Here is a 67,066-nt window from a genome sequence, read left to right as displayed (position 1 = left end):
ACATAAAGCCCCATAGTGGGGCCGCAAGAAGGGACTGGTTCCCAGGTCAGGGGGGTGCGTTGGGCAGGAGGAAATTTCCTCTCCCCCTTGAGGGTCTTCTAGCTGGTCTAGAAATCAAACTGATGTGGGACACTAACAGGAGGGAAAAACAAAGTTTAATCACGTCCTTCCAGGGAAGCCACAGACATGGGTTCCAAAGCCGGTCAGGGACGAGGCACGTGTGTCATCCTGAGCCAAGGAGGAGAGGGCAGGGGTCTGGGGCTCCACAGGAAAGGGAAGCTATGCACAGGAATACGAAAAGAGTGAATGTTTGGGGAACAAATACTTGATGGGTCACACATCAAATCCTGGGTGTCAAATGGTGGGACATGTCCACGTGCCTTCCTGTCTGGTGCCCCTCGTTCCCACTATGACACAGCTATCTAAGGTGACAGCTCTCCTCCTGGATGGGCCCTCCGTCTGAATTCTTCATATGCAGTTGGGGTGAGAGGTCAGAGTTTCTTCCTTAGTCCTTTGGGCCTTGATGGATTTCAACTCTGGAATAAATCAGCGTGTCACATAGCACATCTGGGGGAGGCTCACTTTTGGCCCCTACAGTGCTGCTAAGAAAATGAAACGACAAACTACAGGCTTGGATGAAATATTTGCACATGTCATACCTGACAATGGATTTGTATCCAGACTACAGAAAAATGCTCAACTTCATGAGAATGCAAAGAACCCAATCAAACAATGAGTGAAAGATTTTCGCAGGCTTTTCCCAAGATGCTCAGATACAAATACCCACAGGAAGACATACTGCACACCATTGTACCATGAAAATGCAAGTTAACTCCACAGTGAGTCCCTGCCACATAGCTGCTAGAACGGCTACGATGAAACAATCAAAGAGGAACGATGCCCAGTGCTGGGGAGGGTGTGAATAGTGGGAGCTCCCACACCCACAGATGGGATGCAAATGGCCCTGATGGATAAGGGGTGAAAGGAAAGCTCCTGTTCACACAAAGTCCCATATGTGAATGTGTCAGGCAGCATTATGCATAATCACAAAATAGTGTGAACAGCCCAGAGGCCCTCCAACGGCGAGCAGCTGAACAGGATGACATACATCCGTGCAACAGAGTAATGGGAGCAGTAACAGGGACCACCGAGGGACCCCAGCGACCACAGGGATGAACCTCAGCTGCGTCGGGCCGAGTGACAGTCCACAGGCAGCACGATTCCCCTCCTGGGACATTTCTGGATGTGATGAGCCAAGAGCACATCAGGGCCCAGGGCTGGAGGGCTGGCCACAAAAAGGAAGCCACCGACAATGCAGAATCGTTCGCTGTCCTGATTTTGGTGTCAGAACTCCCTGAACTGTGCACAGAAATGTGCCATTTGCTGTAGGTAAAATTAACACATCAGAATGGTATGTGCTATTTACAAAGCTTATGCTGATTTCTCGGAAGCCAGCAACGCCAGTCTCTCCTTACCTCACGTGTGATCGGCAAACATTTCATTCCTACTGTTCCTTTTATCCCAACAGATTGGTTTGTACTGTCTTGGCTCTGTGTCTGCTCCGAGACCTGCTTTGGTCGGGTGATCTGACAACTACTCTACTGAAATCCGTGAGAATGATTTCCTCGCTTCTCCTTTCAGTTACTACACAGGGGCCCATCCCTGACCCATGGAAACACAGCGTATTGGCTGCATGCAGTCCCCCAGCTTCTGCTGAGCACAGTGGCTGTGGGTGCCTCCCTGCTGGGTGCCCCCGTTGCTCCCTGGCCCCCCACCTGGGCCACCCCGTTTGTTTCATTTCCAACTTGGGGCTGTTGGGAGCACTGCCGTGGTGACCATCTGTGGCGCACATGTCGTGACTTTGCAGTGAATCACTCTAGGCTACGGTGCCCTGGAGTGGAAGTGTTGGGTGGGCGCGAGGAGTTTGGATTTCCACATGCCCCGGACAATATACCCAGTGTTCTAAGTTTATGTAACAAATAATTTTCCAAGTGTGGTGCCAGCTTCTACTACAACAGCATGGCTGGAGGGCTTGATAATCCGCACCCTTGCAAAGCATGCCTCTGTCTGGCACCTAAAGGTTGGCCTCTCCAGGATGGTGAGAGGGCAGATCGGTGAGGCTGAGCTACACGGCTTTACTGAGCTGTGGCCCCCACGGAGGGTGCCCCCATCACCACCGTGCAGTCCAGGATAAGGTCACTGCTCCAGGAAGAAACGGTACCCGTTAGCTGCTACCTAACTGCGTCACCCCCCAGCCACTGGCACCATCAATCTACTTGCCATCTCTAAGCATTGGTCTGTTCTGGACATTTCATGCCAAAGGGATGGAGTCGTGCATACAGTCGAAGTTCTTCATGACTGGCGTCTTTCCTTGCACATCATGTTTTCAAGATTCGTCCACGTTGGAGCATGTGCCAGCGCGCTGTTCCTTCTGGGGCCCACATTATATTCCACTCCATGGAGACAGCACAGTTCGCTTTCCCATTCATCAGTTGGTGGGCATTTGGGTTGCTTCCACTTTGTGGCTGTCATGAATCATACTGTTGTGAACGTTTGCCTACACATTTTTGTGCGGAGGTACGTTTTCTTTTCTCTTGGGTCTGTGCCGGGGCGTGGACTTGCTGGGTCACACAGCAGCTGGGGCTGAACCTCGTGAGGAACCTCCGGGCCTTTTTCCAAAGAGGCTGTACCACTGCCCTTCCTGCCGGCTGGGTACGAGGGCTCCCATTTCTTGCCGGCGCTGACCATCATTCTATCTGATCGTAGCCATCCTAGAGGGCGAGACTGGTGGCTCACTGAGGTTTCGGTCTGCATTTTCCCAATGGCTAATGGTGTTGGTCATTTGTCTGTCTTCTCGGAGAACTGTTAATGAGGGCGCTTTCAATTTGAGTTCCCTGATTTTATGTGAGGCAGAATATCTTTTTTCGTGTGTCCACTGGCCCTTTGACTTTCCATGCTTGCAGAATGGCTGTTGAAGTGTTTTGCCCACTCTCCTACTTCCTCATCTGCAGTGCGGAACAGACGGGCCACGTCCCATTCAGTCCCTCAGCAAGTGGATGCTGGCGGGCGTTTAGTGTACTCGGTTCACCCAAAATACTAATCTCACCTGGAAACACCCTCTCAGACACCTCAAGATAATGTTTTACCAGCTTTCTGGGCATCCCTGGGCTGGTCAGGGTGACACATGAGGAGTTCCTGGCCCCCAAGGAGGCTCTTTCTCAGATATATCACAACAGACTGTCCCGCTTAAAATTTGGCCTTTCTGTGATGCACGCAACACTCAGCCCCACCCCCCGCTCTCTGCAGGGACGTGGTCGGATGTACAAATTCTGGCTAGTGGATGCAAGCCTGTGTCCGGTAGCTTTTGAGACCTTCTTTGAGAGACAACAGAACGTTTATTTCAAACCACTTTAAAACACAGTAATTTGAGGACATCTGTCAAATGTGCTGGGTTGTATGTGTTCATATGTATTGTGTGTCTCTGTGCGTGTGTGATTGTATTAATGCCATTAGGAAACACAATTTTCAACCTAGGACAGATTCAAATATACAATCTAAAGAATCAAGAAAGAAAAAAACTAACTTCTGCACTGAAATTGGAAATTTCAGTATGATTCCAGGATAGATTTTATTTAAAAAAATATGTTTTTCCTAAGCCAGTCACACAAAGACACTACAGGAATCCGCTCATGGGGTTGCTTGAGTCGTCAGATTCACAGAGACAGAAAGTGGGTGGTCGGGCGCCGGGGGTGGAGAGGGGGTGGGGTCAGTGTTCAGTGGGACAGAGCTTCAGGCTGGGGAGACGGGAAGCTCTGGAGATGGCGGTGGGGATGGCTGCACAGCAGTGTGAATGTGCTTAATGCCATTGAGCTGGACACTTAAAAATAGGACACTAAGTTGTATGTTACATGCATTTTACTGCAGTTTAAAAATTGGAACCTAGCATTCTTGGAGAAACAGCTGGTTCCAGAACAGGGACACAACTTACACAAGGTGAAGCTGGAACCTCTGGTCCCATCTGAACACTCAGGAACCATCACAGACTGCTGGTGTCATTTCAACATGACACGCAAGTCAACTTGAAGGGACAGCTTGGCCATCAGGCAAGATAAGAAGTGCAATGGACTGGAAAGCACTGTGACAGACACACCGTACCGTGGCCCCCATGAGTCACCCTGTTACATAGTCAGTGCCTCCCCCAAGTGGGTGGGCTGTGACTTGCTTTTAGCCAATACTCCAGGACAAAGGTGAAGCAGTTTTGTAGGTGGTTAAGGTCCAGAATCAGTGGACTTTGCGTTCATCATGGGAAGATTTCCTGGAGGACTGGACTTGGTTAGGCAGGCCATTTACCAGGGTCCAGGCCTTCCCTGCAGCTGGGCACTGGAAGGCACAGATCCTTTCCTCGGAGAGGCAGGCTGCCACGCACGCGACAGCCCCTGGGGGACGGATTCTGCCCACAGCCTGAGCTCAAAAGTGGACCCTGCCCCAGTGGAGCAGCTGAGGACCCAGCCCTGGCAGACCCTGGCTGAGTGCCCCTCCGGGTCGTGGCAGGACCGCTGGGCCACAGACACAAGGAGATACGTGTGAGCTGCTTCAAGCCCTTGAGCTTGTGGCCATTTGTTACGTAGCATAGAGAGAGAGCACAGCACCCCAGACGCCAACAGAGCCAAAGCTGAGACACCCTGATGCATGGCATTTTTTTTTCTGGAAAGAGCCAGATAGTAAATATTTTAGGTTTTGCAGACCATGGTTTCAGCTCCATCACTGCACTAGCTTCCAATTACTGTGTGACACACAAGCACAGATGCAGCAGCTGACACAACACCATTTATTGGCTCATGGTTCCGAAGGACAGAAGTCTAGATGGGTTCTTCTCAGGGCCTCCCAGGCTGAATCAAGGCGGGCTCCCTGCAGGCTCTGGGGGGAACCTGCCGTTCAGGCTGCTGGCAGGTTCGGCTCCTTGTGGCTGAGGGCCGAGGGTCCCGTCTTCGGTCTGGCTATCAGTGGGGGCCACCCTCTGCCCCTTCCGGTGGCCCCTCTGTCTCCACTGTGGGGCAACTGCCTCATGCCAAGTCTCTCTCACTTGGAATCTCTCTGACTCCCTCTTCTGACACCCGCTGAGAGAAAAACTCAGCTTTAGCTCAGGCCCACACGGTGGTCTCTCTGTTGTGAAGCCAGGTGGTCGGCAGCTCTAATCACATCCCCAGCACCTCTTTCTGGAGGCCACATGATGCACAGACCGATAGATGTGCTGTTTACAGTTCTGGGCCCAAAACGGGGGGATGGGGACTCTCAATCTAGCCCAGCACTGCCACTGTATCATGAGAGAAGCCACAGAGGGTATGTAAACAAATGAGTGGGGCTGTGTTCCAATAAAACTTTATTCACAAAAGCAGGAGGTGGCCAGGACTTGGCCCGTGGCTACTGCAGTTTGCCAACCCTGGCCTGGGAAACGTCTCCAGCGGCTGCTAAAACCATGAGAACAGCTGATGCGGAAGTTGATGGCAGATGGTTCCAGCTGACCAGGCGCCGCCCACTGATCGATTTCACATGAGGGGACACGCCATCCGGCTGGCATCTTCCGCCATGGTGCAACTGGAAACAGCATTTCCACCTGTGACGCAGTCTTACTGAAACATTTGACCTCAAACCAATCAGGTCTAACAAGAAATACAGACTGTGGAAAAACACTATGTGGTGCGTGAAACTCAGAATGTTGGGAATTCCCTAAGGCAAATGACCTGGTTCTTTCGACATATAAACGGCAAGAATGAAAGGGGAGGCAGTATGCGTTGATAAAAAAGGGCTTCAGAGGCGCCACCGCAATGCCTTGAGTTCTGTGCGCTCTGGAAAAAAACACCTACAAACCCCATTTATGGTAAGTTGGGAAAACCAAACATTGTAGGCAGATGGATGACATTAAAGAGTTATAAGTTTGTTAGATGTGGTGATGATATGGGGTCTTTTCTTTAAACCGTCTTACCTTTTAGAGACATGCGAAGAGATAGGGCTGTGAGGGGGAGCTTTGTGGGTGAATAAGGTGGCAATTGTGTAAAAGCAATCTGGACAGCAGGGTGAGGTGACGTAGAAGACGCTGGACCGCCCACTGGGTGACTGTTGGTCTGGGCGAGCATTGTGACGTCTTCTGTGTTTCTGTGTGTGTGCACACAGGCTAGGGGACCCTGCCTTCTGATCACATGAAGGTTTCAGATGGGCTGGTCCTGGTGGGGAGGCCCCAGGGCGGCAGTGGGTCACGGGACTCCAGTGCCCAGGGGCCCTTCGTGAGTCTAGCGCCCACTGGGCTGACCTGAGTGTCCCTAGCATCTTGCACTTCAGCCCATGAAGCCCTGGTCTCTTTACCCAACAGAAACCAGCAGCTGCCAGCCCCATGCCCACCCCTCCAGGCCTGACCCAAGCACCTTGCAGGGCAGAGGGGACTGAGGTGGCCTCCCATCTCTGATCCCTCTGGGGGTATCTGCACTGGGAGACCTGCCCCCACACCCACAGCCTCATCATGAGCTGTCTTTGCTCGCCTGCTCTGACCATCACAACCGCACTGCCCGTCCAGGGACAAGCAGTGGGGTGGACAGAGAGGCCACACCTGTCAGGTGAGGAAGGGGCAGCACTGGTGGTGCCTGGGGCTCCCTTCTCCCCCAGAGCTCCCCCAGCCAGGTGCCACCCCTGGGCTTGTGCTTCCTGCCTCCTGCTTCTGTTGCCTGGACCTTCACACTCCCCACCCTACCTCGCTCCCCCTGCCTGCTCAGGGCAGGCCTCTCCTGAGGGCAGGGGGCCCTTCTCTGAGCAGTCTGTGCCCCTCTGCTGCAGTGTGACCTGCACCCACACCCGTGAGCCCCACCTCCATCTGCACCACCCGGGAGGGCAGTCTGCACTGGTGGGGGGGCCTACTGGGACCCCAGGAGGCCCTTTGCCCAAGGTCAGGGTCAGCATGGTGTCTGTTGTCTCTGCTGGGTCCAATTCAGGGGAGGACAGCAAGGAAGGAGAGGTCTATGGGGCTGCGGGAGGTGGGCCCGGGTGGGAGGCCTACGGTGTGAGTAGCACCCCAGGGTGGGGTGCTCTGGCTGCAGCCTGTGGCTGTGGCCCGGACATGAGGCAGAGAAGTGCTCCTAGGAGAAGTGCTAGGCCGGCCAGGCCGGTGGAGCCGCCCTGGGTGGAGAAGCATGCTGGGTCTCTCTCCCATCCTGCTGGTTGTGGCTGGGTCTGGACCAGGTGCCGGCGCCATTGGACTCCACATGCCCCATGTGGGGCCAGGGCCAGGGCCCACTGGTTAGCAGCAGGGCTGGAAGCAGCCAGAAAATACCCAGAGCCTGGCCAATGCCAGTCTGCCCCAAGGGCCAGGGCAGTGCTGCAGCGGGCTCTGTGTGACTGTCCAGCCGGGCACGGGGTAGTGTGGGAGCCGGTGGCCACTGTGACGCCAGGGTGCCTTCTGCCCAGAGCAGGGTCACGTGACTGAGGCACAGTGGGAGGGGTGTGGGGTTGCCTGGGGGGCTGACGGAGCATCAGGTACATGTGTCAGCTCCCCTAGAGGGACAGTGCTTGCTGCACACGTGTGTGTGTGTGTGTGTGTGTGTGTGTGTGTGGCTGTGTCTGTCCGTGTGTGCTGCGCCCACAAACATGGGAAGTCACCTGTCCTCCTGGGAGGAGCCCGGGGCTCTGAGGCCCTGGCTGGGCGCCTGCCCTAACTGAGGGAAGGGAGGTGCTCGGCTACCCCCACATGCATCCTCGGTGTATGGCTGCCTAAGGCCCCAGCCCCTACCCTCGGACCTGCCCCAAGAGTTGCCCCACAAGTTGCCTCACTAGGCCCACCCCTCCCCCCATCCCCGCCTCACACTCCCCGCCCCCTGCACCTCACCCTGCATCCCTGAGGTGCTCATGCTCCTGGACAGTGTCCCTGTGAGCTGATGGCCCTGTGCCCCACTGGGCAGCCTTGTTCTGGGGCTGGGCTCTGGGTGACGTTCCTGAGCCTCACCTGGTCCCTTTGTCCTCTCTCCCAGTCACGTGGGTGACGCCACCAGTGGACCTGATGCCTTAATGTCAAGGTTGGAAGGTGACTCTTGGGGTTGCAGGCTGGGGGAAGACCTGAGATTCTGAAGCTCCACCTCTTTGCGGAGGATCCCAGATCTGCCCTGACCCCGGTGAGCTCTGCCCAGACCTTGTTTGGGGGCCAGAAGGGACCCAGGCTGGAGGGCTGCTTGGAAGGGGCATCAGTCAGGTCAGAGGCTTCTGTGCAGACAGGCCCCCAGGAGTGGTCCTTTTACTCAGGAAAAGGGTCCCAGCAGGGTGATTCTGTGGAGAGGGGCCCCAAGACAGAGAGTGTGGAGACCCAGGCGTCCTTGGAGGGGCTTCTGGGAGCAGGGGGTTGGGCTGGGCTGCAGGAAGAGAGCCCGAGGTCAGCCGGCCTCCAGGAACGGCCAGCAGACAGCAGGGGGAGCTTGGAACCTGGCTGATGCTGGCCCTGCCCTGCCCTGCCCACCAGCCTTGCTGGCCCTGCCTCCAAGCTAAGCCCACCTCACAGGGCTACTCCTGCCCTGGGGGTGACCACCGTGGATGCCGAGAAGCCCGTGAGCCTGCACCTGTGGGCTCAGGCCCCGGCCACCAGCACTCCGCTGTTACCTCAGATGGCCAGCAAGACAGAGTGGCCCTGTGGAGACCAGCTGCACGTGGGAGGAGACCAGGGAGCCCCTGACGGGCCTTGAGGACACTCCAAACCTGAGCAGGATGGGGTGGGGAGCCGCAGGCTGCGGGAAACAGACTGTCCAGGCCTGGGACGGGACCCTCCCTCTGACACTGCAGGGACCAGGTGGGAGCAGGGGACCAAATTCTCTGAATCATCACAGATCTTGCCCAGGGTCCTCACACAGTGGGGCCCCCACAAACAGTGAGATGTCACTGCAGGCTCAGTGTCCCCTGTCCACTGACCCTACCTGACAGGTGCCCGCCAGCAGCCCAGGAACTGGCGACGAGCCCAAGAAGGGGGGCCACCAGCTGCGGGGCCGGCCCTGGAAGTGAGCTCCCCACACATCCTCCCAGGGCCCTGTTAGCACTCACAGGCACGGCCCCCACGCTGGGGGACTCAGTCCTGGGGGGCCCACCAAGGTTGGTTCTGCTTGGCCCACCCGGCCCACCGAGGTGCAGGGAAGCCTTGGCCCCCTCCCACCCCCAATTCCTGCTTGAAAGCGTGTCCTGTGCATCTTGCCAGAAACCCGGGTGGGCCTGCCACAGACCTGGGCTTGCCTGGGGAGGGGCAGGGGCTGGCAGTGGTGGTCGAACAGGGCTGGCAGCGAGGTCCTGGGCTCCGAGTGAGCAGAAAGGGGCAAGACCAGGACCCAGGCAGATCCAGCACCCACGGAGAGCAAGATGTGTGAGGACACACGGTGGCGGGGCTGGGACCCCCCAACCTGTGGAGTAACACTTGGAACTCCAGGGTCCTGAGATATGGGACCCCACAGGGCAGGCCCACCCAGAGGTATCTCAGAGAATACAAACTACATCCCGGAGAGCCTGGCTCAGGCCCCCTCGCACGGGACCCTGGAGGGTGGGGCCCAGTGCTGGTTCGCATGGGGGCTTCTGAGAAGCTGGTACCACTCCGACACCCAGGAAGCCCTGGGAGTTAAGGCCACACACGGTCCGTGCACATTCCCGGCACAGGTCGAGGAGTGACGGAAGCAGAGCTCAGCCAGCCCCAGGGAGCCCGACAGAGGAGGGGTGCCTGAGCCAGGGGCTCATCTCCCCGCAGGCCACCACAGCACCAAGATGGGGAAGGGTCTGACCAGCCCCCAGCCAGGGTCGCAGCAGAGGGGCTGGGGTCTGTGGCGCTCAGGGGAGGTATCGCCACCACCTACGTCTGCCCACCACCCCCGGCCTGGGCCCCTGGCCGCTGCCCTGAGCTGATGTCATCCAATCTTGCAGCCAGGTTGCCCCCATCCTGCCTGGCCACCTGGGCAGGAAATGGCAGGCATGGTGGAGGGGTCTGGAATGTGCACACAGCTGCCCCCCTGGCAGCTTGTCCAGGACGTGCACCGTGGAGGGAAGGCTCTGATTGCATGCCCCCAAACCGAGGGCCACCCTTCCCCACAGTTATCTGCACCCCTGCACCCGCCTGCTGCTCCTGCCAGCAGCATGGGGGTTCACATCGGCTTTCAGTCAAACCCTGGAATGTGGCTGGTGGCTGCATGGCAGCTCTTCCTGGAACAGGGGCCACAGAGCACGGAGTGTCTTTGAGTCGTGGGTGGACGGGGTGTAGCCTGCCCAGAGCCACACACGGACCAGCCCAGAGGCCAGAACTGGGTGGCTGTGCTCACCCAGGCCAAGACTCCCATGAATGGGCACCGGTGTCCAAAGATGTGGGGGAACTTGAAACTGGCCCCTGTAGCCTGAGACCTGGGCTGTGGGCCTCCAGAGGGCCAGGCAAGGGGTTCAGGCTGCCCAAGACCCTGATGAATGGGGGACTCAGGCCGAGAAGAGTGGGACCGGGATAAGGATATGGGGGAGGGGGGCCCTGGCCAGCAGCTGCAGAGATGTGCAAGCCACACAGACCCTCTGAGGAGGCCGGAAACCTGTCACCCAGACTCGGGATGGCGGGGCCCAGCTGCACCAGGCTGAGGTGACCCAGAGCCGGCACTCATACTAGTGAGGTTCGGGACCCAGAGGCTCAAGACTAACGACTCAGACACTCAAGCTATTGGGTTTCAAGACCCTAGCATCTCTGGGTGGGCCCAGCCTGTGGGAGATAATCGGCAGGGTGCCCAAAGCATGAACAACCAGCACACAGAGCCCAGCCAAGGAAGCATGGGCCCAGGGCACCCACAGCCACAGAAGTGGGCTGCCAGGACAGGCCTGGCACGCAGGCCCACGTGAGATGTGTCAGTGGGGGTCAGACAGCCAGGAGCTCAACGAGAGGGTCCAGGCTGTCCAGACACACGGCAGCCCCAGAACAGGGAGTACCAGTGCCCAGACCAGTGGGGCACAAGGGGAGAAGCCTGCGCAGAAGTTCAGATGGCCAGGCATGTCCCCAGGTAGTCACAGGATGGGGGATGGCACCCTGATGCCAGGGGTGCCCTGGATGAAAGAGGCCCAGAAGAGACCCCAGTGCCTGAGTCCCAGACAGGGGGCTGGAGTACGAGCCATTTGGTGAGCGGGTGCACACTGCACACGGTCAGATGATGGACCGTATCCCCTGTGACCTCCAGGTGGGTGCGTGACTCACCTAGACACTCTGCGGAGTGGGGGGCACATGCCCCAGAAATCCAGAGTCTGAGAAGATGGAATGACGTGCAGGGAACCAGCACCAAGCAGTGGGGCTCAGAGTGGGGTGCAGGCTCCCCGGATGCCCAGATGATGGGGTACAGGCTCCCCAGTGCTCAGAGTGGGGTGCAGGCCCCCTGGTTGCTTGGATGAAGGGGTTCATGATGAGGGCCTAGAAAGCCTGAGTCAAGGATGACTGGGACACACACAAGTACCCCAATCCACAGAGGACTGAGTGCCCCGGTCTCTGCTCTCTGGGCCCTGGGAAAGGGGTGCTGGCAGCAGGGTCAGTGCGGGCAGGGTGCACACGTGCTGTCCTGGCACGTCCCGCAGCTCCACTGCCAGCAGCTCCTGGCTTCCCCCGGTCAGCGTTTGCCATGAGCTCCAGCCTCAGGCAGTCCCCAGGCAACCTCAAAGGAAGCACCCCAGCCAGGATCCCTGCCAGGGTCTCCATGTGGCTGTTGGCTGTCAAGCTGCTGTCTTGGGGGCTGCAGGGCTGGCTTGGGGCTGTCAGCTGTTTGGTTTTCCCCTTCCTGCTGGGGCACCTCAGACACGCATCTGGCCACTGAGGAGCCCACATCCTGGGAAAGGAACAAAGGCCCTACACAGTGAGGCTCCCATGCTCAGCTGCCCTCTGGAGCCCCCAGCATCACCCCGCCACGCATCTTCTCCCAAAGTGGGTACCTGTTCACCCACATGCCCTGTACCCCCCAGCAGGCCTCTTTCTGTGGCCCCAGAACTGGCCCCAGAGTGGTAGCTGCTTCTTCCAAATCCTGATTGTTGGGTGGGAGCAAGAAAAAGACCTGCACCCTGCAACGGTGAACATGTGCCTGTAGGCGCTCAGGGGCATCACGTGCACACACGTTCCACCGGCTGCATCCCCCCGTCCTGCTGCGTCCCCAGAGCAGCCTTGGAGCCTGGGCTGAGCCTCCTGGGAGTGTGCCCGGCCAGCTCTGCCAGTGGCCCCTGTGTGACAGGTCCTCCTGTTAAGCATTAACCGGCAACATGTCTGGCCGCCACGGATAAAGGGTTCCGGGTGACACCCTGGCCCAGAAGGGCCCCTGCAGGGCCTGATCCCGAGTGACTGGACCAGATGAACTGGCAGAGCGGAGCTCAGGAGCTCAGGTTGCAGGCCTTGCTGGGTGCTTTGGGTGGATGGGTTCCGGGGGAGGACTTCCGGCCCACAGGCCCCATGGGACTGAGGACTCTGGGTCAGCACAAAGGTGTGGAGGCAATGACCAGCCCCAGTGGGGAGGCCCAAGGAGCCAGATCTCAGAAGAATCTGGGCATTGTTCACAGGGCACAGGGACCACCTGCCCTGACCACTCTCCCTGCCCTTCTGAGTCACTGTTCCAAAGAGACGGGGCAATGCAGTCCCAGGCCCATTTGTCCAGCTGCCTGGAAGGGGCTGGGTGCCCCAGAGGAGCTGCATCCCCCAAGGTAGGTGGGCCCTGACCCCAGCCTCAGCCCAGACCAGGAGCAGCAGGAGAGGCCTTCTGGCCCTGGGTGGGGTAGGTGACAGCCTCAGGGAGAGATAAGGTTGAGAGCACAGCCCGCCGGCCCAGCCCGCACACCCGGTACCTGCAGCTCAGCCTGCTGGGCGCCCACCCTCCTGGGCCAGCAGCACCAGGAAGCTGTTCTCCAAACCCAGGAGTCCTTGTGACTCAGGGCACCTGCCCTGGGGTGCAGAGCCTCCTCAGACAACGTCCAGCCTGACCTGCCACTTCCCCACCCACCACAAGGCCCCTGGGAGGACTCGGGACACCCTGGCCAGGGGCCCCTGGATGTGGGCTGCAGCCCAGGCACCTGGCAGCTGGGTGTCCCCCCAAGGGGGCCTCCTGGCCCCTGATGACCAGCAGTTCTGGCCCTGAGATGGGGCTCCCAGGGGCCCAGCCTCCCCCCCCACTCCCCCACCAAGAGGACGTTCCCAGTCACTGGAGGCTCTGTTGTGGGCTCCAAGGACTGGTCTGCGATTACCCGGGCAGGCCATAGGAAGTGCAGGCCTCAGGTGAGAGTGCCCTACAGCTGAGGGTCTATCAGCCCCACATCTGCTCCCATGAAAACACAAAACCTTCCAGTTAGGCTGAAGGTTGAAGGCCGGCTTGGGCTGCTCCACCTGGGGCTGCTGGGATCTCTGACCAGGAGAGACCCTGGGGGCTTCCTGGAGGAGGTGAGGTTCATGAGGGCCTTGAAGGGCCAGTAGGATGGGGATGGTATGGGGTCAGACAGTTTATAGACACAGACCAACCAGAATAAAGCAGAAGGCGGTCCTGCTGGGAGAAGCTGGCAAGCAGAGCCCAGTCTGTGGAGTAGCCAGGAGGGGGCCTCCTGAGGGGGCGGCTGGGATCGGAACTCTATTTGGGACAAATGCCTCAGCACTAGAAAGGGTTTCCCTGGGTGGCCATGGAAGGTAGGCCACCGCAGCCAGGCCACAGGGAGCACTTCCTGACTCCTGGGCTGTGGGCAGCAAGGGTCCTCCCAGAGGCAGCCCCAGGCTAGGGAGGGCTGCAGGGGCACTGTGGGCATGTGAAGCTGGTAGCACTCACAGGGCCGCCAGGCTGCCTCTGCCTCTGGGGCATCTGCCTGCCTGCGGGCTCCTGTGCGCTTTCCCCAGAAGCCCCAGGCCTGGTGGCAGGACCGCGGGGCTGGCGCGTCCACTGGGGTGGATGGCGCCACCTGGTGGCCATGGGTCTGCCCGCGCCTTCACCATGCCCCGGCTGCGGGCCTGATGGACCTGTTACCTCCCAGGCCTCGGGGTCCCGTGGTGCCCGTGGTTGTCATCCCCGGGTTCCTGGGGCCCTCTTGGCAAGTTCCCAGGCATCCCCTGTGGTCCTGGGGACAGCCTTCACCCGGCTAGCCCAGGACTCCTGCCCTAGCCCAGATGAGGAGGCCCCCAAAGCAGGGGCATGGGGAGAGCACATGCACGCCCCCCGACACACGTAGGTGCACACACACCCCCGCAAGCACATACAGGTGCCACACACTCATGCAAGCATGCATAGATGGGGGCTCGGTGCTGACAGCTTATCCCGAATTCTCAACCATACACACCTCAAATAAAGCTATTTAATTCAGAATACACAGAGACTCTGACATTTCCAAAATGAAAGCTTGACTTTAAATTCCACTCGGGAAGCCAGGCCTCTGAGTCTGGCGTCCACTGTCCTTGACCCTAGGAGCTCCCAGCGGCCCCCAGGCCTCTGCTTCAGCGCAGGTGGGATGCTGAGGCAGGCAGAGGGTGTGGCCGAGGCCTACACAACACCCTGAGCTCCCTGCCCTCCACCGCAGAGGCCTCATCCAAGCGTGCCCCACCCAGAATCGACCCCAGAATTTGTGGGGCCATGCAGAAAACATAGCAAATGTTAGTTCAAAAAATGGCCAGGATGTCGAGATGGTGATGGTGGCATTAAGCCAAGCCTGGGGCCCTCTTTCTGAGGGCCGAGCCCTGCCTAATGCCCGTCCTTGGGCTGCGACTCCCCAGCCAGGCCCTCTGCTCTTCTCTGAGCTGCGGTCCCTCGAAGGGGTGACAGAGCCGGGCCTGGGAGGCAGGACATGGGGCCTGGTCTGCACATCTGGGGCCTGGGCAACACCCCCCACAGCCCTGTGGCTGCAGCCCCTCCTCTGGACGCTGAAGGGCTGGCCTGGGTCTGAGAGCAGGGCTGCCTCTGCCTAGTCCTTCAGGGAGTCGGGGGTTCGTCTCTGGGATCATGGGGGTCTTTTCTGTCTCCCATCATGCTCTGCACTAGGCTGGGCAAGGGGTGCAGAGGTGAGGGGATCTCGTCCCGGGTGCCTGGTTGTTCCTGGAGGGGATGCCCCAGACCAAGGCCCCAAGGTAAGGGCCGGGGAGGCTTCTGTGGGGAGAGTGGGCGGGGCACCCAGGCCTTGGGCTGTCAGTGCTTCCGGAGGAGGGGCCGGGAGGCACGGAGCCAGAGCCGGCCGCCCCTTCTTGGAACCCTGGGTCCCTGCTGGGGGTGGGAGGGGCCGTTCTGGGCCGCAGGCGGGTAGGCCGCACCAGCCTGGCCCCCTCCTTCCCACCCACGCCTGAAGGGCAGCGAGGCGGGCAGGTCGGGGCAGCGGGCTGCTGAGTCAGTTTGCAAGGAATGCTCTGGCCGCTCCCAGCTACCCGGCGCCCCTGCCTGCCTCCTCCCCAGGTGCTGCTGGCCCCCAGCCCGAGCTAGCGCCACACCTTCAGCCTGGGCTTGAGTAGAGGAGCCCCTACCTGCCGCCCACCCCTACACCTCGCCCCCTAGCTCCCCACCATGACCCCAGCCCCTCTGGGCCCCCTCCCCATGCTCCCAAGTCATTTCCAGGCCGGGGGGCCCTCCGGTACAAAGGTGCTCCACCTCAGGGACTGGCAAGGCCTGGGGGGGGTCCAAGGTTGGGAACAGGGGGCCATGGCTCCCCAAACAATCACCCCCAGGCAGGGTCAGGCCCAGAGGAGAGAGGCGGGAGGGAGGGGACTTCCTGGAGGAGGAGGCTCTGCAAGGAGGAAGGGCAGGGCCCAGGGTGCTGGGGCTGGGGCGGGGGTTATGGGTGGCCAGGCGGCCAGGCCTGTGGCAGCTGAGCTGACCAGGGCCTCCTGAGCCTCTGCTCCACTCAGCGCCCTTGCCCCTGGCCACCCCAGGCCGCCTCCTGGCCCGGGCAGACCCAGAGCGGGTTGCTCCTGGGCAGGTGGGGTGGGGGGCATGGGCCTGAGGACCTGTCCCCACAGGTGACCTGGCCTCCCCGGCAGTCTCCTCCAAACCAGCAGGGAGGGCAGACAGCCTGCCCCCCAGGCCGCCACAGTGTCCCCACCCCAGTGGACACCACAGCTGTGTCCGGGCTCCTTGCAGACCTCATTGCCCAGAGTTGTGGGAGTTGTGAGACCCCTGTGAGTTGTGGGACCCCTGGAAGGGTGTGGGAGCAGCCCGCAGGGTGGGGGCCGCTGTCCAAGATGCATTCAACCCATCTCTGCTGCTGCCAGAGCCCCACTGGGCACTCATCCCCATCAGCATCTTTGTTGTCTCCGCCTCCTCTGCGCCATCTGCTGCCACTGCAGGAAGAGGCCCAGGGACAAGGAGGCCGTGGACCCGGGCAGTGTCCGCAGCACCACCACAGCCCACCTGGTGAGGAACAGGCACCAGGGTGTCTCTGGCCCAGTGCCTGGTTGGCTCAGTCCCAGAGGAAAGCCTGAGGCCTGGGCTCAGGGGCTGGGGTGGCCCTGGGCGGGCAGGGGTGAGCTCAGCCCCCGGGACGGTCGGGTCTGCCAGGGGCAGAGGCAGGGAGGGCCTTCCTGGCAGGGGAGCAATGAGTAAAGGTTGGGGGCCAGTGAAGAGAGAGGCAAGTGGGACCCAGCCCCAGTGGGCCTCGAGGGCCAGCCCCAGCGGTTCGGGATGACGGCAGAGGGGTTGGGGCAGCCTCGGGGCAGTTATGGCCCATCTCGCAGGGCTGAGTGAGGGTGAGAGCCCTCTGTGGCTTGGCCTGGAGGAGAGTGGTGTGGCCAGAGCCATGGGACCACTGCCTGAGAGGCCCAGAGCTCTGATGGGGACCCCATTCTAGCCACTGTCACCCGTCCCTGCTCACCCAGGTGCAGCCAGATGTGGGTGATGTGGAGTCTGACCCAGGGGAGCCCCAGCAGTGGGGGTGCCTTCAGCTTTCCCTGGAGTATGACTTTGGAAGCTGGAAGGAGGTGAGGGGCCCCACTTTGCAGGCCCACAGGTCTGTGGGCTCATGGGGGGTTGGGGAGCTGGGTGCTGGGAGGTGCAGGGCTGAGCTGGGAGGGGCTCTGGCTGAGCCACCCTGGCTCCCAGACCAGGGCAGGCCTCAAGCAGGTAGCAGACCTCAGGCCCGCAGGCCCGGGCAGCCCAGTGGACCCCTATGCCCGCATCAGCCTCTCCAGCCTGGCTGGGCACAGGCACGAGACGAAGGTGGTCCACGGCATGCTCAGCCCTGTGTTCAGTGAGACCTACTGCTTCCCCGTGAGGGGGTGCCCACAGCAGGGCAGCTCACACCCCTGCCTGCAGGTCCTGTGCGCCGAGCTGCAGGTGCCAGTGCTGGGCTATGGGTATTGGGCCCAGCCCCAGCCGCTGGGTGAGCTCTGCCTGCTGCTGGGCTCCGTGGACCTGCAGCATGTCTTGGAGCGCTGGCAACAGCTGGGCCCACTGGGCACCGCCAAGGTGACGCGGCAGACCACCAGGCTCCAGCCCGGCCCTGCCTGGTGTGTCCATGGGGAGACTGAGGCCCTCTCACTGCCCACAGCCTGGGCAGACAGGCAAGCTGTGCTTCTTGCTCCGCTACGTGCCTGGCTCAGGTTGGCTGACTGTGGTCGTGCTGGAGGCCCGGGGCCTGAGCCCGGGGCTGGCAGGTGAGAGCAATACTTGCTCCACCATGTGGTGAGAGGGCACCCAGGGTCAGGCCCTCAGACCTGGAATGCCCTCTGACCCCAAAGCCCTATGTGAAGGTCCAGCTCATGCTGCTCCAGAGAAAGTGGAAGAAGAGAAAGATGTCTTCCAGGAAGGGCACAGTTGCCCCCTATTTCAATGAGGCCTTCACCTTCCACGTGCCCTTGAGCCAGATCCAGGTGGGCTGCCTGGAGGAAGAGGTGGGCAGGGTCTCACCTGGGCCAAGCTGACTCTGTCTTTCTCTTCCTCCACCACACCACCACCTGCCTCTGATCAGAGTGTGGATCTGGTGCTGGCCGCTGGGCCCATGGCCTGCAGTTCCGGGCTGAGCCCGAGGGCAAGGTGCTGCTGGGTGCCCGGGGCTCCAGTTAGCCCCTGCAGTGCTGGGTTGACATGCTGGCCAGCACCTAGCAGCGCATCGCCCTGTGGCCCCGCCTGGGCCTGCCCTTGCCTGGCTCCTGAAAGCACCCCCGTGCCTCAGTCTTCCCCGGGCCACCCTGGGGGCCCCTGTCATAAACGCCTTCTGCCTGCCCTGGGCGTCCTTCCTGAGCTCTCGGAACATAGTTGGGCCACAGGCCCTCCTCAGGGCAGGGAGAGGGTCTCCTCACCAGACTTAGCCAGGCCCTGAGGACTTTGAATGATGCCTGACCCGTGGGTGGGTGAAGTGGGGGCCCCTCCAGACCAGACAGGATAATACGGGGAGGTGAGGAGCTCTCCCTGTCACTGAGAGCCGAGAGTCAGGGCCAGTGTCGAGGAGGCGGGCTGGAGCTGGCCACACAGGGTGGGCAATCTGGTGGCATTTGGTGGGTGGATGGTGGACAGAAGGGAACCCAACCCGAGGAGCAGTCCCAGACCCCCACGGGGCCCCAGAACCTTTGGGAAGGCAGCTGTAGGGCCTCCCCTGCATGAGCAGCAGGGGGCAGTGGACGTCTGTGGCAGCCGCCTGGGCTGGGGCTCACCCTGGCCATGCACCTCTGATCCCCACACACCTGGACGGCTTTAGTTCTGAGATTCCCCCCAGTCGTGTAGCTCAGAACTCCAAGTCAGGGACCTCGGATGCCTCTGCTGGGTGGGGGCCCGGTGGCGGGTGTGGGCCTGGGCCAGGGTAACGGGCAGAAGTGGGCCTGCCCCAAGCCCCTTGGGTCAGGGAGAGCTTCCCAGGTGGGTGGTGCTGCCATCCTGGGGTTGAAGGACACGTTCTCAGTGGAGCAGGAATGGCCCTCGGCCAGCCTGGACATGTAGATGACCCCAACCCTGCTCCTGGGTGGGAAGGAGGGCTCATGCCCACCCCCAGAGCCCCCTGGCTGCTGCCGCAGGCCCTGGAGGCAGCGTTTGGGAGTCCAGGCCTTGCCGGGGAGCCAGCCTGGACAAGGGAGAGGCCTGGACAGCTGTGTTTGAGGCCCCTGCCCAGGCTGGACAGGGACCAGTGAGCTGCAGGGGGGGGCTGCCTCCATCCCCCAGGAAGCCAAGGGAAAGCCGCAGTGTGGGTCCTCACTTAGGACTAGCGTGAGCCCCGAGCTGACCCTGAGCTGTGTGGCCAGCGTGACCCAGCGAGGCCAAGCACAGCTGTCCCTAGGCTCCTTGCAAGAACAAGGAAAGCTTCCCGAGCTGTCACTGAGCCCTAAATAGAGCGACCCAACCTCGCACCCCCACAAGACTTCTTGGACTGGGCAGCAGCACACGGCTGGGCCGGCCGGCAGCTTGGGCAGGTGGGGAGGGCCCTGTGCCCCCATTGGTCTGAGGAGGGCTCCATGCCCTTTCTGAGCAGGGGCCCAGACTGGGGGAGGCCATTTAAACCCCACCCCCTGGGCCCACCAGCCCAGCTTGCTGCTGCCGGCCTGACCTCTCTCCCAGCTCGGCTGCCCAGACGCTAGGTGAGGCCGGCCTGGCAGGCCGAGGCCGGGGACAGGCGCCACTCAAGCCAGCTTGCAGGAGGGCTTCCCAGGGCAGGGGCTGGGGCTGGGGCAGCTGCCAACTGCTCTCTCTGGGGAGCTTGCACAGAGCTGGGAGACAGACGTGCTGGGAGGTGGGCTGGGGTGGGGCAGGGGTCCTGGACAGCCCTCTGATAACCAGGCCTCACTTTTGGGATCACTGAAAGGGGATTTTGTGGGTCGAGGGACCCCAGACCAAACCAGGGAGCGGTTTCTTGCATGCACTTGGGCCCAAAGCCGAAGGAGAAGAGCTAAAAATATCTGGGAGGCTCTGGTGGCCACCTGCGCTGGCCCCCTCCCTCAAGGACAGCTGCGCAACTCGGCCCCCCCGGGGCATTTTGGGAACACTTTCTCCTCTTACTTTCCACTCCGGGGAATTCCAAGACGCGGCCTTCAAAGAGGTCGCAGATAGGGGCAGAGCAGCAGGGGTGGGCAGGCTCGCCCCCTGGCCCCCGCATCTGGCGTCTGTGCTGGGATGGGGACCCTGGCCCTCATGCCCAGACCTTTCTCTCTCACAGGCTCTAAGTCCAGGACCTCAAGATGGGGGAGTAAGTGTATCCTCAAGCCCCTGCCCTCCCCTACTGGGGCGGGGGTCTCTGCATCTCCCAAGCAGCAGCCCCTGCCCTCCCTGGACACCCTCCGACCCCACCCGCCCACCCCTTCACTAGCCTCATCCGTGGCCCTAACCACCGTCTTCTCTCCCCACCCCCCTGCTGCCTCCTGGGACAGTGAGGAGGTGAGTGCATGCTCAGGGGCATGAAGCATGGAGGGGATGGGGCCTGGACTGGGGCAGGTCAGAGGTCAGAGCTTCAAGGCCCTGAGGCCCAGGGAGGTGCTGATGACAGACAGAAATGGCCGCCTGGTGCCTCCCGGAGCAGAGGAGAGAGCTGCAGGGGGACGTGCGGAACTGCCTCTTCCAGATCACGGCACCCCCACGTCACGTCCCGGGCCCCGTGGGGACCCCATCCCAAGCCTCCTCCCCCTTCCCCCACCGCTGACCCTGACATGCCACCTGGACAGAGGGTCCCCACGCAGCCCCACGCCCCGGGCGCAGCTCCCACCAGGCCCGGGGCGCCCAGGCGGGTGCGTGGGGAGGGCTGCGGTGCGTCGGGGGCCGGGCCCGCGCTGACTCTGCCTCCTCTGCCTCGCCCCGCAGAAGCGCAACAGGGCCATCACGGCCCGGAGGCAGCACCTGAAGGTAGGCGCCCTCCGGCGGGCCACCCTGGGGCCCCGGTCGCCCCGCCGCGGCCCCTCACTGCCTGCCCTGCCTCTCCCGCAGAGCGTCATGCTCCAGATCGCAGCCACGGAGCTGGAGAAGGAGCAGAGCCGCCGCGAGTCGGAGAAGCAGAACTACCTGTCGGAGCACTGCCCCCCCCTGCACATCCCCGGGTCCGCGTCCGCGGTGCAGGTACCTCCGCCCTCCCGGAAGCGCGCCTCCTGCTGCCTCGGTTTCCCCGTTGGTCAAGAGGGCCGTGGGGCGGTCAGGGCAGGTGGGGGCGGGACGTGGGGGCGGCTGTCCGCCCACCCGTCCTGGACCCCCCCAGGAGCTCTGCAAACAGCTGCATGCCAAGATTGACACAGCGGAGGAGGAGAAATACGACATGGAGATCAGGGTGCAGAAGAGCACCAAGGAGGTGAGAGGCGGGGGCGGCAGGGGGTGGGGGCAGGGCGCAGGGGGGCCCCCGGGGCGGGGCCGGGGCTCTGCCGTGCAGCTCCCGCCCGAACCGGTCCCCTGCAGCTGGAAGACATGAACCAGAAGCTCTTCGACCTGAGGGGCAAGTTCAAGAGGCCCCCACTGAGACGCGTGCGCATGTCCGCGGACGCCATGCTCAAGGCGCTGCTGGGCTCCAAGCACAAGGTGTGCATGGACCTGCGGGCCAACCTGAAGCAGGTCAAGAAGGAGGACACGGAGAAGGTGGGTCCCCGCTGCAGCTGTCCTGCCCTGCATTCCCCACAGCCACCCCCCCACCCCCACTCTGGGGCCCCGCTCAGCAGCTGCATGGAGGGGAAACGGAGGCTCAGGGTGTCTCCGACGTCTCTCGGTTCCTCCCCCCGACCCTAGGAGCGGGACCTCCGCGACGTGGGCGACTGGAGGAAGAACATCGAGGAGAAGTCGGGCATGGAGGGCCGCAAGAAGATGTTCGAGTCCGAGTCCTAGGCTGCCGGCCGCCCACGGCCTGGCCATCTGGCGTCCTGTCCTCTCAACTGCCAATAAAGGACTCCACTCCCCACCACTGTCTGGTCTGTCCTGCCCAGGCGCTGAGCCGAGCTCAGGGAAGTGGGACGGCCACAGCGGACTGTGCGGCACACTGGGGACGCCCGAGGTGGGGTGTGGGGGCTGACAGGCACGGTTCCTGGCATTTCAGGCTGGGCTGGGAGGCCCTTCTCCACATGGCCCAGGCCAGGGGGCTGCTTGGTGTGGTCAGTAGTGAGTGCCAGAACCTGGGCGCTCCCCGAGACTTGCCCTGGACACCCCCGACCCCGCAGGGCGTTACCGTGTGAGCAGGAGGTCGGGAGATGAGGTCATTTGTCCATCTGCAGCATGGCCATCATCAGGGGCCCAAGGACCCTCTCAAATGACACGTCCTGGCTGTGGCCCATGGCAGGTGTGTCCTCCGCATGCACGGGGCAGCCCCCCATTCCTCCCAGATCACTTCTTCTCCAACCTCATGGGCACATGGCGACAGGCCTGGGTCAGATGGCCTCACACAGGGCAGGGGCACCTGTGGGCTGGGGCCAGGCTCCTGCCTGGGGACTGAGGACAGGCCAACCCAGCCTCGCATTGGACCCTGGGGAGGACTCGCATCTCCTTTCTGCCCAGCCCAAGGCCCTGGCCCACCTCACACTTCAAGGGGCCATGTCCCTGAGGAGCCTGGACAAGGACTGTCACAGCAGGGCCATGGCTGTCGACCTCCTCTGGAGGGATGGTTCTGTGCCCGCCAAGTCCCTGCACCCAGACCTTTGGAGGGGAGCCTGTGATGGAGCAGCTATCCACCCGCCCTTGCCACCCTGCAGTCCCAGCCATTGGTGGGGCAGCTGCCTGTAGCCTTGGGTTGCCCCATGTCTGACATCAGCCTCCCCTCCCAGCTCTCCCAGCCTTTGTCCACCGCTCCCCACAGACCCCTCCAGCTTGCCACCCTGCAGCATGTAACTGCAGCCCCTGACTGATGCCTGGGCCCCTGGCCCCAGCTCCTGTGGGCCAGGTGGAGGGCACTGAGGGGCAGCCCAGGGCAGACACTGAGCCCAAGGAGCAGGTGTTTGGTGCCGGTATCCCACCCTGGACCGGTGGCGTGAACTGGGCAGCTGTCCAGTCCATGCTCCCGGGAAAGGACGTGGGAACTGCCCCAAGGGCCCTGGGGCATCCTAGACAGACTCAGCCTCACCATGTTGGGCACATTCACCATGTGGGAAAACAGGCTTTTAAAAAAAGCTTTAAATGTCAAACACAAGAATCCAGACAGTGATTCTAGGTGGGGGGCCAAGCAGTGGCCGTCAGGGTGGGAGCAGGAAGCCCATGTGGGGTTGGGGCCTGCTGCAGTTGCTGCGCAGGCTCATGGGTACCGTGTTGGCTACATTTCCAACAAATGCATGAGTGAAGTAAGAGGCTGTGCAAACCAGGCCAAACCCACAGGCTGGTGGCTGCACGCCCCTCTGAAGAGGGGAGAAGGTGGGCGACCCAGCTGACCCGGTGTCCCCTGCTGAAGGCCCGGTGTCTGCACAGCTGCAGGGAGGTGGAACCTGGTGACTCCCCCCAAGTGGGTGGCCCAGCATTGAATGTGGTTAGGACTTCATTCTAGAAAGATCTCTACAGGGTGGAGGATAGGCAGAAGAGGCCACCTCCTGGGAGGGAGAGAGATATAAGAGGCAGGATCTCCAGGACTCAGTGGATAGGGGAGACAGGGTGCCCAGGCCTGTAGGGTGGGGCTGTCCTCCAGGGGAGCCCAGGGCCATGGGGCAGGCTTTGGGCCGGGGGGTCTGGACATCCTCAGGAGTGAGCAGTGGGCGATGCCTGACCACTATGGGCAGGGCAGCAGGAGAAGCCCACAGCCCTGCAGGGCTGGAGCTGACGCTGCCAGGAAGGACCCTGAGGGAGGAGGGACTTGGCACAGGACCCCTAAGTGATGCTGAGGTCAGGGAAGCACCTGCAGACTGGGGTGAAGAGGGGAGCATGGAAGGCAGAGGATGGGGAGGAGGCACAGACCAGCTTGTGCCCAGAGCTCTCCTGATCCACCCGCTGCGGGCCAGCAAAGCATGTGTGCACCCCAGCACCCACGCTGCCCAGGACACCGCCCTCAAGGGACCCAGTTGGCAGGGCTGCCATGCACTCCTAAGCCGGGGGTCCTGGTGCGTCAGAGGGTAGGAGTGGGCGTAACGGGACGGATCCCAGACCAGGATGGGAGAGGGACAAGGGTGGTGCTCCTGTGCATGTCACCCACGGCAGGGTCTGTGGTCAGCAAGACGGCATCTCCACTCTTAGGAAATGGACCTGGGGGTCCATTGCTGGGCCCCTGAGACATGGGACAGGACACTGGCCTGAGAACAGACTGAGTGATGGCAAAGCTGGCTGGGCGCCGGGGCCCTGCTGGGCAGGGCTGCTCCTTACAGCGGCTGGTCTTTCTTCCCGGGCTGTCACGGTCCTGGTATCGCCGCCCTGGGCCTGCCCTAAAAAGGAATCACAGATGTGGGCTTCCTGCACAGACATTCACGTCTCCTGGCCCTGGAGGCTGGAAGGCCAAGACCCAGGGGTGGGCAGGCCTGGCTCCCCCAGAGCGTGGGGACGCCGTCCCCTCCCTGGGTCCTCACACGGCCATCCCTCTGTGCGTGTCTGTGTCCTGACCTCCTCTCCTTATAAGGAAGCCAGTCCTATGAGATTGCAGTCACCCTATGACCTCATTTACCCTGATTATCTGCAAAGACCCTGCAAAGGTCAGGCACATAGGGGTCAGACCAGCACATGTGAATTTTTAGGGCACACAATTCAGCCCCTGGTGATCCCCAAGCCTTCTCTCCCTCCGACCCACACAGCTGTCTCTCCAGGTCGTCACCATTTCTGTACTGGACCCTCAAACGCTGCCCCCGTTGTCCACCTGCCTCTCCCCCTGCCCCGCCCTCCAGCCCACACAGCCTTTGGTCAGCCCCAAACTGCTCTGCCAGCCTTCCTGGATGGCCTGCGGTGTGGCATGGCCTCCTACACGAGTGTGGGCCTCGGCCGCTCCTCCAGCCCTGGGGTGCCAGTGGCCAACAGGCCTGCGGTGACACGCGGTGGCCCTCCCTCCCCCAAGGCTGGCTTGTGCTCAGACTCTGCAGGCCAACTCAGGCCCTCAGGCAGCAGCCAGGGAGCCAAATCAGAGGTGCACAGTCCTTTCCCGCTTGGCCCTGCTCTGTGCCGACCACTTCCCCATCTTGACTCCGCCTCCCCTTCCACTCCACAGGTCGGCTCTGTCCTCTCCTGGCCCCTTGTCACCTGACGTCTCTTGGGCATGTGGTCCTGACCCTGCCCTCCCCTCCCAGGGAGCCCATCTCACCTGAGCCATGGAGACCCCCTTGCCATGGACCCTCCTGGCCGGTCCACCTTGATGCCCTCTGCTCCAGCCTGCCTGGAACAGACCTCCGGAAGCCGCCTGGTGGGGCCCGTGCCCCTCGGCTCACCATCTCTGGTGCTTGAAGCCTCTCTGGTGCCCCTGTCCTCCCGCAGAGCTCACTCTGTCCTGGCCTCGGACTGGCTCATTCCTTCCCCGACACTAGCTGTGTCGCCAGACGCTGCTCCTGACAACAGATGCGACATGGTCTGCAACTCCCCATGCTCCCGATCTTAGAGTCTGAATGAATGATACCAAGTGAACAAATGACAGAGGTGGTTTCTCACGCAGACTCAGCACCTCCTAGGGCCACGCAGCTCTGTTAACTGCCACCCAGCAAGGCATGGCGGCCCTTACCTGGCATGGGATGGACAGGAGGAGAGGCTGGAGGGATGGAGGGCAGGGCTGCCCGGCAGCAGGATGGCCCTGGATTTGGGGCGGCAGAGTCTCAGGGCTGAGCCCAGCTTGGGAGGGGAGGGGCCGGCGGCCGTGGCATCTGGGAGCGCCCGCCCGCCCTGGCTTCCCTTTCCTCTATGAAGTGGGAGGTGAGGCTGCGGCGGGGGTTGGGGGGCACGCGTGTGCCTATGGGTTGGGGCTCTGCATCTGGGCCCCCGGCGCCCCCACTCGCCTCTCCTGGAGGCTGGGGTCTCCCCCTCTGGCCCCAGCAAGCGTTGGGGCCTGTTTGGGGAGGCACGGTGGGGTGGGGCCGTTCAAACAGCAGGAAGGCATCTCCCCACAAATGAAGCCTGAGCCGAGGAGTGGGTGGGCAGCAGCCTTTGGGTGGCAGGGGATGCGGCCCAGGCCCTCCCCCTGCTGCTGGGGGCCTGCTGGCCTTCTGTGGGGTCCTTCCCTGCCTTCGTGGTCACATGGCCTTCTGCCTGCATACAAAGCTGTCTCCAAATTTCCTCTTTTCACAAGGACGCCAGTCATACTGAGCAAGACCCACCCTATGACCTCATCCTAGCTGATTACATCAGGGACTCAGTTTCCAAATCAGGTCCTTTCTGCAGTGCTGGGGACGGGACTTCAGCCCCTGGGGGTACTGCTCAACCTCTATACTGGGAGTCACGCTCCTGCTGGGCCTTTGAGGATGGGGACAGTCAGGGGGCAGGGGCAGTGTACTCTGGGGCCTGCGGTCTGGCAGATCCTGTGGTGGTGACCAGCTGCTGTCTCAGGGGAGATTAAAAGCCAGGTGGGGGCAGGTCAGGCCGGGCCTCTGGCCAGTCGAAGGCCTTCGGCATTTACACTCCACACAGGGCCGGCCTCATGGGCTTGGAAGCCGCCATGCTTGGTTTCGTGCTCCACAGGCCCCTCTGGAAATTCTGAACAGCTCTGACCTGAGCTCCTGATGTCACCTGCCAGGGCCCCATGGACGATGGAGCAGGCCCAGCATGCAGGAAGCCCTGTGTCGCGCTGGGATGGCAGGCCAACCTCCCTGCAGGCCTGAGGGAGAGCCTGCAGGACAGGCCGTCTGGGGTCACACCAGCTACCAAGGCGCTCACGTGGGGCAGGGAAGCTACGGGGCTCATGCCTCTGGGTGTGCTGGGAGGGCTGCTGGAGCCTGACCTCCGGCTCGGATGAACATCCAGCCACCATGTCCATGGTTGGACAGTAAGCGACCTCTGGAAACCATCGAGGGGATGCAAGAGGCAGCAGGCCGAGAGCTCCCGGGACCCCGTGGGCTCCCCTCTGCCTGGCTCAGGCCCCCTGTCCCCTGCGGACACCAACCATCCGTGGGTCAGTTCTGAGCCCCTCGAGCATATGGATGAGGGAGTCAGGGGGACATAGGGAGGGGCAGCAGAGAGAACAGGGAGCCCAACAGTTCAGGAAAGTCAACACAAAGACAGGACATTGGGCTTGTGGGGTACCTCGTGCAGGCCCAGCAGTCACCCTGGAGCACAGCAAGTCGGGGTGGCCCTGAGGTGGGAGGAAAGGGGAGTCCACACTCTGAGACACACCCCAAGATTCCCTCGGAAGAGGTAAGATGCCTAGTGTGGGGCTTTGGGGCCAGATCCGGGGGAGCCTGCTGCACACATGCACCCGCAGGCCAGCGCTACTGAGGCCCTGGTGGTGGGAGCTCCTGGGCAGGCCCAGCGTCCAACCCCACCCTCTACCTGCACCCCGGGCCCTGGCTACTTGCCTAACGCTTCCTTGTGGCTGGGTGTTTTTTCCCCTCTTGCAGCAACAGATTAAAAAACACCCGAGCCCAAGGCCCAGTGCTCTGACCTCAACCTGCAGCCGGAAGGGGGAAGTGAAACCAGCTGGGGGTGGGGGCTCCCCGCCAACGAAGAGGCACCCAGAGCCACAGTGCACGCACAGCCGGAACCACCCAACACCAGGCCGATGGCGGAGGCCCCAAGCCACCCCGGCTCCGAGGAGCAAGAAGGGCTGCTGGTGGAAGAAGGCCCAGGGTAAGGCTGCCGGCAAGGCCCACTTGGTGGCCGTCGGCTCCGAGTGCTCGAGGCCTGTGCCCTTCCACACCCAGGGGCAGGAACTCAGCGTGGAGGTGGATGGTGCCACGGGGGACTCGGGCATCTCATGGGCTGTAGGGTGCCTCCCGGGGCCCTCCTCACATGACTCGGGCAGGCGCCTCTCCTGTGTGTCCCCACAGCCAGGCCGCGCTGGGAGAGGGGGGTTCCCCCGCCTGCTGGAGGATGCCAGCCCAGGGCCAGGAGGGCTGGATACGGACACAGGGACGCAGGGCACGGCCTGCACAGCTTGGGAGGAGACCAGGCCAGGGGCAGGAGAGCAGGAGGCGGGGGTGAGGGGCGGCCCTGAGCCAGGAGACCTGGTCACGAGGGGCTGCTTGGTCTTGGGACCCTCGAACCTGTGCTGGAGGGCTGGCTGGGCCCTGCCCCTGGGCTGCCCTCTCCCGTGATGGTGGAGAAGCTTGAGGATGCCAACAGGTGCCTGTTCTGAGGCTGTGGGTGGGATGTGAGGGGGACGCAGGCAGAGGCTGTGCGGGTTACTGGCAAAACAGACTGCCTGGGTTGCAGCAGCAAAAGGGGGGGCGGGCAGAGATCCCAGGCCCAGCCTCCTCAGGGGGCTGCTGATTCTGGGCTGCGCAGGGCAGAGGAGCGGCCCTGTGCTGGGGACAGTACTGTCCACGGCAGGTGTCCAGGGACAGGAGCCAGGAGAGAGGGGAGGAGTTAGGGACTGGGGGCAGGCAGGGCTTCCAGGGCGGCGGGCAGTCAGAGAATGGGGACCTGTGTGTGTGGATGGAGGCCACCCGCCCAGGGGGACAGTGGGGGCTGCCGCCAGGCCCACTGCCTGCCCAGGGCTGGGGGTGGGGGCGTGGCCACCAGGGCCCCCACCTAGGCAGCCAGGGCAGGGTTCCCACTGCCTCAGGGCTGACTTGCAAAGTGAATCCTGACCCTGGTCACCACTGGAGGCTGGAGCAGAGACCGGACCCTGTGGTGATGCCTTTATGGGAAAGAGGGAAAGGGCAGAGATGCCTGTCGGGGTGTCTGTGCCCCTGTGTGTGCTCCTGTGAGCACCTGTGTGCATGTGTGTGCACCTGTGTGTGTGTGTGCCTGCGTGAGGGCGGTGGAAGGTCACCTCACCAAATCCCAGCTGGGGCCTGGTTTGGGGCCTCAGCAGCCCAGTGCCGGGTGCGTGGGAAGCTGGGCAGCGAGCGGCCTGGCAGGCTGGGGGCCAGGACAGGGTGAGTGTGCAAGGTTGCTGCTGTTGAGGGCCCTCTGCCCTCGCAGGGGCTCCACGGGACCCGTCACCCAGGGGTAGGGTTGTGAGGGCCCCCTGCCCAGGACATGCACTCTATGGGGGCTGCCGAGCCCTTCCCGGGGAGACAGGTTGCTCTGTGCACACAGCATGTGATTGGGGAACAGCTGTGTCCCCGCTCAGGAACTACTCATCACGTCAGCGCTGCTCAAGCCCTGGGCTCCCTGTGTGTCTCCGGCCACCTCATGCCCATAGAAGGGCATGGTGGAGAGGCCTGCCCCCTCCGCCCCATCCTTTCCACCCTCCCAGCTGTCGCACATGCTGAGGAGGTGGGTGGAGGACTTGGAGGTGCTGGCTGCCGCCGAGGCGCCTTGGCACCTGCCCTGGGGATGGGCTCTTTTAGAGGCCTGGGCTGGAGAAACAGCCAGACACACCTCAGCCCTTGGGCCCCAGTGTCCCGGGGGACGCGCTCCCCCCCAGCGTGGTATGAGACACCCACCTTTCATAATGAAACCGAGATTGGGGTGGGATAGGTTCTCATGTCATGAGGTTACTAAGGGAGCTGGGGGTTTTCCTGTCCAGGGTGAGTGACAAGTCCCGGAGCCCAGGAGGGGATGTGTGGCCTGGGAAGCCCCCAGGTGGGAGCCCCCAGGAGGGCTGAGGCTGGGCAGCATCTGCTGGAGCTGGAGCAGAGCAGACAAGACCTGCCGCCCGAACCGCCATGTGCTGCCCACCAGGGCTTTCAGGCCTCAGGACATCGGCCCTCATGCTGAGCCCAGGGCAGGCTGAGCCCCTCAACTGGGCTAGTGACCCCCCCACAGACTGCCAGCCAGGGCCACAGAGCTCCAGTGTAGCTTTGCAGGGCCCCTGTCCCCAGCCTCTGTCCTGTGGGGAGTGACAGGCCTTGGACCCCAAGGGGGTTGGGAAGACAACCCTATAGGGTGCAGGAAACAGGGCTTCAGGACACCTTCAAGGACCCCTGGTTTGACATGTCCAAATCCTGGAACCCCAGCTCCTCAGAGGCCCCCTGTGCACCTGATCCTCCCCAGGGCCAGACCTGGCTGTGCTGGGTCCTTTAGGCACCCCAATCCCCCATCTGCGTGGCAGAGGTCCTGCCCCTCCACCAGCAGACAGGCTCACCCTGAAAGCCCTCAGGTGCTACCCTTGCACAGCCCAGCACAGCGCCCCCTCCTGGTTGGCCAGGACAGCCTTGCCTTGCTGGGGGCCATGCCCTTCCTCCACGAAGCCTCTGGACCACATCTGTCCATGTGTGGAGCCATTCACCACAGGAGGGCAAAATCCACACCCTGGGGCAGCCACTCCAGGCCCCCGTGGCCGCGCTAACCCCTTCCCGCCCCCAGTCTGGCACTCCCAGCTCTTGTCCATTTTGGAAGGTTTGCCAGACTCCTGGCAGACTTGCGCAGGACCTTTGAGCCGTATCCAGCAGCCCCGCCCTTCGCCAGGCTTCCGGAGGCTGTGTGGCCCAGTCCCAGCATCCCCAAGCGTCTGCCTTAGCATCTGTCAGGGCCAGCCCCTCCCTCGCAGGGAGGGCTGGGATGCTCTGGCCCTGGGTCCCCGTCCCAGGGTGCGGGTGGGGTGAGCGGTGTCTCCCTGACCCCAGGCCTCTGACCCCACTGCCTGCCGGGCGGGGCATGGCCCCCGTCCCAGGGGACATCACTTCTCCAAGTGTGGAGCTAAGTGGGGGAGGGCAAGGGCCAGCTAGGGCCACAGGGGCAGGGGCCCGGCTGGACCATCTGCTGCTGCAGACCCTCTGGGATCCGGGGTCTTCAGGAGGGAGGCCACAGGTCCCTGGAGGATGGGCCTGAGCCAGCCTGGACACCTTGGACACCCCGGGGAATTTCACTTTCCCTAACGGAGTCAAGGGTGGGAGGAGCCTGGGGCATGGGAGGGGCAGGAACACGCCCATTAGAATCCCCCACGCAGCCCGTGCGCAGGCACCCTCTGGCCCCCTTCCCTCCCAGCAGGGCCAGAGGACACCTGGTGCAGCTGGGGCACACGGCGCTGGAGTTCGGACGGTGCCAAAGGCCACTTGAGGGGAGGGCAGAGCCCAGCAGAATGGAGCCCTGGCCCTGGAGGCAGTGGGCTGGTGCAGAGGAACTGGGTCTGCACCCTGGGGCTCCTGCTCCAGCCCCTCCCGGGATCCAGACCTGCGGGCAGCAGGCAGAACTGGGTCAGGCCTCAGGACCCCAGGTAGGCCTCCTCTCCTCCCCCCAGGTCAGGAGTCTTGGGGACCCAGAACTTTCCCAGGGGAGGGGGAGGCTGAGCTCAGCCCAGATGATGGGTGGCTTCCTCCCGCCTTCCGCCTGGACCCTCTCACGTCCCTCCTTGCGCGGGACAGAGGGGGAGGATGCCTCACACACACCTGGAGATATCGGGGACATCCTCCCCGCATCCCCGCCCCCTTCCTGGGTCCTTCAGGCAGGGGGCACTTAAGATGGGAGAGGCCTGGAGCCACACAGGGGCAGTGCCAGGAGGGCAGCAGGGACCAGGATGGGGCAGGCTGCAGCCAGGGAGGCACTGTGGGTCCATGCAGCAGCTGCCCACCCCCATGACTCCACCAGCCTGCCTCTGTCTTGGTTTCCGTCAGAGGGCGTCAGAGTGAGGGCTGTGCCCTCCGTCCGGAAGATGAGGGTCCTGGCAGCGGGAGGAGCCCCTTGGCACCCTTGGCCGGCAGAGGTGGGGCCTTGAGCATGGGCTTTGCTCTCCTGGGCCCAGGGAGGAGCAGGGCAGGGCACAGAGCCCCAGGGGCACATCCGCAGGCTGCTGATGCAGGGACTAGTACTCTCTGGGGTGAGTGGTCTCCACTCCCTCAGGCCTCAGTTTCCCCAAATGCACAGTCAGAGTAGCAGCTACTCAGACTTGCACCCACTCTGTCGCGTCAGCCTCCATCAAGCCCTTCAAACCAAGGTGCTCTCTGAACAGCCCTGGGAGGGGGGCTGGGCCTGCCCTTTCCACAGGTAGATGCTCTGCCAGGTACTCTCTCCAGGGAGCCATGCCCCCCTGGGTGCTGCTCAGGGTGCTGGGGACCTGGCAAGGCCTTGGAGGCCTGGGGTGGCTGGGCTGCGCCCTGTCAGCACTCCATAACCCCCAGCGCCCTGCACCTCTGTGCCCCAGGTTCCCAGGGGCAGGGCTGCACTTCCTGAGCCCTGGGCAGAACAGGACACAGCTCAGAAGACACCCCCAGGAACCTGCCCAAAAAGCAGAAATGGCACTTGGCTCTGGAATGGGTTGGTTCTTTCCAGAGGCTTCTGGGAAGGAGCTCTCTGCTTCTCCCCCAGGCCCCGGGGCAGCCAGCAAGAGAAGTCCCCAGGCCTCTCCCATCCTAAGGGCCCCTGAGGCAGGCAGAGTCAGCCTCTCTGCCCATGGTGAGTTGGATTTCAGAGGGGAAGGTGCAGCTGGGGGTGCAGGGCCAGGGGGCAGCCAGGCTGCATGGGAACCCAGCCCAGTGGGCAGGGAACCAGCCCAGCTCCTACAGACCCCTGAACACCCACGTGCCTGGAGAGAGGGCTGCGAGGGGAGGGGTTACAGGAGGTGAGGGCTTGGGAAATGAGGCCTCCTAGCCCTGGGTGCCAGACAGACAGGTAAGAGGTCGTGGGGGCCTAGGGGTGGGGGTGGGGAGAGGCCCCGGCCCTTTCCTGGGGCCAGGCCAGTCCTGTCTCAACTCTATCTGCTGAGGTGGGAAATTCAGAGTTGGTGGGGTTGGAAAGGGACTGGCACCTGGTCCCACTGGCTGGCAGGGAGGGCCTGTCTGGGCGCCCAGACACTGCCTGTGCCTCCTGCAAGGCCCTACCACCCCCGGAGGAGCAGGGGCAGCTCTGTGGGGCATGCAAAGGGCAGCGAGGACAGCCAGCGGGTGGGGTTGACAGTGAAATGGGGTTGACAGTGACTGCGGCGGGTTCTATACCTCATCCCTGTCCCCCCAGCAGCCATATGGGCTATGGGATTGCAGACGGTGCCCCTGCCTGCTCCCAGCAGAGAACACCAGCCCTCACCCCAAAGATGTCTGGGCCCCTCCTTCCTAGGCATAACCTTCTCTTTTGATGGTTTTGCTTCGGAGGTGACCCCAGGCTGCCTTCACCTCCTCTCCCGCGTACCTGCCCTCAAAAGGTAAATGGGACTTGGAACAGGTGGATCTAGCCAGTTGCCACTTGGGGAATCTAGGAAGAAGCCTTGCGCCTTTCTCCTGGTCTAGCCCCACCCCAGTCCCGGCTGTATCACTACACCCACCTGCCCCGACTCTAACCCCTCTCCCTTTGCTGGACTGAGGCATGTATGACAGGCGAGGGCTCAGAGCATGTGGTGGCTGCCTCTTCTGCGAGCCAGGGACATTTCTGTGCCCAGAGTCACCCAGGAGCCACTGGCGCCCCGAGCCCTGACCCTCTCTCCCCACCCACCATGGGCCCCCACTGCTCCCTGTACCGTTCACTGGGATGCCCTCTGTGGGCAAAAGCGTGTGTGTGCGGTGGTGGTGGTGATGGTGAGAACATCTGAACGGGAGGACAGATCCCTGCCTCTCCGGCCTCTACTTGGTTCTGTTGGGGCGCTCGGTCTGCTGGGCCATGAGGGCCTGTTCTCCTATCTTCTTGGGCTATAGGCTTGTAGGCCATGTCTTAGTCACAGAAGAAAGAAAGAAGGAAAATAAGACTTAATGATTGAGAAAAGTATGGGTGAAAGGAAAGGTGGATGAAGAAGGGTAGGAAGCAGGATGGATGGACGGGTGGGTGGGCTGACGGATGGATTAATGATGGATGGATGGGTGGATGGGTGGATGGATGGGTGGATGGATGGATGGATGGATGGATGGGTGGATGGATGGGTGGATGGATGGATGGATGGATGGATGGATGGATGGATGGATGGGTGGATGGGTGGATGGATGGATGGGTGGGTGGGTGGATGGATGGATGGATGGATGGATGGGTGGATGGATGGGTGGATGGATGGGTGGGTGGATGGATGGGTGGATGGATGGGTGGATGGGTGGATGGATGGGTGGATGAACACAGGCAAGGGAAGTATGGTGGGTGGATAGGTAGATGGATGGAATATAAACAGATAAATAACTGGACATATTAACAGAACGTTATCAGGACATAGACAAGTGGATGGATATGGGGAATGGATACACTTTTAGATGGACAGGCAGGCGAATACAGAAAGAGATGAACAGAAGGATGGGTAGTAAGCAGTAAAACATACGGCATGGTGCTGGATAAAGCATCGGGAGACGGGCGAACAGACACGCCTGATCCAGAGCCTCGCAGTCTCTGCTCTCTCTTCCTGGTGCACGTCTCCCATCCGTGTACACGGCTGTCTCTTGTTTTTCTCAAATCTCTTTTCAAATAAGGAAAGACTTGTTGCTTCCTTTGGATCTGAGTGTCACGTATAAAATATCAGCCCCCTCCAGCCAATCCTCTTACCTTAGTTGTTTTGTTTCCACTAAGACGTCAGCCTTGTGAGAACAGGGGCTTCGTCAGTCCTGGCTCCCCAGAACCCAAACACGCCGTAAGTGTTCAATAGATTTGTTGAAAAATATATGGAAGACAGACAACAATACGAAGATAAATGGAGAGATGAATGAATGGATTGTTGATTGGATGAGATGTGTGTGAGTGAATGGATGGACAAAAATAACAGTAACATTTATTTACGGTGTTTCAGCAACTGTTTTAAGTATTAACTCACTTGGATGGCTTAATGGGCAAAATGATGTGTAAATGGAAGGATAAGCATATATGTATTTATGCACAGTTGGGTGCATGACTTGAGGAGAAGATGGGTAGACATATGGGTGGATGGACAGTTATATGAATGTATGTACGAATGGGATGGATAAATACTAGAATATTTGGAGAGATGGAAAGATATATTAAGGAATGAATAGATAGTTCAGTGGTTGGGTAGTTGGGCAAATAAACAAATTGATGGTTGAACAGATAGATAATAGTAATGACCACATATTGTGGTTATTATGTTCCAAGTGTATGGATGGCTAACTGACTGCTTCCTCTAATTTCTTCATATATGTTAAGACATTTAGGTAAGTGGATGGATGGGTGGATGGATGGATGGATACTTGCTCAATGAAGAAATGTAAAGAGAGATGGATAGACATGGGTATACATGTATTGATGGATTGAAGGAAGGATATATTGTATTTATATGGATAATTGAATGGATAGATATATTGAGAAATTGACAGATTAATAAATTATACATTGAAGACAGCTATACATAGAGGGTAGGTGGATGGATGATGGAGCAATGGATGGAGGAGGGATGGAGTGATGGCTGGATGCACGGACAAATAGTGGTAGAGTTGACATCAAATGCCCAGCCCTATCGCCTCTATTAGGATATGCTCTTGCTATAAAACTACGAATCCTGGCCACTGCATTTAAAAATCTACTCTTGGCACCTCCTACACATCAGCATTTCTGATAGACAGCCGTGGGATTCTATTTTAAAAGTTTTTAGTGACAGGGAATCCCCACCGTCCTAAGGTAGCCCTCTCCCCTGTGGGAATATTTTCCCATCTTTGGAACCCCAAGATGCCTCGGCACATTTCCTTCCTGACTGTCCAGGACTGGGGCTCCAGGGCTAAGAGTAGGAGGCAAGGGGGAGACGGGCAGGTTGAGATGGAAGTGACACAGGCTGACTTCCTGCGGGTGACCTGGCCCTGCCACCCGCCCCCTCCCCACGCCTTCTCCTTTCTCCACCAGAACCCTCAGGTCTCTGCACCTCTGGCTGGAGGCTGGGGATGGGGACAGGGCACACCCGCCTCTGTGGCACACCCCACATTCTCTGGCTCCTCCTGGGTCGTAGGGGGGCAGCGAGAGCTGTGGTCTCCCCTCCAGGACAGGCCACAGGACCCCACCTGATGTGTGTACATCAGGGGGATCTGAGCCAGACTTCCTGGCCCCCACAGGGTCTCTGCCAGCCAGCCAGCACCCGAGTCCCTGCAGACCTGAGCTGGGACCCATGTGGATCCCTTCTGGCTGTCACCGTTGGCCTCTGGCACACGCTGCCTTCACACGGTGACTCATTCTCCTGTCCGCCCGCTGCCCGTCTCATCACAGCCTCGCCCTTTGTCCACTCTTGTACCACCAGGTGCTCCCAGCCCCGGCTGCCTGGCCCAGAAGGAGGTCACACCAGCTGGGAAAGTGAGGGGACCACCCCTCTGCGGCTGTGGGGACAGAGGCGGCAGGGGCAGACTGGACTGTACTCTCCAGGCCAGTGCTGCATGGCAGCCACGGTTGGCAGACCTGGCGTGTGGTTGTGGCTCTGTGACCTGGGGTACCAGTCTGAGCCTAGGTCTACCCCTATGGGACATGTGTACAGTGGTGTCTGCCTCTGAGGGTGGTCGTGAGTGTTGGTGAGCCCGGCATGCTACTGAACGTGAGACTGCTTGGCAAAGAGCTGGCCACAGCGACTCCCCATGGAAGCGAGTCCGGCCCCACTTGTCCAGCCACTTGCCTGAGTGCCCCCAAATGAGTACCGGTGACTAAGCCCAGCCAGAGAAACTGTGGGCCGGGCTGCTCCTCCAGGGCCTTGGCCAGAGAATGGGGGGCACGGGGGGCCCTCCAGCCAGGGCAGCAGGCCACTGGCCACATGGCTCTCTGATAGGATGAGAGAGGCTGTGTTTGCCTCTGTGTCTTGGGGTCTTGCTGCTTTGACCCACCATTGCTGTCTGGAAGGCACCTGGGGAGGGCAGCAGCCTCCCCATTTGGGGAACAGAGATGGTTCTGGGGTGCTCTGGCCTTCCCCTTGCAGTGATAGCAGGAGCAGAGGGCCCCGGAAAAAACAAAGGGAAAATGGAGAACCAGGAGTGGGGGGGAGGGAGACAGAGACAGGGAGCAGGAGAGACCACAGGGAAGAGGAGAGGGGCTGGGTGCGGGGGCCGGAGAGAAGGGGACCCGCGGAGGAGGAGGCAGGGCCCAGGGCCCAGGGGCCATGGGGGCAGGTGGGGGCTGGACCCGCAAGGTAGATAAAGGAGAGGAAAAGAGTGTGGGCAAGCAGCCAGGGCAGGGCAGTGGGGGTGGAGAGGGCAGTGTGGGGGGCTAGGCACCCACCAGTGGGTGGGGACAGCACAGGGGCAGCGGCCAAGGTGGCCGAGGGGCAGGCAGGAGGGACGGGGGCCGTAGGCTGCCCGCCACAGGCCACTCCCGCTAAGCCCCCAAGGCTGCTGGGCTGGGAGGGTTCCTCTCTGACATTTTTACTAGTCTCAGAAGGAGAGAGAGGGGAGGTGGAGGAGACGGAGGCGGGCGGGCAAAGGGGGCTGAGGGGGCAGACGGGGAGCAGCTGCTAAGCATCCTGAAGGGGAGACCCACAAGGTCAGAGGCCGCAGAGACGGGCAGAGGGCACGGGGCAGGCCAGGACACCCTGGGCCAGAGAGGCCAGGAGAGACAGACAGAAGGTCGCAGACAAGCAGACAGAGGCAAGGCAGGGAGGGGCTGTCAGAGCCAGAGAGAGATCAGACGGCCAGAAGGAGGGGAGACGGCTTGGAACAAAAGGGACAGGGACAGAGAGCGGCGTGAGCTGGGGGGAGAGGAGCAACCGGGAGGGTAGAGGGTCCCTGGGGCAGGAGGAGGGCAGCAGAGGGCAGGTTGGGCAGGAGCCTGTGAAGCCGCAGCGTCCCCAGGGCCGGGGTCAGGCCAGGTCGCTGGCCACCGGGCGTCCACCAGCAACATGAGCAGCTTGGTGCTCCTGGGAAAGAATTCTAGCCAACAGGGCCTAGAGAGCCTCCTGAGGTAGGTCCCGCGGCCCAGGCTGGGGCAGAGGCAGGGCAGGGTGCCCACGCCAGGGCTGCCACAGAGGGTTGGCACTGCCGGGCCTGGCCATGCAGCGGGGCTGGGTGTGCAGATCCCCGGGCCTTGCCCTGGAGCCCGGCCCCAGCCCGGCGGCTCTGCAGCCCTCTGTGGGCAGGGTGAGGGGTGTGCCGGGCTCACAGGGCCACGCACAGGTATGTGTGGGCGTGTCTCCTCCTCACCCATGTGCACCGCAGGGCCTCAGGCTACGGGCTCTTGCTGCTCTGAGACCCTTTCCTGACCCCCGGGTGGCTCCCTGGCCCAGAGTTCCCAGGGTGAAGAGCACACCTTCAGCGGGTGGCCAGGGCCTTCCTTGTCTGTAGCCCTGCTGGCCCTTGGGGCCCATCCATCACCCCACTTTGCAGATGATGAAGCCGGCCTTTGTAGTCACACTCACCACACCACCTACCTTTAGCGCGCCAGCCCTGTGCAGGATCTCCCCAGGCAGGAATCCTGACTCCTGCACCCTTGGGCCCAGGGCCAGTGCCCTGTCCGCTCTGGGCATCAGTTCCCTCCTCTGCAAAGTACTGGTGTGGCAAAACCTGACTAACACAGGTGTGAAGAGGCAGCAGGGCAAACGGCCAAAGGCAGGCCCGGAGCCACTGCCCTGCACCTCTGCCACTCACCCCTCCCTCTGAGCCGCCTGCAATGCTCTTCCTTCTCCCCAACCCTTCCAGGCATCTAAGGCCTAGCTGAAGTGCTGCCTCCTCCACGCAGCCTGCCTGGGCCTCTCCTCTTCCAGGCCCACAGGCCTGCTCCCTGCCTCTTTGGATGGTCAGAATGCAAGCTCCTGCAGGTGGGACAGGCATCTCTCTGCATCCCCAGGCCCACCCAAGCCTTAACCCCACGTGGGAGGAGGGATGAGCAGGTGTACAGGCAGGCTGAGCAGCAAGTGGCAGAGCTGAGAGCAGACCTGAGCCCCTCCGGCTCTGGCTTGCTGGGTCCCTGCAGATGTGGAGTGATGGCTCTCTCCTGGCCCCATCCTGGTATAGCCCAAGGGCTGCCAGGAACAGTGACGGGCTTTGGGGGGCCCTGTTGGGCATGATCCCTTGCAGTCCCACTCTGCCCATTCCTGAGGCCTCCTTCCTTGAGTAACCTCCTGGGCTCCACTCACGTTTTATCCTGGCTGGGCCTGGCAGGTCTGGCCCTACTGGCCAGGGAGCCCTTGCACGGGGCCCTGTGTTCAGGAAGGGTCTCTCTGCCCTGCCTGCTTGGGACGTGCCCACCTAAGAGTCGCTGCTGTCGGCCTCCAGGGACTCTGGGGCCTGGGGCCTGAGGAGGTCCCAGAGTCAGTCTCCGGGGCTCACCAGCACCACTTAACAAATGGGAAACAGGCCCAAGAGGAGAGTCGCACAGCCCGTGGGGGGATGACAGGAGGAGCCCCAGTGCCTGGCTGGGCACACGCCCCTCGCCCCAGAAAGGCCCGGGCCACGAACGTCTGTCCAGCTGTGGCTCTGGCTCTCTCCCAAACCCAGTGCCAGGCTGCTGCCCTGGGCAAGCCGGGGCACACTGGAGGCACCAGTGGGCTCGGGGGTGCAGCTGCAGCCCGGTCGAGGGTTGGGGGCCGGCTGGGTGTGAGCCCCTGAGGACCTGGGTGGGGGCGGGGAGCCTGTGGGCAGCAGGCCAGTGGGTGGGGGCAGTGCAAGTGTCCCTTTGAACTCCCGCTGTGGGGAGCAGGGGAGAGTCCCCCCCAAAGAGCAATGTGCCAGCCAGGCCTCCGGGAGCAAATCCCAGACCACATTCAATGATGCTCAGCGATGTGTGCTCGCTTGCTGCCCTCCAGGCCCCTGACCCAGTGCTGGGCTGGGTGCCCACATGTGACGGACATGAGGGGCCTGGGGGCTGGGGACGTTCCTGCCACCCCTCTGTAGTTAGCATCCACCCCCTTTGGCCACATCTAATTGATGTTGCTTCCCAAAGCCCAGGCAGACAGGTCCTTGTCCCTGTGGGAAGACGGGAGACCAGGCTCAGAGAGCCTAGTGATCAGCCCATGCCCTCAACCTCTGCTTTGCTCCAGTCCTTCCCTGCAGACTGCCCAGAGGCAGGGCGGGAAGGGGGCCTCAGCAGCAGGAAGTGGCCTCCTGGGACAAGCTCTGGGGGCCTGCTGGATGCCAGCAGGGGAGGGGTGTAAATCGAAACCATTTGAAGATGAAAAACTGCCCCATGGGCCAGGGGGAGAGGCAGCCCTGTGCCCCCCCATGCTCCCCGTCTGGACCTGGCTTACTCCTGGGGCCCCCGGGACCCTGCCTTCCCACCTGTATGCCCGGCAGCAGGGCTGGCTGCTCCCAGCAGTGCCCATGCCAAGCTCTGCCCCTTCCAAGGAGGTGGCGGGCACTCCTCCAGCCACCTCCTGCCTCCCTGGGTGAGTCAAGGCTATCTTGGGCCCACCTCAGGCCAGGCCAGTGTTAGGGATGGTCAGGAGGCAGCACGGGCCCCCCAGGCCTGCTCACTTCCAGGGATCCCCTGGGCTCAGGGCCACCTGCCTGGTCCTACATTCCTTGGGGGCAGGGCTGGCACAGAGCAAGGGGCCTGGCGGGTCACCTCTGCCGGCATTGGGGCTCCTTGTCCCCAGGGGAGGCTCTGGAGGCTGGACTGGCGCAGGTGTGAGCGGCTCTGTTTACTACTTTCTGCACACGCCCACCACGGACTCAATGGTGAACTCCGTGCCTGGTCCTCCATGCTGGGGACATCAAAGTGGCCAGCAGGGCAAGGGAGGGGGCTGGGAGCCTGTTGGGCTGGCCTGAAGGTGCTGGGGGAAGCCAGGCCTCCAAAGGGCATGGCTGCCTCGGACCCTTCTGAGGCCCCAGGTCTGGGGGAGTGGGGTGGCCCCACCCTGGAGAAGCAGCGTCAGGAGCCCAATGGGTGGGGCCCCTGCAGGAGCAGGTGGTCTGTTGGCCAGAGTGGGTGTGGCCCTGAGAACCCCGGCGAGCCTGGCTCTGGGTCCAGAGCCCTGGACAGGGTGTCAGGATCAGAGCCCAGAGCTCTCGTGTTCAGGCTGGGCTGGAACCCAGCCCGTGAATCAGAGGGGGGCAGAGCCGCAAGCAAGCAGCAGCCCTCTGCACTGGGCACCTGGGGGCTTCACCGCCATACCCCGCACCCTTGAGGAGGGTCCTGAGCCCCCAAAGATGGCTGGAGGGGCATGGCCCCCAGGAACACCTCATGGGGCCCAGAGCAGCTCAGCAGAGGTTGGTGGCCTGGGGCTGACCCACATAGGTGTCCAGGGGCCGGTGGGCACCGGCAACAGGAGGGGACTCAGGGGAGAGAAGCCCTCAGTGGCCCCTGCAGGGCAGGGAGAGGACGTGGGCCTGGCCCTGGGTGCACCTGGCGTGAGGGTGGGCCTCGGCGCACAGCCAGCAGGAGGGCCGGAGGAGGGGCGGGGCCAGGATGCTGCGTGCCTGTGGCTGCCACGGCTTCTCCACACTGCGTCCTACCCACGGGTGGGGGGGAGGGAGGAGAGAGCAAGAGGGGGTGGCAGGGGCGGCGGGGGGACATGGGACGAGACCGGGAGGGGGTGGGACAGGACAGGGGTCATCAGAGGGGAGAGGCCGAGGGAAAGCTGCAGAGAAGGGCTGGATAAGCAGGACGGGGGCTCGAGGGGTCCCCCATGTGGTCCCCCCACAGCAGCGGATGGGGAGATAGCGGGGGACTCAGGGGCCGTGGGGCTGGAGCCCCGCCTGTGCCATCGCCTGGGGCTGTGGGAGCCCCAAGCGAGCCTGGGCACCTGTAAGCCCTGGGTTCCCTCCTCCGTAGTGGTGCTGGCTGTAGGGGTCACTTTGCCCCTTTACATGGAGCTGCTCTGGCTGAGCCCCCAGCTCTTGGTCACGACTCTGGGGGCAGGGAGCCAGGGCAGATCCCACCTGACCTCAGCCGGTGGGACACGCTCAGAGCTAGCCTGGCACCTTTTGTGTGGATAAGGAAGCTGAGGCTCTGGGAGTTTCAGGGTCCCACCCGCCACCCTGGGGGCTGGGCAGCAGGGGTCTGCAGCATTAGAGGACACACCCTCGAGGGTGGCACGATGGAGCCTGACTCAAGGCCAGTCCAGGAGCAAAGCCCCAGCTCCCCCTGCTCTGCCATGCCCCCTGCGCCCCTCGGAACGGTCAATCCTGAGGAACTGGGGATTGAGGAATGCTTCTGGGCAGGGACTCAGCGTCCAGGCAGGGCGTCCAGGGCCCCGGGGGCAGAGGTGGCACGGAGGCATCAGGCAGAGGCTGCTGCGCGCACTTGGGAGCCCAGGGCTTTCCAGAAAGGTGGAGCTGGGGGCCGAGGCTCAGGTGGTGAGATGCCAAGCTGCAGTCCCGCTCAGTGGACAGACAAGTTTTGAACGATGGACAGACCCCAGGACTCAGCTGAGGACAACAGGCGTTTCAGTGATGCCCGGGCCTTCGGGGTGTGAGGTAGATCTGGCACAGCCGGCAGGTGGAAGGGGACAGGCGACACAGGCTCCCGCCAGCGCCAGCCACCAGTCGTGTGCCTTGGAACATGCCAAGCCTGGCCCCGTAAGCACTCTAGAGCTGCTCCAGGCTGTCCCAGCCTGGCTCGGGAGCAACCGGCGCCCCTAGAGGGCTGTCCAGTGCCAAGAGGAGATGGGATGGGGCTGTGGCCCCTCAGGCCACTGTGTGGTCAGCCCCTTGCTGGGTCCCCGGGGAGGTCGGGCTGAGGGATGCTCTGTGCCAGCGTAGAAGTGGTCGGGAGGGCTTGCTGAGGCCAGGGGGCGGGGCACCCCGGGAAGGTCTCCTGGGCGGCACTTGGCCCAGGCCCCTACGGCACTGTGATCAGTGACTCGGAGGGGAGGGGAAGGAGCCGCGTGCACAGCGCACAGGGCAGACGGAGGACCAGCGAGCACGGGGCCAGCCCTGGCCACAGCCATGCCAGGATCCAATAGGCAGGACAGACCAGAGTGGTGAGACTGTGACCTCCGACCTCAAGTCTGGCCAGGCAGGCCGGGCAGAGATGGAGAAGAGCCACAATGCCAGGGCCAGGAGGCTGACCACGGAGCACATCACAGGAGGTAGGGCACCCCGCCAGAGGGAGGTGACGGGCTGTTGGCTGGCCATGGAGCTCCGTTCTGGACCCCCCTCTGGGGCAGAGGTGGACAGTCCCTGACCTTTGAGGACCGAGGGGAAGCTCACATAGAGGGGCTTGGGGGCCCAAGTCTTCTGGAACCCAAGGTCAGGGCTCTGTGTAACCAAGTTGTCAAGGGAGATCTGTACTTGGACCCCTGCAAGGAAGGTTCTGGGGTCTCAGACTCCCTCAGGCCTGAGCTGTCCATTACACGGGCCCTGAGGCAGTCCCCATGTCTCGGGTCTGGTGTGAACCCCAGGGGCAGGCAGCGTGCAGGGGGCAGCAGTGGTCCAGGGAGGGAGCCTCCCTGCCTGCAGGGATGAGGTCTGCTCCTCCTGCATGGTGCAGGGGGTGGGGGGGCTCACTCCAGTGCCAGGGTGCCTGGGCAGCAGCTCCAGCTGGGTGGAGGGTAGGCACCCCAGGGACAGACCCCCACCCACAGCACACTCCTCAAGGGAGCGACCGTCTGGAATATGCTGGCACTACGGGTCACCCTGGTGTGGGGGGCAGATTTCCACATCTGGACCCCAGGGTGGGAAGAGAAGGGAGGGTGGGCTCTCAGCCCTCCCAGCCCAACTGCTGTGCCCTGACCCCAGCATTTCCCGGAGGCCTGTGCATTGATTTGCTGCCCAAGAGCCCCTGCCCTCTGCAACCCCCTGTCCACCTAGGATGGATTTCCTGCCAGCTACTGCCCCCCAAATGAGGTTTGAAATAGGGGTCCTCCCTCCCCTTGGGCCCCCCCACAGGGTTGGTGCGGTTTTCTTGGCGCCTCTGAGATCATAAGTTGGGGGAGAGGAATGGTGGGGACAGAGGGTCCCAGGCAGGCTGCGGGGCTGGGCACAGACCTGGTGGCTAGGGGGCTGTGCAGCGGGGGGCAGCCACGGCGGTGCCCTTGCGGGGCAGCCGGGACTGGGCTAGGGCGGGAGGCTGGGGATGGTGGCAGCGTGGACATCCCCTTGCCCTCCGTTCCCAGTGAGAGACCTCAGGCCCCCTCTTCAGCTGTAAAGTGGGGCGATGCCTCCCATGAGCGAGCTGAGAACGAGGCGGCACCTCAAGGCCAGCGGTGGGGCTGACATGGGCTGAGCGGGGTCTGGGGCAGGCGGTGGGGGCCTCTGGAGGAGGTGCTCCCGAGAGACTCCGCTGGGGTGAAGGCCCAGAGGAGGAGGAGGCGGGATCCTTGGTGATCGGAGATGGAGGCGGAGGCGGAGGCTGCCCCGCCTGGTCGCTCCAGGGACTGGTAGGAAAGGCGGGCGCAAGGGGGGCTCCTGGGCTTTCCAGGGGTCTCCGCAAACAAGAGGCCCCCCAGGACCCTGCAGGAGCCACCCTGCTAGGGAGGCCACAGCCAGGGCCGCGGAGGGCAGGTGCCAGGAGGAGGCGGTCCTCGCCGGCGGCTCTGGGCCTGCGCCACTGTTGAGGTCGGGTCCCCATAAGCAGTCTGCTCTGGCTTTTCCCCTCCGGTGGGGCTTAGAGAGGTAGAGCCACTCGTCTGCTGCGGGGTCCACCCCCCCAGGTCTGGGAAAGAGCTGGCACCTGGGTGGGGGCGCGACCCTTCCCAGGGCCCCCCTAGGATGCCTGGCCTCAGGGAGGGGGCTCCGGGAGGCTGCCTTGCACCTGCCCCGGAGCCTGGCCCCTTGGGGCCTTCCTCCATCCCCACACCTTGGGGCAGCCTGCGCACCCAGTCTGCACCCTTTGGGATGCCAGCCCCTCTGTGGTTGCAGGCAGGCTGATGCTCCCTCTTCCAGGGAGGCTTCCGGGTGTGACCTGCCCACCAGGGCCAAGAGGGACACGGTGTGGAGTGTGGGCTGGGCCTGCCCCTGCTGGGGCTTCAGTCTCCTTTGGGTGGGCACAGAGCTACCAGCAGGGCCAGCCCCAGGGAAGCAAGCCTGGCAACCCTGGGAGGGTCCTGGGTCCCACCCTGAGGAGCTGGGCCTGGGGTCTCACCCTGGAAGCGAGCAGAGAGAACACAGGACAGCCAGCTGTGGTCCTGGCCTCCCTCCCCCATGGCCTGCATCGACCCTGCCCGGGTGCCCTGGGGCCCCCTCCGTCTGGGGCGACACCCAGCCTGACACTCCACAGTCCCGCTCAGCCTGCCTTCCCACCTGTCCCCTGGCGATGGCGGCAGGGCCCCTGCCTCATTCCCCTCCGGGGTCCTCCACTCGCCACCCCCTGCTCACAGCCTCAGTTTAGGCATCTGCAGCGGCTCTTCCCAAGACCGAGTTCTGCTCCAGGCCCAGCCGGTCAGTGCCGCCCTTGCTGGGACTGCGAGATGGGGAGAGGCGGGGAGAGCGGGCTTTCTCCCTGGTCCTCACACGTGGTGGCCAGAGGGACCAGGCCACCGGCCTTCAGCCCTAAGCCCCGTGCCCCCTTCTGCCTGGCCACAGGCCCTGGAGGGAGAGAGGGAGCCGGGAAAGCCTCGGGGAGGGGCCTCAGGCCTGGAGCCTGGTGCTCCGGACACCCCTGCCCTCCCAGGCCAGCCCCAGGCCACTCCCTGTTCCCCCTGCTCCCCCTGCATGTCCCCCTCCTCCAGAACCTCCCAGAATGCCAACCAGGTGGGCCCTCTTCCCGTAGCGGCCGCTCCCCGGCCTTGACCGCGCTGAGCGCCTGGACGTGGCTCCCCCTCTCCCCCTCTCCCCAGCCTGCAAAGCCCTGCTCATCGTTCAGTCCCAGGTTCAGGGTCACCTCCTCAGTTTCCCTGGGCAGTGGGGTCCGGGCTTGCCAAGTGGAATGTCTACCTGGCCCCTGGGCCATGGAGGAAAGGGGTCCCTCCCCCATGCCCTGCAGGGCACAGACACCCAGAAAGGGGCAACTGGGGGAAGGATGGGGCGGGGACAGGTTCCCAGGGCAGCTGGGAATGGTGGCAGGGTGGAGAACCCCCTGCCCTGGACCCCAGGGGTGGGAGGGATTCCGGGGTGGGTGAGCCTGTGCACAGCGCACAGGGCAGATGGAGGAACAGCGAGCATGGGGCCAGCCCTGGACACAGCCATGCAGGATCCAACAGGCAGGACAGACCAGAGTGGTGAGACTGTGACCTCCGACCCCAAGTCTGGCCAGTCAGGCCAGGCAGAGATGGAGAAGAGCCACAGCGCCAGGGCCAGGAGGCTGACCGGGGAGCACATCACCCACCCACCAGCCCCCTGCTGGCTCTGCTGCCTCCGTGCTCCGGGCTCTCCCCTCCCTGCTGCACCCCCAGCTGCCTGCCTGCAAGGATGGGTGGCAGCTGGAGCCCTGGCAGCACTGTGCCTGCAGACCCCTCCCCAGACTGCCTGCATAAGGGGCCCCCATTATGGGGCATGGGTGCTGCTTCACTGCAGGCCCCAGGGAGGCTGGGCATGGGAGGGGACTGGAGACCTTGGTGGACTGCAGCATGCACCCTGGATCCAGGTTGGGGGGCCAGCCCAGCTCCCCAGGCCTCCTGGCCAACTCCCACCTCCAGGCACTTGTGGCCAATGGGTCCCCTGTGGGCCTAAAGGAAAAACTTCCCCATGGCGGGCCTGCCCAGAGTAGCCATCTTCCCTTTGGCCAGTGCTCCGAACCAAGCCCCCAAGCTCTCCCCGTAACTCTAAGCCTACCTGTAGGTGCCCAGGGACAGGTGAGCACCAGCAAGCTGCCTGCAGGGACACAGTTGAGACGGGACTGAGGCCACGTGGGCAGCGGGGGTAGGAGGGCCTGCTGGGGGGCCGCCAGACCAGAACTGGCACCATCGGACACTCGGTGGGGACTGGGTGCTGCAGAGGACGGGGCCAGAGTCTTGACTCAGGGGCAGTAGGCAGTGGACACGCCCAACAGGGGCATCCCCTGAATTCGGGGACCCCCACTCAGAAAAGGGAGCCAAGAGCCTGCCCTGGCCTGTGGGATCTGCCCATGCACCAGTGGGGCAAGGCCTTGCAGTGGCGCCTAATGCTGGGGGAAAGGGGTGGTGCAGAGCCCCTCAGGCTGAACTCTGGCCACGCAGGCAGCCAGAACAGATGCAGGAAATAACCTAATCGCATGTTCGCGGGAACAGCAAATCCCTTTCAGCTGCAGGTGGGCTGAGCCAGCGGCCATGGGTGGGGGCCAGCGTCCTGACAGCTCTGCTGAGCGTGCTAAGGGGTCTGGGTTGCTGGCTCGGGGGCCTTTCCTGGGTCAGAAACCCCCACCCCACCCCAGGAGAGCCGCCCCCTCTCTCGGTTCCCAGAACAGAGCCCAGCTGTGCAAGTGTGGGGTGAGGTCACAGGACGAGCCGCATTAGTCACACCCTGGGGCAGGCTGCCAGGAGGAGGAAGGGGCTGCGCGGCTCCTGCCCTTCAGCGGCGGGGGCTCCAAGTGCAGGGCTTTGAAGAGACACCAGGAGACCCCTACCCTGCTCCCCAACTCTGTTCAAGAGGCTTGGGGGCCACACGCATATGGCAGGGAGCAGGGGACTGACCCCCAGAGGGCCGGCTCCTCAGGATGACGTTCTCAGAAAGCAGGCCTTGGCCTCGGTTGTAGGGCAAATGGCAGGAAATGGGTCAGGGTGCTGGGGCACCCCCGGGTCCTGTGGGGCTGGCCCTGCCATTCTACTCACCGTATTCCCATATCTGCCTCTGCACATGGGAGTGGGCATCAATGTGTGCACACCATGTGGGGGTTTGGGCCTATGTGCACAGTGGGTGGGTGTGCCTACGTGGGTCTGCGTGGGGGGCTCATGGAGAAAGTGTGTGAACGTCTGCATCTGTGTGCACGTATGGGTTTGTGCGCGAGGCCGGGTATAGGAGCCGGGTACTGCCTGGACATATGGCTGTGTGGGTGGACTTGGGGTTGGCACACATCTATTTGGAGTGAGTGACCAGCATGGTCTCTGCCCTCAGTTCTGTTGGCAGAGGGCCCTGGGCCTGGTACAGGGGCCTGGGAGCAGCAGGGACAGCCCTGTCAGAGCGGCCACATGAGAGGCAGAGGAGGGGCTGGGGCTTAGTCCTGGCCCACAAGGGCCCCACGCAGCCCACCAGGGCACACACGGCCCACCAGGGCTTGTGTACACGGCCCCGTACACATGTAGTCACAGACACACATGGATCAAAACACCTCAAACACCCGACACAAACATGTCCACGGGCCTGGGCAGCGTGGATGCGAGGGCAGCAAAATGGCCAGGCTCACCCGCCCAGGAATCCCTCGTAGGGAAGAAGCCCCCCAGGAGAAAGCTGTGGGCTGTGGGCACCTCCTCTCCACTCTCAGCCTGGGACCCGGTCTGCTCCCACTCTGCCCCCAGCCTCCATCTGATGGGGCTGCTGGTCCCCAAACTGAGGTCCCCGGCCACAGGCTCCACCTCGCCTGACAGAACGTGGTCCCCAGCCCCCAGCCCAGGGCCTGGAGAGACGTCTGCCCGTGGCATGATGGGAGCCAGCTGTGGGATATTAGGTTGCTCCCTGGGGCCGTGAGTGTGGGCAGACCGGGGTGCAGAGGTCTGAACAGGCCGTGTGGTTTGCACGCCAGAGGCCCCTGTGGCCACGGGGTCTGTGGGCTTTGAGCTGGGGCTGTGGAGGGCCCTGGCTTTTGTCTGAGAAGCTCTTAGGAGGCCGAGGAGAAGTCAGATGATGCCCTGGCAAGGCTGCCAACATGCAGACGGCCCAGCCGGGCCCAAACTGGAGGCCCTGAAGGAGCGGGCCACAGGGTCAGGCAGTGGACACCACAGGAAGGGGCTGAGACCCCAGGCTGGGGCAGTAAGCCCTGTAGGAGGCTCCGTAGCCCCGGCCCTTGGCCAACCTTGTACAGTCCTGAGCGAGGGACCCTGAGAAGCCGTGGGCGTCGGTGTTTGCTGAGGGAGGAGACTGCCTGGTGTCCGGCTCTGCTCGGGGCCTCAGTTCCTGTCTTTGAAAGAGCCCAGAGGCCCCACGGAGGGCTCTGAGTAGGGTAGTGGTGGTGCTGGGCGAGCTGACCCTGTAGGGCTCCCCAGCTGTGGCATCAAACCCACGCTGGGGGCGGCCCTTTCTCTGGGCCCCGGGCCCTCTAGCAGGGCCACCTTCTCCACCACACTGTGCTCCTGGGGAGCAGGAAGGGGCACCCACTGGGGTGGTCAGGGTGAACGGCGGCTGCCTTGCTGGATCTGCCCCTGGCCTGGCCGGGCTGTGCCCGACTGGCCGAGGCTGTGGTCACCTGAGGCAGGTGGGCCTCGCAGTGCCAGCTGGTCATAGCCACCTGGAACAACCTTTTCCCATGCCCTCTGGGGCTGGGAAGTCCTGGCTCTAAGACCAGGGAGCCAGGCTGGTGGGAGGGGATGGAAGGGAGGGGATGGAAGGGAGGGTCTTACCGTGCCCTCTGGATCCTCCAGGCCTGCTGGACATGGGATCCCCTCCTTCACCAGGGGGCACGTGGATGTCCAGATGCCTACAGAGCCCTGGGACATCCCCCTGGGCCCAAGGGCACCTTCACGACCTCTGCTTTAAATATGAGGAAACAGAGGCCCAGAGGGGCAGGGCCTATCTGGGTCCCCTGCACTGGGCCCCAGCAAAGCCGCCTGGGCGGGAGAGGCAGGGTGCAGGCCACAGTGGGGCTCTCTGCTCACCCCCAGGCCCGCCACGCAGCGGAGTGTGGAAGACGAGGAGGAGGCCGCCCAGGGGCAGCACCGGCGGGAGAGGGACCAGCAGCTTCGGGCCTGGGACGAGGACGCGGATGCGGAGGGAGGCCACTCCCTGGAGGAGCCGGAGCAGAAGCTGTGAGCCGCTCCTGGGCGGAGGGGAGGGCTGGTGGTCTGGCCCTGGGCTGGGGGTCCCAGAGCGGGTGAAACCAAGGAGAGGCCTGGCAGAGGGCGGGGCCAGGGTGAGGGTCGCCGTGGCCCTGGGCTGACGGAGGCTGCCGGGCGCCTGGCAGGGGACTCGTGCAGCCGCCCCCGCCTGTCCCCCGGCCGGCCCCTCGGGGCTCTGCCTCAGGCTCTGGCTGCCCTGCGTGGCCCCGGCCCCTGCTTGGACGGCTCTGACCACAGCTGTGCGGCCCCGGCCCTGAGCCCCCCGCCCGAACTCCCTGCTGCTGGTGACTCATGGAGGACGCGTCCAACTTGGCGGCCTGCAGGCCTGCTCGCTTCCTCCCGGGGCCCAGGAGGCCGCTCCAGCCAGGCTGGCTGCTCTCTCCATGCTGCCTCCCTTCCTCCCAGGCCTGTTTTGTTCCATTCCCTCTGTGTCGGCGGCTCTGGAGGGTGGAGGCGGCAGGCACGGCCCCTCAGACCAGGTCCTCAGCCTCGGTGGTCGGGGCCTGGGGGACAGGCCGGGAGCCCAGCAGCGCCAGGATCGCAGGCCTGCAGTGGGGGGGCAGCTGCAGGGGTTCACACTGCTGCCCAGGAGGGGGCCAGGGGCTCCGCCAGGGCAGTGAGGGAGTCTTATCACCACACCCCGGGGCCCCAGGTTGATGGTGGAGGCACAGCCCAGCTCTTGGGGGTCCTGGTCTGCTGGGGGAGGCACACCCCAGTTCTGAGTGAGCCCTGGACTGATGTGAGAGGGGCAATCCTGCTCTTGGGGAGCTCTAGACTGATGGGGGGCACAGACCCACCCTTCTGAGTCCTCGACCATGGAGGAGGCACAGTCCAGCTCTTGAGGGCCCTAGACAGATGGGGAGGCCCAGCCCAGGCCTGACGGAGCCCTGGACCCACTGGGGATGTAGCCCTGTTCTTGGGGAGCCCTGGCTTGGTGGGCTAAGACACAAACTGGTGGCAGGCAGTTACGGACTATCGGGAAGACCCAATCCTGCCTCAGAGACTCCCCGACGGTGTGGGGACTCAGCCTCCCCGTGGGGTGCTGCCTCTGGCAGATACGGCTCCCACACCTGGAGCCCAGGGTCTGAGATGGGGCAGAGATCTGGATGGCAGCGCCACCCCCACACCGGATATTCAGGCCCCCCTGAGTGCCCCGTGCTGCTCTTTCAGCCTCAGCCTCAAGCCCTTGGAAGCCCCTGAAGTGGACGAGGACGAGGGTTTCAGCGACTGGTCCCAGAGGCCAGAGCAACGGCACCATGGGGCTGGGGAGACCTCGGACGGAGGGGAGCCCCCTCAGGGGCAGCAGGAGGACAGGCAAGTGGGGGCCAGAGCCTGGAGGGGGGCCGCCAAGCAGGGGGCTTCCCCAAGCTCCCAGCCTGCGCCTGCACCAGGCCCTCCACTCCCCTTCCCAGCCAGCCCCCCAAAGCACCCCCCTGGTCATGAGAGAGAGAAGGAAGGAAGTGACGCAGCCAGGCTGCCAGAGTGGGTGGGGAGGACACCTCCCCAGGGACCCTGGGCCCCACCCCGACTGGCTGCAGCCTGGGCTGCGCGTTGCCACATCTGCACACATCTGCGGCCGCCCTTCCTGCCCAGGGGCTGGCTGAGCTCCGTTCCCATGGAGGGGAGCAGGTATTTCCAGGTGTGCGCGCCTGTGAGCTGGCCATGGGGGACAAGTTTTCCAGATGTGCAGACGTGTTTGCTGTTCTGAACCCAAAGTGCCCCTGGGCCCAGAGATGGGGACCTGCTCACCCCAGTTCAGGGGTCTGAGCTGCTCTCAGTACCCTGCGGGCCATGCTCAAGGTCCCCCCACTGTGGTCAGGGTCCAGCTCTGCTCAGGAACTCCAAGCTTAGGGGTCAGGGTCCCTTGTGACCTTGAGTCTCCTCTGTCTGGGCCACCTCCTGGTCCCTTCAGGGCCCCTAAGCAGCCGTGAGCTCTAGCTGAGACTCCTCCTGTCCCTCAACCACCTATTTTCCATCCTAGAAGCAGGTTCCCACCCCCAGGCCAACTGTCTAACTGGGGCCCTAGCCCTGGCTTGGCCCTCCGCCCGCCCCTCTCCCTCCAGGCCTCCGTTTCCCCCACCCACTTTCGGGAGTCGGCGGGCACTCCCCGTTTCTGGGAGGAGGCTGGGGTCAGCAGGGGTGGCGTGTCCACTGGCGTTGGGGTCGAGCAGCCATGTGCTGCGCCTCTCCCCCCAGCCGCAGGCCATGGCCGCTCTCAACAGCAGGGGGCGCTTTGGCCCTTCGCTGGACCCTCCTGCCCGGCGGGCCTCCCCCCCACCCCCACGCCTGCGGGGCCCTGTAAGCCTCCGCTGAATGGGGCCTCTGTGAGCCGGCTGCTGGCTCAGACCCAGCCCACCTTGGGCACTGGGTCTGGGTCTCGGCTGGCACGATCACCAAGGGGCCTGGAATCATGGAAAGTGCAGAATTTCCCATCTCCTCCAGGACCAGTCCCGTTCCCACGCAGGGCCCCACTGCAGCCAGGAGGCGGCCCCTCTGCTCAGGGGTGTGGTCCTTGCTGGGACCCCTGCCCTGCCCTGTCCTTCAGCTGACTATGCCCTGAACCACCCACAGCCACCAGCCTGTCCTTCAGGCCCTCTGGTGCCCACACAAAGTGGCAGGAGCAGGCTGGCTGGGTGGACACAGACGAGCAGGGTGCTGGGCCGGGGCTTGTCCAGAGAGCCTGCGGACTAGGCCTGAGCTCCCTGCGAGGGCGGTCCTCTGTCAGGAGAGGCAGGCCCAGGGATGACGGGGCGGTGGGCACCCTTCACCAGAGGCCCCAGGGACAGGGCTGGCTCTGAGGTCCTTGGGCCCACTCGCCCAGAGAGGCTGGGGTCCCAGGATTCCTTGGCGCTCAGCTGGTGACCACTTTAGTCTTACAGATGGGGAGACTGAGGCTTGGGAGGGCCTGGAGCCAGCCAGTGACCCTCAACCCATTGCCTCCCTCCTTGTCCCCACAGGGCCTCCCCGCTCGCCTGTGGGGGCCAGGATGGCAGTGAGCAGGGCCCAGCTGGAGTGTGCCTGGAGGAGCTGCATTTGGGTCCCGGCTCAGAGCCCGAGGAGGGGCAGGGGACAGGAGGGCCGGAGCCTGAGGGCCCAGAGGGGGCTGTGCAGGGCAGTGCGGTGTCGGCAGAGGCTGAGGAGGCAGACGAACAGGTGAGGAGGTTCCCCTGGGGTCCAGGCACACTCTGATTCCTGCACTGGGTCTGTCTCTGCCTGCAGGTCTGGGCGCCTTGGGGGCTGGCCCAGAGGAAGCAAGCCCCGTCACCTCAGACTGGTCCCCACACCCTCAGAGGGGTGGTGACTCTGCACGATTGAGGGGCTCTGCCCTGTGCCCATCAGTCCCTGCTGAAGAGAATTTCAGAACCAGAGCATGTTGTGGTGGGGAGGCGGGGTGGGGGGAGGGAAGGTCCTAAGGTGCAGGGAGGGGAGGCGTTTGCTCCAACAGGCCCCGGGTGGGGCAGGAGGGACGGAAAGGGAGAGTGTGCCACGACCTCCATGCCCTCTTCCAGCCCCAGGACGGTCAGCAGCCCAGGATGCCCAGCCCTCTGGTCTTAGAGGGCACTGCCGGAGAGGGCTCGCCTCCCCTGAGCCCCAGCACCACGGTGGGTCAAACCCAGAGTCACCTTTCCTCTCCCCCGGAATCAAGGCCTAGTGACAGCCCCCAAGAGGCTACCACGTGTCAGCTCCAGGAATAGAAGCGGGTCCTGCCCTTTCTCTGCTGTTCCCCCAGCCCAGCATGCAGCAAATCCTTGAGAATGAATGCATGGGCAGCTGGACTGGGCACGGGGGCAGCTGGGGGGCCTGAGCGTGGGCCTTGCTCTGGCCTCGCACGCTCACGTCCCTGCCCACTCTCTACAGCTCGTCGATAGAACCGAGTCCCTGAACCGCTCCGTCAAGAAGAGGTATGTCTGACTGCTTTCCAAGCTGGCACCAGGGTTCTCCAAGAGGGGCTGAGGAGAGAGGGGCAAAGGGGCAGGGAGGGCCTGGGGCTGGAGAGAGCTCGGGTGGGGCTGAGAGGAGCCCGGATGCCAGAGGAGGGCCGTGGGGCGTGATGCTTCTCCTGTCTCCAGCAACAGCGTGAAGAAGTCCCAGCCCACCCTGCCCATCTCCAAGATCGACGAGCGGCTGGAGCAGTACACCCAGGCCATTGAGGTACGCTCAGGCCCTCTCCTGGTGCCGGTGCCCACACGCCTGCTCCCCATGTAGCCCGTGCTGCTCCATCCAGCCAACACGCATCCATCCAAACAACGCCGCCCATCAAAACAAACCCTTCCATGTGACCAACACTCCTGGACCCACCACCACCACTACATCCAAACAACAGCCCTACAACCAAAGTCCCTCCCTCCAACCTGCACCCCTCCTTCCAACCTACACTCCCGTCCCACCAACACCCCCATCCACCAGCACTCTGTCCGGCCAACGGTTCTCCCTCCAGCCAATGCACATCCATTCAGCCCATGGTCCTCCAGCCCTATTCCATGAACAGCATGATGCCACCCCCCTCTGTCGCATGTCCCCACCATGTCACCTTGCTGTCCTGAGGGACTATTCCACACGGAACGGAGGAACACAGATCTTTTTGAGTGCCTTGCTCAAGCCCCACACTGGAAAACACTCCTGGGGAACTAGAAGGGCAGAGGGGCCGTGATCCATGTGCGAGAGGGGTTCACACGGGCCTCTCTGATGCGTCCCGTGCGGGTGCACAGCAAAGCATTCCCGGCCCCGTCTCCTCTGCAGACTGCCGGCCGGACCCCCAGGCTAGTCCGCCAGCCCTCGGTCGAGCTGCCCAGCATGGCTGTGGCGAGCACCAAGAGCCGCTGGGAGACGGGAGAGGTGCAGGCTCAGTCTGCTGCCAAGGGCCCCTCCTGCAAGGTAGGACCCCCTTCTGGGGCACGGCTGGGCTCCTTTGGTAAGGCGGGGGTGAGGTCGTCCACTGTGGGTGGATGAGCCCTGGCACATCCTTGGGGCTGGGGGTCCCCAGGGTGGGCTCGGGCAGAAGCTGTGTGGAGAGGGCCGTTTGGCCTGTGAGGGTGGATGGGGCCACCTTCCCTTCCTTCCTCCTCCCCGGGGCTCTCAGACACGGAGGCAGGGGCGCGGGGCCTGCAGGCAGGAGAGAAGAGCCTAGAGCTTCAAGCTCCCCCAGGCCAGGGGCCTGTCTACACCTGTGGCCCGTCCTCCCTCTGTCCCCAGGATATTGTAGCTGGGGACATGAGCAAGAAAAGCCTCTGGGAGCAGAAAGGAAGCCCCAAGATTTCGTCAACAGTCAAGGTAGAGTCTAAATGTGCTGTTGCGGGGAGGGCAGATCCAGCAGGTGTGGGCAAAGGGGGCTGTCCTCAGTGCGTCGGGGAGGGCTTCCTGGAGGCAGCAGCATCTGCCTTCTGCTGCTCTCACCTTTGCTCTTGGTTTCCTTCCCCCACAGAGCACCCCCTCTGGGAAGAGGTACAAGTTTGTGGCCACTGGGCACGGGAAGTACGAGAAGGTGCCTGTGGACGATGGCTCGGCTCCCTAGGCCGCACCTCTTGGTAAGTCCAGGGCAGAGGCCAGAACATGACATGTCGTGTGTGCAATGTGCCATTCTGGGAACATGGCAGCATGGACAGAGCCTGCTTGTCCATGTTGCCAGTTGCAAGGGCCCAATGCCCAGTCTCAGAGCTGGCCAGAGCCCAGACTGCCCGTCTCCCAGCTCCCTGCAGATCCGTGCCTCACCCCCATCCCATCCTACACCACACTCAGAGAGGGGACATGCTGTCATTCTCCAAGAGGAGGTCACAACACGCAAATGCGGGGTGGGGGGCAGCAGTGAGCTGAGGGTGTGAAGGGGCCAGAACTCAGGTCGCACCCTGCTGTTCCCCCGGGGCCACTCCGGTCTCCACCACTTTCCCCATCGCTGCTGAAGAGTCAGCAAGGTGACACGTGCTGTGGTCCGACACACTTTTATTGGTGGCCTGGGTCCCAGGATCCGTTCACAGCACCCACGACATCCTAGGGTGGGGCAGCTGGCCCCCTGCAAACTGCTTCTTCGCTCCTGAGCCCTGTTCCCCCAGCTGTGGCTGGACGTTTCCCCAGGGACCTCTGTGCCCTTCCCCCAGTGCTGTGGGCTCCCTCAGAGCCCAGCTGCTTGCAGATGGAGCCCTAAAGCTGCAGGCAGCCTGGGGTCCCCTTCACTGCCTTTAGCCTCCTTACGCACTTAGCTGGGCTGTTCTCCCAGCCCCAGGACTGAGGACGCCCCTCCTTGTCCAGCGTCAGTCTGGCAGTCCCCTGAGGAGGGGGCCACAGAGCCTGGACCCAGGACCCGCCTGCCCCACCAAGCCTCAGGGCTCCCCACCCCGAGGCCCCAGGGGCTACGCCTGGCCCACCCTCCCCGCCTGCCACCCCTCGGGAGCACCAGGCTTCCTCAGAGCCCTGGGCAGGCCCTCCCTGCAGCACGCAGGCTGCAGTCAGGCCCCTCCCTGTACCTCCTTGCCCGGAGCCCATGCAGGGACCTAGGCCGGCGCTGCCACTCGCAGTCAGCCAGTCCAATCCCCTGCCTCACAGTGGCCTTGTGTACTTCCCTCCTCACCAAGTTTCCCCCCGCAAGGCCCCCTGCTCTACCTGTCATAGACCCCTCCACACCGCTGAAGCCCACCGCCTCCTTAACCCCACTTGCTCCCAGCCTCATCCCACTTCCCAGTGTAGTCCTTCATGCTCTCATCCACCCAACCTGCCCCTCCTGACCACCCAGCCACCCCCAGGCTCCCCTTGGCACCTGTCTGGCCCTGATGCCCTCCTCCATGGCTGCAGCTTCCCAGCCAGACCCCCACCCCTCCTCTGTCCAGCCCACAGTCCTGGGCCCTGGGGCCACCCTGGCCATTCATTCACCCTGGCCTCCAGCCAACCGCCGTCCTGTTGAAGTTCTTGGGCCCGGGGCTCAGCTCCAGGACGGAGGGGATCACGAGAGGGGCCCGGGCAGCCACCTCTTGCAGCTTCCGGGCATTGAAGCGAGGTCGGCACAGGAAGGGCAGGTGGCCGAGGCCAGCCAGGGTGGGCACCCTGTCCCGGGGCCCTGCTGGGCTGCCCCGAGCCTCGGCCACCGACATGCGGTACAGCACTGCGTCCCACATCCTAGAGGCCCGGGAGGCAGGGGGCGGTGGCAGCGGGCTGGTGTGGCCTGTCTCTTTCTGCCCTGTATGCTCCGGGCTATGTTCCGGCCCCAGGACTGGGGCCTCCTCCACTGGCTCCATCAGCTGGTTCCTCAGGCGAGTCCAGCCACTGAGCCGGGGCTTGGGTGCGGCTCTGAGGGCAGGGCACGGGTCGGAGCCTGAGGCGGGTGCTGGGGACCAGGCCCTGCATGGGCTGGAGACCTGCTCAACCTCAGCCACAGAGCCAACTGTGGGAGGCTGTTCCATCTGCTCAGCTTCATGGGCTGCAGAGGCCAGCCCGTAAGGCGAGGGTCCCGGCGAGCAGTAGGTGGGGGCGAGGGGCACCACGACCCGGGTACTGGCCTCCCTGGGCACTGAGGCCTGGGAGCTGGGGGGGTGTTTGGGCACAGGGGGCAACTCGGGCCAGGAGCTGGTGGCTTGGGTCCCAGCAGGCAGTGGGCGGATGTGGGCCACTGGGATCAGGGACTGGGCCCCAGGAGGGCACAGGGCTGTGTCTCTGTCCTGGTCACCAGGCCCATCCTCTGTGGCCATCTGATGGGGCTCAAGGGTCCCAGATGGTGGGGACGGCACCACCTGGATGTGTACCTGGCTGATGTGGGCACCCTCCACTGCAGGGGCCAAGACTGCGCTGGGGGACTGGGTGTGTTCTGGGGTTGGGGCTGCGAGCTGGGGCGCCATGGCCTTGAAGTGAGCAGCCAGGGTCCTGCGCTGGGTAAGGCTGAAGGAGAACGTGGATTTCTGCAGGGGTGAGGCCACGTGGTGGATGACAGGGGGGTGGGGGGAGCGGGGCAGCGAGGACCGCACGGGCGGGGCCTCGGCAGGGCGCGGGGCTGTGGTCTCCTGGTCATGGCTGGCCTCGCTCACAGGGGACAGGGAGGCCCGGAAAGCCCCTGGCGGGGCGGGAGGCCCACCCTTGGTCATCTTCCTCCGGGCCGCCTTCCTCAGGAGTCTCTGCAGATGCAGGTTATCTTTCCCTGGCTTGGGCAACAGGGGTGGTGGGGGGCCAGGTGGCCTCTGGGGGCCCCGGGCAGCCACAATGAGCATCGCTGCCACCTGAGGCAGGGAGGGACCGCCATCAGCCCAGGCGTCAGCCCTCCTCACCCTTGGCCCCCCTCACCAGAGGCCCAAGTCCTTGCTGGGTGATGGACGAGGGCTGGAACCTGGCTCCGGGCACTACTGTGTGCACAGTCTGGGCTGGGAGAGCTACGGCGAGCTCCAAGGGGGAGGCACGTGCTGGGCTGGCCACCCTCCGTGGCAGGAAGCGCCCGACCCGCAAGCGTGGGAGGGGTGCCATGCCATGCCAGCCTGAGCACAGGCGCCCCCATTGCAAGCCAGCTGTGAGGAGGGTGGCTGGAGGCTCCGGAAGCTGGGCTGCATCACCAGAGGTAGATTGGCTGCAGGGGGGGGCAGTTTTTGCTGAGCTGAGCTGAATGGGGTATTCCCGCAGACACCCTGGTTAGGGTGATCTCAGCCAAGCCGTCTGTCCTGCTTTCTGGGTGCCACACGCTTGCAAGGACACTTACAAATGGCATCCGGGCTAAGCCAGAGGCCAGCCGGTTAAGGGGAGGAAGGAGGCCTGGGGGCTGCCTCCCATGGGGGCTGCCTCAGTCAGAAGGGAGCAGATTTGCCCTGGAGGGACCTCCCTGGGGCTTACTCTTGGCTGCTGCCTGCCTCTGGGAGACCAGGACCTCAAGAACCACAGGACCCTACATCCAGCTCCAGGGGGCTGCCAGGCAAGTGGGTGAGCAGGCGGTGGGCAGCATCCCTCCACTTCTCGCCCCAAGCAGGGCCCTAGGCACTGGAGCTCGGGATCAGGAGCAGGCTCCCCAGGTGCAGGCAGACACTGAACTGTGTGGCTGGAGCAGGGGCCTGCTCCCCGTGTGGGGCGAGGGCGTGTGGGCAGGCCCAGGAGGCTGCAGGGGAAGGCGCGAGGGGGCAGGGCCGCGGCCCCTCAGACAGAGCCTGACATTCCCCCCGACGCCTGTGTTTCAGCTCTCCCGAGGCTGCAGGCATGCAGGCTGGTGACCCCCCCACGCGCCCCACCCACACTCCCAGGGGAGAGTCCGCCCACCAGATGCCCTGGCCCTGCCACCCGGCCCACCTGGCCGTCCTCCACCGCTCGCCACCACCACCGTGTCCTTGCTCCTGGACCCTCTTCCCGCGTCCTGCTCTCTGATCCCTGCCCTGCCAGGAAAGGGACTCTTGCTGACAGTGGCTGAAGGGACCACTCCCAGAGCGGCCAAGAGCTCCCAAGGAAGGCAGACACAGGGCACCTGCGGGGTCCCCCAGGTCAAGAGCCATGGACGCCTGCCCTGGACGCCCAGCCCTGCACTCCCCCTGCTCACGCTTGCCGCCCCTCTGTTCTGTGCAATAAAGCTCCCTATGTGGCCCCGTGTGCTGGCTCTCCGGTGCTCACCAACTGGGAGAAAGACAAGGAGCAGGGCCAGCCTGGGTGGAAAGGCCGCACTGGGATGGACCGCAGGCCTTTGGCCTCTGTCCTGTCCTGCGGTGGCCTTCCTCGGTGTTAGACGTTGGGGCCTGAGGGGTGTGGTGGCCTAAGTAAGTGCACATGTGGTGGGCAGGTTCTCGTCCTCTTCCTGAACATCTGGGATGCTTCCCCCTTGACTGGCCCTGTATAGACTTTACAGCACCTGAAAAAGTGTGCAAATCTGGGCTGTGCCCCTAGACTGTGCACTCCCTGGGGACAAGACCCACCTTGGGGTCATCTGCTATACCAGCGCCCAGGAGGTACTCAGTGAAAGGGGTGGTGGGTGGACAGATGGGTAGATGATAGGAGATGGGTGGGTGGGTGGGTGGATGGATGGTTGGGTAGGTGGGTGGATGGGTGGGTGGGTGGGTGGGTGGATGGATGGATGGATGGGTGGGTGGATGGATGGATGGATGGGTGGATGGGTGGGTGATGGAGGGAGGGAGGGAAGAAGTGAGTGTGAGATGGATGTGTGACTGGGTGGGTGGGTGAATGGACAAGTGTGTGATATGAGAGACAGGGTGGGGTGTCCTCCTGAGCCCCCTCCCCTCCCTGAGCCCACACTCAGGTCTGACATTGAGCTTTTCTGCCTTTGGCATTCGGGGAGGCCCTTCAAAAAGCAGGCCCCAGGGGCTCTGGTGCTCTAGGCCTGACTCGGTTCAAAACCTCATTTGCTCAAGTCCTTGCTGTCAAAATCTACCTTCCTCCAGAAGGAGAGAGAATGTAGAATGTGGGCAGCTGAGGAGTGCTGGAACTCAGCAAAGCCAACGGTCACCTCTTCCCACCCCTGGCACTCCTCTGAGACAGTGCCCAGGGCCAGGCTCTGCCACTGGGGAGTATCTCCCAGGGGACACGGTGCTCTCTGCCTTCCCACCCAGCTGGACGTGATACTAGCGGTGGGCAGTGGGCAGAGGCTGCCACAAGGCCCACGGCTGGCAGAGAGCTGGGCCCAAGAGATGAGAGGCAGGTGGGGGGCCCGAGCTGGGGAGGCAGCCAGCCTCACTGCCCCGACCCATGGTGCCCTGCCTGGTCTCAGGGGTGAGGACCCAGGGTCTGTCTACTCCGGGTGTTGCTGAGGTGTGGTGTCATACCCCTGGGGTCAGGGCCTGCTGACCACACAGGTCCAGAAGCTTGGAGGGGCTGCTGCCCAAGGGGAATCTGGCTTGTCACTGACTCTCCGCCATCTGTCCTTCCGGCCCGGGAGACCCCCGAGCCCCCAGATGCCCTGCTCCAGGCACAGAAAGCCAGTCCCCCATAGGAGGCAGAATGGACCAGGGACCTACAGCTCACCGAGCACCCAGGCTGGAAAAGGCTGTGTCAGCAGCTTCTATCTGGGGCCTGGCTGAGCCCAAGCCTGTGGGGCTGTGCCTACCGGAGCTCAGGTTGGCACCAACGCGGGCACCCAGGTCAGCTCGGGGCTCCCAGGAGAGGGTCAAGTTCCCCTGGGCTGCACCACCCCCAACTATGCCCATGAGGGGCCAGGACCCAGCCTGAGGGGACCCTGCCCTCCTCACCACCCTGGGGTCATCCGCATAGACAGCTGAAGCCAAGACACTCGGGGCACCCCTCCTCCCACAGCCCCTTCCCTATTTCCTGGCTTGGCCCAGAAAACCTGCCCTGCTGAGTCCAGGCCCAGGCCCTGCACAGCACATCTCAAACCCTTTCTGGGGGTTGATACAGTCCCACCCCCTATCTAGGCTGGGTCAGCCTGGCCCCGCCTCCTCCCTAGGTCCCCTGCTGCCCCCCTGCCCTGACCCCTCACCTCCCACCGCAGCCTGGCCAGGCCAGGTGGACCGGGGTGTGGATTACCTGCTGCAGGCCCTCGGCGGGCGGCGGCCCATCCAGCAGGGCCCGCTCGGTGTGTCCTGCCGCAGCACAGCCCGGTGCCCCGAGGGGAAGGTCGCTGATACCCAAAATAAAACCCACTCGTTCCCCTGACCTCGGTGCCTGTGCTCTGGCTGGCCCTCTATGGGAGGGCGCCTGCCAGAGGTGGACGCTGCCGACGGAGCAGCCACCCTCCTCTGCTGGCCGAGCAGGGCCACTGCAGGGCCCGGCGTGTCCAGCTGCAGATGCCGCCCCAGGGATGCCCTGGGCCTGGGCAAGGTGCTGCAGGGCACCGCAACCTGAGCGGGGCCCCCAGGGCAAGCCCCGGCACGGCTGCAAAAGAGGCCAAATGCCCCTAATGCTCCTAATGCACTGCCTGCATGTGTGCCCCTGAATGTGTATGTGTGTGTGGGGGGGATCCTCAGGTCTCTGTCGGTGGAGCAGGAGAAGCCAGCCTGAGAAGAGGAACAGCCCCCGTCCTGAGGGAGGAGCCGGGCAGGGTGGCCCCTGCAGCAGTCGGGGCCTTTTTTGGAAGTAGCTCTACAGATAACGCCACTGGATGGAAAGTCAGAGCTGGCCGAGAGTCAGGGCCGCATGAGGACTGTCTGAGGACCTGGACAGGTGGAGGGGAGGCGTCGGCTGGAGGAATTCGGGGTTCAGACAGAGGCCAGAGATCTCCCAGAGTTCCAGCCTTGGGGGCCTCCCACTGCTGGGGCTCCAGGGTGGGTGGGCAGCAGAGGGCCCTGTCCTGGAAGTCCTGGAGGCCAGAGGCCCAAGCTCTGCCTCCCCTGCTGCATGGCCGTGGTCAGTCTTGGTCCCTGTGGTTTCATCTCCAACTTGTAGGGTCTGGATGAGATGCCAAGAGAAGCCTTCCAGAAGCCTCTGAGACCCAGAGCAGGGCACAGAACTGGAGGGGCCGCGGCTGGGGCGTGCAGTCTCCCAAAGGTCCTCTGGACGTCCCGACCCTGAGCCGCTGCAGGGCTGGGGTCTCGCCTGAGCTGCCCCAGGGCTCGCCCTGTCCCAGGCATCCCATTGCTCCACAGGCTGTGCCATCCCTGCTCAGGCGGCTCCTCGCCCTGAGCCTGAGGGTCTGGAGGGAGGTGCCAGGCTGCTCTGGCCTCAGTCGGTGCCTTGGTTTCCCTAATCTGAAGAGCACGGCCACTGGAGCGCACGGCCTTCCTGGTTAGCATGGGGACTGTCCTAGGCCTGGGCGAGTTGTCTGCTGGTTGGAGAGTGCCACCTGGAGTCCCAAGGAAAAAAAGGCAGTGGGCACACAGTGGTGCCCACTGGGAGTGGCCCACTGGCTGGGCACCTAATGGGAGCCCCCATGCCACGGCAGAGGTGCAGCCCAGCTCTTTGCCAGGGAGGTGAGACCCCAGCTGGCAGGAGCGAGCGGCTGTCTCCCTCTCCCACGTCTGTGCACCCCCCGGGGGCGTCCTCCCGCAGAAGCAGGGCTGCTGCTCAGCGGAGCTTGGACGTGACTGTCCCAGCTGAGGACTCACAGAGCCTCCCTCCCACGGGCCCCTCTGGGCCTCGGGTGGCGCCCTCCGACAGGAGAGGCAGGGTGGGCCTGGGACAGTGTACAGTGCGACTGGCTGGGCAGACCCCTTTCCTGGGCGAGGTGCATGTCCAGACATCTTGGCGGCAGGGGAAGCTGCTCTGGGGTTCCCCCATTCCAGCCTGGACCAAGGACAGCCCTCAACTGTGTCCCCAGGGCCACCCAATACTTTTCTTCGCCCCTCCTCAGCCCATCAAGAATGTGCCCGCTGTCGGGGGAGTAAAAATAGAAGCTGACGCCTCATTGGGGAGGAGGGTGGACCTTGCCCCCTTCTCCAGACACATGCCCCCATCCTCTCCTCCTTGGGCCTCATCCTCTGCCATTCCTATACTTGGTAAGGGGCCTGCATGGGCACAGCCCTTTCCTGCCTGCCCCACACGCCTGGCCACCCAGCCCCTGGCCAATGGGCTGCTGGGAAAGATCAAATGTCACTATAACATGAGGGTGTGAGGCCGAGGAGGCACTGCCTGAACCCATCCTGTCCACAGGGAGCACCAGCCCTTCTCCGGACTCAGCTGCAGGTTGGTGTGGCCAAGAGCAGCCAGCCCGGCGCTGGGCAGGGCCGCCTGGCATGTGAAGCGCATCCCGGGGTGCTGATGGGATGCCATGCTTCTGAGCATCTCAGCTTTGAGCACAGTGACTCAGAGGACCCAGGAAGCCACCCCAGGGTCCCAAGGGTCTGGGGAGCTGGCGTTGTGGGAACGATGCCAAAGGATCTGCTCTGAAGCAGAGCATGGGGGCTGAGGAGAAGGAGGAAGGGGGGTTTCCTCTCAGGCCCAGGGCAAAGCTGGCAGCTGGGAAGAGGTGGGGATGTCCAGGCAAAGGACAGGATGGGGCGCAGCCCAAGCTTCAAGGGCCCCCGATGCCGTGCCCCGGCTGAGTGCCTGGCCCATCTTGGCCTGTCTATGGGGGCTCCGCCATGCTGAGGGGTGCTCTCTGCCCCACGTGGCCATTGCTGCCAATGGTGTCATGTACATGGACGGAAATGAAGGGGGCTTGTCTAATTCAGCCCAGATCCGTGGCACGGGGTGCTCAGGACTCAAGCAGCCCTAGAGGCAGCACCCAGAGGTCAGAGACAGGAGCCGGCGGGGCTGCAGAGGGGGCAGGGGGGCTGGCCTCTGTCCTGCCCGCTCAGAAAGACATCCCGCGGCAGGAGGAGCACACGCTCCCAAGAGACCCCACCGTACTCCTTGCCCGGACGCTGTCACGGGAGCAGGGCTCGGCTGCCCCTCCTGACGCTGCCCTGGCCCGGCATCCTCACCTGCCAGCTCCTCTTTGGGTGCCCTTGGCCATCCTGGGAGGAGACGGGCAATGGGCCACTGCTGGATGGGACGGGGGTCCAAGTGGGGGCGACGTGGGCAGGGACCCACAGCAAGTGAGTGGCAGGGCCTTCTGGCTGCCCACCCCATCTTGTCACCTGGGCAGGAGGGAAGGACAGTGCGTGTCCCCAAGGACGGCTGACCTCAGTGGCTATTTTCACACTTTTCACACCTGCCCCTCTGAGGGCAGAACATTAAATGGACAACAGGTTTCTTTCTCAGCTGTGGGAATGCCAGGCACTGCCCGCATGCACACCCTGGCCTGGGCCCCTCCCTGGCAGACAGGGCGCCCCACAGTGCCCCCTTCAGGGCCTCACTGGACAGAAGAGCCGGAGCCTGCACGGACCTTGGTTTCCCACAGGGAGAGAGGGCCTGTGCAGCCTCCCCACAGGAGGGGCCCCGGGGGCACCCTGCCTGAGGGTGCTGCCCTCAGACTGCAGCCCAAAAGATAGGAGGGCAAGTTGGAGGAGCTCAGGGAGATCCCAGGGAGGGGGCAGGGGTGTGGCCAGGCTAGGACCTGAGGAGGCGGCTGCACTCGCAGCCCCCCTCCCACTGTCTTGGGTTTCTGGGCAGAGATGTCTTGGCTAATTTAGGTGCCTATTTCTGGACACCTCAGCTGCCACCAGCTCCTTAAAAATAATCCACCCTCTGGGCTCGGGCCACAACCGCCCCCTCTCAAGGCGCTAACAGCTGTCGGCCCGCTAGGGTGAGAGGCAGGCACAGCAGGGCAAGGAATGGCTCCCTCTGGCCCTCCCACCCTGCAGATCGCGGCCCGGGCAGGCCGCAGGGTGGGGTCAGGCGGCCAGCGGTTGGGCCCACCAGGAGGGCCTGGGCCTAGGGACGGCGAGACCGAGGCTGTGGCTTGAGGGGGCAGCAGAGTCCCAGGAAGAAACTTTTGGACGCAAACGGCTGCAGGGCTTCCTGGAGTGGGTTAGCAGAGACGTGCAGGTCAGTTCCACACAGAGCTTCAACTGCTCTGGGAAAATTAACATTCTTGACAGAGGCTTTGGAAAACCGTTCCCACCCACCTTAGCAATGGGACGTAAATGCATTTTTAGATGATGAACTTGTGTTTTTCTTATACAAAGCTCCCTGGGGGCAGCATAACGATTGTCTTCAAGTAGACTGTAATATGCTGTCACGAAATTTATTTCCTAACATCCCCGGCCAACATCCTGAGGCAGCTGCTCCGAGCATTCCCAGGCCCTGGGCCGCCTCAGGCGCGTCTGGTGGTCAGCTCACAGAGAGATGGTCCCCAAGTGTGCCGGCCTGGCACCGCTGCACCTGGACACGTGTAGCCAGGTCTGGGCACAGAGCTTCCCCTCAGATGTTGGCAAATTCAAGAGCACCCACGGGGCCTGGGAAAGCAGGTTGAGGGAGGAGGAAATGGGGTGCCGGGCTGGGGGACACACAGAGAATTAGCTCAGACCCTCTCCCTGAGAGCTCGGGGCAGTCTGCTGCCTGGTGGGGCAAGGGGGAGGGAAGGAGACAGAACGGTTGGTGCACTCTTGTGGTTTTGGAAGCAGGGTCCGCAGGGGGCTGCGGGGGCACCAGGGGTCCCCAGAGCACCCCTGTAAGAGAACACAGGCTCCTCGCAGGAAACCATCATTCTAGAAGGGAGCTTTGGGCTCACCCCAGAGGGGGCTCTTGTGGGGCTGGCCGGGGTGGAGGGGGACCAGGGAGGGCTAGGCGAGCGTTCCTACGGAGGCTGGGCTCCCCACTATCAGGAGCAGCCTGGACAGGCCTCCCGGCGCTTGTAGCTTCTGGATGACCCTTCTCAGGACACTATCGAGAGGAGGAGAATGTCTGCCCTGGGTGGGGGTGGACGCCACAACCTTCCAAAATCCTGTCCAGCTCTGGGATTCTAAGCTCTGGGCTGGAGCCAGGGCAGGAAGGGGGGCGGTGGGATCCGAGTTGGGGAGTCCAGGAGGGCTGGGGGCCCCTGGAGCCTGGGAGGAAGTGAGGGGGCCTAGGCAGGAGGCCCCAGTGCAGAAGCGTGCCAGCCCAAGGCCGGAGAGGTGGCCCTCAACCCCCTGCACCCCTGCTCCAGCTCCCCTCGTCCAGCCTGTCCAGAACAGGGCAGCTGCTGACTCTTTTCTTGGTCTCTCCCCAGCCCACTGCAGACACAACCCACGCACCATGTCTGACGAGGAAGCGTGAGTACTCGAGGCCACGCCCCACCCCAGCTCGGGACCCCTGGGCTGGGCTGGTCCTGGAGTCCCCTGAGCAGACGCCCTCCTCACCCCTTCTCTCTCTCTCTCTCTCTCTCTGTCTCCTGCAGCGAGCAGGTGGAGGGTAAGTGTCAAAGCCATTTGCTGTCTTGCATCCGCCTCTACAGAAAACACACCTGAGGGGGTCCCACTGTAGACAGCACGTCCCTCCTGGGGGGCCCCTGGCCGGAAGCCCAGATCGGCCACATTCAGTACTGAGCCCTACATGGACCCTCCTCTGAAAATGGACCCCACTTCTGCCCCAGCACCGCAGCCCCCTCTTCCTCAAAAGACACGTCCCTGAGATGTCACATCTAAATGCAGCCTGCACTGCCAGGGTGTCCAGGGCAGCGTGGCAGAGGGAGCCTTGGGGTCCAGCCGCTCTCTGCCAGGCCCCCCCAGTAGCACCTGAGCATCTGTGCCAGACGCCTCCCAGGTCACTGGCATCTGCAGAGCCTCCTCCTCCTCCAGCCTGGGCAGCCTCTTTCGGCCCAAAGTTGCCCCTGTCCGCGTCTCTGGCTACCCAGGGATGCGCTGCGCTGGCGCGAGATGGACCTGCTAACACGGCCCCTCTCTGTTCTATCCCATTGCAGAGCAGTACGAGGAAGAAGGTAACCCCAGCAGCCCTGGGAGCCCCTGCACCTCCACCCCGGCCCCTTTCCCCAGCCCTCGGGCATCCCGAGGCTCAGCGGCCGACCGCCATCATCCTCAGCGCTGATCCATCCCTATTCCCGCTGACCTCTCACCTCCTCACAGACACTCACTGACTGCTCATTAATACGTCATCCTCATCCATCTGCGGGTGTGGAGTCCGCTGGGTGTGGGCATCAGGGCGCTCAGCTCATTAACACCAGGCCCAGCATGAGACCTGCCTGCCTTCCTCAGCTCTGAACGTCTCTGTCTCTGTCTCTCTGTCTTTCCGTCTCTCGGCACCCCCTCCACTCAGTCACCCTTCGGGCTAACCTGGGGACCCTCCCTCCCGTCACCTTAGCCTGCAGGGCCTCTGGGCTGTGCCCAGGCAGGCGAGGCAGGGAGCGGGGCCCCCCGGGAGCAGGGCGGGAGGCGCTGCTCGGATCCCCTCGGCCTGCACGCAGGCTCAGGCACGC

General features: G+C 63.3%; 4 protein-coding genes across 10 annotated transcripts in view; 3 read left to right on the top strand and 1 right to left on the bottom strand.

Annotated features, from left to right (window-relative positions):
* Nucleotides 1-20,388: 20,388 nt before the first annotated feature.
* TNNI2 (troponin I2, fast skeletal type) lies at nucleotides 20,389-21,804 on the top strand. The gene is made up of 6 exons (XM_036875780.2): nucleotides 20,389-20,472; nucleotides 20,730-20,771; nucleotides 20,853-20,981; nucleotides 21,118-21,207; nucleotides 21,312-21,488; nucleotides 21,636-21,804. The coding sequence occupies exons 1-6, from the start codon at nucleotides 20,425-20,427 to the stop codon at nucleotides 21,729-21,731; spliced, it is 582 nt and encodes a 193-aa protein (XP_036731675.1). The 5' UTR covers nucleotides 20,389-20,424; the 3' UTR covers nucleotides 21,732-21,804.
* A 5,605-nt stretch (nucleotides 21,805-27,409) lies between these two features.
* On the top strand, nucleotides 27,410-58,956 carry LSP1 (lymphocyte specific protein 1). Of its 2 annotated transcripts, XM_036875849.2 has the most exons (11): nucleotides 27,410-27,563; nucleotides 49,246-49,389; nucleotides 50,590-50,733; nucleotides 52,377-52,572; nucleotides 52,929-53,021; nucleotides 53,278-53,321; nucleotides 53,490-53,571; nucleotides 54,160-54,294; nucleotides 54,613-54,690; nucleotides 54,842-54,944; nucleotides 58,554-58,956. In XM_036875849.2, exons 1-10 carry the CDS (start codon nucleotides 27,496-27,498, stop codon nucleotides 54,929-54,931), a joined length of 1,074 nt encoding a protein of 357 aa, XP_036731744.2. In that variant the 5' UTR covers nucleotides 27,410-27,495; the 3' UTR covers nucleotides 54,932-54,944; nucleotides 58,554-58,956. The 2 variants fall into 2 exon arrangements, with proteins under 2 accessions (XP_036731744.2, XP_057362725.1); XM_057506742.1 differs by lacking the exons at nucleotides 27,410-27,563; nucleotides 49,246-49,389 and adding an exon at nucleotides 49,479-49,898.
* Nucleotides 55,684-61,012, bottom strand: PRR33 (proline rich 33). 2 transcript variants are annotated; one of them, XM_036875883.2, is made up of 2 exons: nucleotides 60,859-61,012; nucleotides 55,684-57,614 (listed from the first exon to the last, which is right to left on the bottom strand). In XM_036875883.2, the coding sequence occupies exon 2, from the start codon at nucleotides 57,603-57,605 to the stop codon at nucleotides 56,277-56,279; it is 1,329 nt and encodes a 442-aa protein (XP_036731778.2). In that variant the 5' UTR covers nucleotides 57,606-57,614; nucleotides 60,859-61,012; the 3' UTR covers nucleotides 55,684-56,276. The 2 variants fall into 2 exon arrangements, with proteins under 2 accessions (XP_036731778.2, XP_057362724.1); XM_057506741.1 differs by lacking the exon at nucleotides 60,859-61,012 and adding an exon at nucleotides 58,978-58,998.
* A 4,862-nt stretch (nucleotides 61,013-65,874) lies between these two features.
* TNNT3 (troponin T3, fast skeletal type) overlaps nucleotides 65,875-67,066 on the top strand; it is a 13,410-nt gene continuing 12,218 nt past the window's right edge. For all 5 annotated transcript variants that reach the window (XM_036875940.2, XM_036875937.2, XM_036875939.2 and 2 more), the window contains exons 1-3: nucleotides 65,875-65,906; nucleotides 66,032-66,045; nucleotides 66,554-66,571. In XM_036875940.2, the coding sequence (XP_036731835.1) occupies nucleotides 65,890-65,906; nucleotides 66,032-66,045; nucleotides 66,554-66,571 (49 nt within the window). In that variant the 5' untranslated portion in view covers nucleotides 65,875-65,889. The remainder of the gene's footprint in view (nucleotides 65,907-66,031; nucleotides 66,046-66,553; nucleotides 66,572-67,066) is intronic.

Source organism: Manis pentadactyla, chromosome 9 (assembly GCF_030020395.1).
Source record: "Manis pentadactyla isolate mManPen7 chromosome 9, mManPen7.hap1, whole genome shotgun sequence".
NCBI lineage: Eukaryota > Metazoa > Chordata > Mammalia > Pholidota > Manidae > Manis > Manis pentadactyla.
The sequence above is the reverse complement of the archived record's forward strand: the minus strand, read 5'-3'. Positions and strand labels throughout refer to the sequence as shown.

What these genes read in the sequence shown, in the direction of transcription:
- LSP1 (XM_036875849.2), top strand. Translation starts at nt 27,496, where the DNA reads ATGGCGGAGGCCCCAAGCCACCCCGGCTCCGAGGAGCAAGAAGGGCTG. An exon ending in CAGGGGCAGCAGGAGGACAG is followed by an intron (nt 50,734 to 52,376) that starts GCAAGTGGGGGC and finishes TTGTCCCCACAG; the next exon opens with GGCCTCCCCGCTCGCCTGTG. An exon ending in CCCTGAGCCCCAGCACCACG is followed by an intron (nt 53,022 to 53,277) that starts GTGGGTCAAACC and finishes CACTCTCTACAG; the next exon opens with CTCGTCGATAGAACCGAGTC.
- TNNI2 (XM_036875780.2), top strand. Translation starts at nt 20,425, where the DNA reads ATGGCCGCCTGGTGCCTCCCGGAGCAGAGGAGAGAGCTGCAGGGGGAC. An exon ending in CCCGGAGGCAGCACCTGAAG is followed by an intron (nt 20,772 to 20,852) that starts GTAGGCGCCCTC and finishes CCTCTCCCGCAG; the next exon opens with AGCGTCATGCTCCAGATCGC. An exon ending in GGTCCGCGTCCGCGGTGCAG is followed by an intron (nt 20,982 to 21,117) that starts GTACCTCCGCCC and finishes GGACCCCCCCAG; the next exon opens with GAGCTCTGCAAACAGCTGCA.
- PRR33 (XM_036875883.2), bottom strand. Translation starts at nt 57,605, where the DNA reads ATGCTCATTGTGGCTGCCCGGGGCCCCCAGAGGCCACCTGGCCCCCCA.